The sequence below is a fragment of the Nannobrachium achirus genome (genome assembly GCF_963921795.1).
Source record: "Nannobrachium achirus genome assembly, chromosome: 9".
NCBI classification, from domain to species: domain Eukaryota; kingdom Metazoa; phylum Chordata; class Actinopteri; order Myctophiformes; family Myctophidae; genus Nannobrachium; species Nannobrachium achirus.
The window spans coordinates 3441141-3513229 of record NC_137818.1 but is presented as its reverse complement, the minus strand read 5'-3'; the positions used below and the strand labels follow the sequence as shown (position 1 = coordinate 3513229).

At 42.2% G+C, this 72089-nt stretch overlaps 1 protein-coding gene across 1 annotated transcript; it reads right to left on the bottom strand.

Annotated features, from left to right (window-relative positions):
* Positions 1-29103: 29103 nt before the first annotated feature.
* Positions 29104-59007, bottom strand: LOC308291804 (acid-sensing ion channel 1B-like; the record flags this gene model as incomplete). The annotated part of the gene is made up of 10 exons (XM_080733936.1): positions 29104-29223; positions 31915-31994; positions 34098-34189; positions 34987-35140; positions 36029-36085; positions 37489-37639; positions 41077-41204; positions 45766-45831; positions 47797-48072; positions 58869-59007. 10 exons carry the CDS (start codon positions 59005-59007, stop codon positions 29104-29106), a joined length of 1263 nt encoding a protein of 420 aa, XP_080590062.1.
* Between the last annotated feature and the right edge of the window lie 13082 nt (positions 59008-72089).

Genomic DNA, 72089 nt, shown 5'->3' with positions numbered 1-72089 from the left:
ACTCACTCACTCACTCACTCACTCACTCTCTCACACACACACACACACACACACACACACACACACACACACACACACACACACACACACACACACACACACACACACACACACACAGAGCCTACATTCACATAGTTTTTACACATATGAGGCACTCCCTTTTCACTAGTAATTTAAAGTTCTACATGTTAAAAAGGTTGGTTTCAAGTCAATGGGAAAATGTATTCACTAATAAATTAATATAAATTAAACACAACATAGCAAGCGATTCCCGATAAAGCTGGTGGCTTTAAGTGTGTGGGAGTATCGTGCCAAACTTTGGGTTGCTCTTTTTTTGCATTTTCCCATTGAAGAAGGAAAATGTACTCACTAATAAATGAATATAAAATATAGCTGCAAGCAGCGATAAAGTGTCCAAGGCATAAAAAGCAGGAAAGCAAAAAGGCATCAAGGGAAAGCAAAGAAGAATATCAAAGAAAAACTAGAAGCAGTGTTCTTCCGAACAGGACTCCGGCAGGTCAGGTAGGTTTTTTTTGGCCTAGTGGTGACTCTATAATAGGCCAAAGTGAAAAGGGTGCCACGTGTTCTTGGGCCTTTCATGGCAATCGGACGCTGCATGCGGGATTTGAACCATATTGTTCCAAAAATGTGTTTTGCAAAAATTGACCCGCTGGTGGCGCTATAACAGGCCAATGTGAGAAGGGTGGCATCTGTTCCTTGGCCTAGTGGTAATGTGTGTGCAAAATCTCACACACATAGCAGGCTGCGTTTGAGACATTTTGTTCAAAAAGGAGCAATCCTGCAAACCTTGGAATTCAATGTTAGCCAATTAGATAGAAATATGATATCTGACAAATCCGTCATGATTACATCACTGTAGAGATACTGTGTACTGATTTGTGTGATTTTCGGATAAAATCTGAAGGAGTAATATCGAAGAATGTGTTTTACATACTGTAAGTCGGCCTTCTGGTGGCGCTATAAATGGCAGATGTGAAAAATGCAGGGCACAGGTTTTTCCTTGGCCTCTGGGAAGTGTGCATACAAAGTTTTACACTAATCGGTGGTTATAGGTAAAAGCACAAATTGGCCTCTACACAACATGTATGCAAACTAGACCAGGTCAACCTGGTTGTGCCAGACCCCCTGTCTGTCATCATCATTTATGACATCATGCCTTTTGTAGGCATGTCATCATCATGTCATCATCATATATACCCTTTATATAGAAAAGGGACAGACCGACATTTGCTTATGTAGGCCTACCCATTTCATGGGTCTGGCAAAGACTGTAGGCCTATATGCAACAGACATAAAAAACTGTGATACTATGCACCTGGACAGTTTGATGATATACATAGTAAGCCTTGCTGAGCTATGAAGACCATATGAATCGGCCGAGCCATGAATCTCATAGGGCAGGAGCCTATCTCCTGTTTCTGTAGCATAAGGCAGCTTGATGTACAAGTACACCCCCTGGACATGACGCTAGTATGTCGCAGGGAGTTACCCCCAATCCAACCCTAGCTTGATGCTGAGTTTCAAGCAGGGAGGCACTGGGTCCCATTTTTTAGAATCTTTGGTATGACGCGACCCGGGTTTGAACCCGGACCTCCCAGTCTCAGGGCAGACACTCAAACCACTAGGCCACTGAGCTGGTACATGATGTCATTGCAATCCTTGGAAATCACAACATAGGTGTAGACATGACAGTTTGTATTATAATGCTTGTTTCAGGATTTATGATGCAAAATACATTATTTTAGTGCAGGAGATAATAAGAGCAATCGTTCACTCGGTGATACAAGCGTGGAAATTGGTACACATCATCTTTGGAGGCCACTCTTCGAATTAAGAAACCGAGCCACTTGAAAATAAAAGATGGCGGCCCCCGAAATCCAAGATGTCCGTCCGAAAACGTGGTTTTTCCTTTATAACTCCAAGTGCATTGATTTTAAGACCCATAAATGTATTAAAGTTGAATATAAAGTTGGGCATTGTGGATATTTTGGTACCAAGTAAATGCCTGTATCTATTTCAGTTCTTGAGATAAAGCATATAGGTACACCTGAGTCTGTAAAAGTACCTATATCTCAAAAACTGTAATAGATAAAATCAATGCATTTGGAGCTGGAAAGGGAACCACAAGTTGAGCTGGTTCTCTTTTCAGGTCATATCATCCTCCTGTGGACATGCTAGGCTTTGTACCTTAGGCACCGTGCCAACATTGGCACAGGGGAGGGTGATCACATTATTCATGCCATGGAGACTTGAGTTAAAAAATAAATGTATTTGTCGAATTCCTAAGTCAATAATTTGATTACAATAAATGTACCCCCATTGACTCCGAATGGGGACCCAAATGCATTTGGGTCCCCATTCATTCGGAATCAATAGATAAAAAGTCATTTTGGGGGTGAACTACTCCTTTAAATGGTAAATGGTAAATGGTGCATTTATATAGCGCTTTTATCCAAAGCGCTTTACATAGATTGTGCATTACATTCACCCATTCACGCACACATTCATACACCGGTGGCAGAGGAAACCATGCAAGGCACCAACCTGCTCACCGGGAGCAATGTGGGGTTCAGAGTCTTGCCCAAGGACCTTGCCCAAGAGCTGCCCAAGAGCTGGAAAGCATGTTTGTCACTTTAGATTTGAACCACTTTAACCATTGTTTTATATACTTTGCTATTCGAAGATAGTAGACCTACAAGCTCATAGCGCAGCACTCTACTCGGTAGTAAATCTGCTATTTTTTAAATGACCTTTAGAGTGGTTACACTGATTCCCCCCCGCCCCCCCTTGAACCCCCTCAAGGACCCCTGGGGGTCCCCGGACCCCACTCTGAGCACCATTGAGAATATATTCTTTCATGTACCGTAACAGCTTTTCTAGGATGTCAGCAGAGGTGGAAGTGGAAGGTAGAAATGAGCTGAAAGGGAACCCACAAGTTGAGCTGCTTCCCTGTTCAGGTCATTTCATCCTCCTGCTCTCTTCAGAGCTCCCCAGGGCACCTTGCCTTCTTCTGTGGAGGTTTACCGTCATAACACGCTGGGCTTTGTACCTTATTATTAGTTTACCATGAGAAATGTCACAGCTTGTCTCTGTGAAGCTGTGTGTGTACACATTTTTGAAGCGGTGAAAACCGCTTCCAATGAGTGGCTTTGTGTGTCCCACGCCCATATATGGTCATTTCAGTCCAGAATGAACAGGTTTTTTCAAAAACAAAATGTGTGTTTAATGTCCATATATGGTCATCTCAGTCCAGAATGAACAGGCTTTTTCAAAAACAAAATGTATGTCACCTCATGTCCATATATGGTCACTCCAGTCCAGAATGAACAGGTTTCTTCTGTCCCGTACGTCCAGAATATCAGTCCAGAATGAATAGGCTTTTTCAAAAAGCAAAATGTGCGTCCCATGTCAATATATGGCCATTTCAGTTCAGAATGAACAGGTTTTATCTGTCCCGTCCGTCCGTCCGTCCGTCCGTCCGTCCGTCCGTACGTACGTACGTACGTACGTATGTGTGTAGTGTCCGCCCGTCTGTCCGTCTGTCCGTACGTATGTGTGTAGTGTCCGTCCCGGTCTGATGATTGGATACTTTGAGGATTGGTCAGGCTTCACATGATAATTCGGCCCTCCAGATAAAATCATTAATTCATTCAGAATATAAAGAATGTATAGATCACAGAGTTCATAACTCTAGAACACATAGAATAAAAGCTCACCGCTTCACTTCGAACCGAGGTTTGATTTTTTGTCTATGGGTTGGTTCCCTTGACACATCTCTGTGACATCACAGGTGATATCACAGGTGACAGGTGACTATGTACTGTAAAAGTCCATATATGGTAGAATCCCTTTTATGACCATATATTAAGATCCCTGATGATCATCGATATACAGTACATCACTGTCCAGATGGCCAAGGCATGGCCCATATCTGTGTGGCTGGTTCAGATAGGGATCTCCATGTATGGGCATAAAAGAGATGTACTATATACAGTACATGGATCTCCATATATGGGTAACTGGTCCGATATACATCACTGGCCAGATGGCCAAGAATTGGCGCGATGTCACCCTGAGGCGTCTTACTAGTTAGATTAGAATGAGGGGAGGCAACCTTAGGCACAGGGGAGGGTGATCACTGGAGGACTGAGCATTGGTTCAACCTCCCGTTGGTTTCAGGAGTTATGATGCAAAATACATTATTTTAGTACAGGAGATAATAAGAGCAATCGTTCACTCGGTGATACAAGCGTGGAAATTGGTACACATCATCTTTGGAGGCCACTCTTCGAATTAAGAAACCGAGCCACTTGAAAATCAAAGATGGCGGACCCCGAAATCCAAGATGTCCGTCCGAAAACGTTAAAGTTGAATATAAAGTCGGGCATTGTGGATATTTTGGTACCAAGTAAATGCCTGTATCTATTTCAGTTCTTGAGATAAAGCATATAGGTACACCTGAGTCTGTAAAAGTACCTATATGTTGTATCTCAAAAACTGTAATAGATAAAATCAATGTATTTGGAGCTGGAAAGGGAACCACAAGTTGAGCTGGTTCTCTTTTCAGGTCATATCATCCTCCTGTGGACATGCTAGGCTTATTTGTACCTTAGGCACCGTGCCAACATTGGCACAGGGGAGGGTGATCACATTATTCATGCCATGGAGACCTGAGTTAAAAAATAAATGTATTTGTCGAATTCCTAAGTCAATAATTTGATTACAATAAATGTACCCCCATTGACTCCGAATGGGGACCCAAATGCATTTGGGTCCCCATTCGGAATCAATAGATAAAAAGTCATTTTGGGGGTGAACTACTCCTTTAAGAGCTGGAAAGGATGTTTGTCACTTTAGATTTGAACCACTTTAACCACTGTTTTATATACTTTGCTATTCGAAGATAGTAGACCTACAAGCTCATAGCGCGGCACTCTACTCGGTAGTAAATCTGCTATTTTTTAAATGACCTTTAGAGTGGTTACACTGATTCCCCCCCGCCCCCCCTTGAACCCCCTCAAGGACCCCTGGGGGTCCCCGGACCCCACTCTGAGCACCATTGAGAATATATTCTTTCATGTACCGTAACAGCTTTTCTAGGATGTCAGCAGAGGTGGAAGTGGAAGGTAGAAATGAGCTGAAAGGGAACCACAAGTTGAGCTGCTTCCCTGTTCAGGTCATTTCATCCTCCTGCTCTCTTCAGAGCTCCCCAGGGCACCTTGCCTTCTTCTGTGGAGGTTTACCGTCATAACACGCTGGGCTTTGTACCTTATTATTATTATATATTTTTTTAAACAATATGTTTATTTGCCAGACCCATGAAATGGGTAGGCCTACATAAGCAAATGTCGGTCCGGGTTTTCTATATAAAGGGTATATCATAAATGATGATGACAGACAGGGGGTTGGCAGAACCGGGGTCTGGCACAACCAGGTTGACCTGGTCTAGTTTTATTTTTACATTCATACATTCAAACCAATAAACACATCACAATAAAAACAAAAAAAAAACACAAAAACAAAACCCCAAAGAATACAGAATAATTATAACACAAAGAGCACGTCAACATCACATCAGGCCAGACAAATGAATGAACGTAGAGGGAAAACAAAACAAAGAAACAGTCACCCCACTCCTGTTTCCAGCATCAGATAGGAAAGGTCATTACCCTTGACATACTGAATAAAACTTCCCCATATTTTCTCAAATAACTCTTGTTTATTTTTGAGAGTGTAAGTAATTCTTTCTAAAGGAAGGCATAAAGACAGTTCCTTAAACCACTTAGCGATACTAGGTTTCCCTGTCTTTTTCCATGAAAGGGCGATAACCCTTTTGGCTTGTAGGAACCCAAGGTCCAAAAATGTTATCTCGCAATTTTTTATCTTATGGCCAATCGGGTAAGTGCCTAATAAGAAGAGTTTTGGGTCTAGCTCAATATTAATAAGTAGTATCCGTTGTAACTCCTTTCTAACCTCCTCCCATATATGAAGATCCCTGATGATCATCGATATACAGTACATCACTGTCCAGATGGCCAAGGCATGGCCCATATCTGTGTGGCTGGTTCAGATAGGGATCTCCATGTATGGGCATAAAAGAGATGCACTATATACAGTACATGGATCTCCATATATGGGTAACTGGTCCGATATACATCACTGGCCAGATGGCCAAGAATTGGCGCGATGTCACCCTGAGGCGTCTTACTAGTTAGATTAGAATGAGGGGAGGCAACCTTAGGCACAGGGGAGGGTGATCACTGGAGGACTGAGCATTGGTTCAACCTCCCGTTGGTTTGACCAGGTTGGCATTCACCAAGTTAGCATTCACCAGTGTCGGCAGGTTAGCATTTCACTAGCTTAGCATTCACCAACGTCGGCACGAGGTGGTCGGACCAACGGGAGGTCGAACCAATGCCACGTTACCAATTAGTAGAGGAGCCTATGTATTTCCGTAATTTTGGAATGTTAATTTTTGGAGACATGTATATCTTGATTCTTGGGGTTCTCAGAATGCCAAAAAAACATGTCTCCAATTTTTCTTTTGGGGTTTAGCTTGTGTAATTAGCATAATTAGACAATTAATTGCCCAAAACAGGAAATGGCAATAACTTTGCTTCTAGGTAACTTATAAAGGTGATCTAAGAGTCTAAGTCGATGTTTGTGAGGTCAAGAAATTCATCTGTTACCATTGTGAAGTCATACAAACTTTCCTAATTAGCATAATTTGCATACATTATGCAAAAATGAGGTGGAAATAAGCAAATTGCTGCAATTTTTAAGTTTTAGTCAACTTTGAAAGCTTCTCACAGACTCTTAAGATGTTTGTTTACAAGTCATCAATTATCATCATCCTATAAATAAATCATGCAACACTTTGTCTGTGTAACAATTATGTAATAATCACACCAAAACCAGAAATATCTATATTTCTTTGCTTTAAGCTAATTAATAAACATGATCTTACAGACAGTGTAAGTCTGTTTGCATGTCTAGAAAATATTCTCTTTCCATAACTAGGATATTTAACCTTTCCTTAATAGCATAATTTGCATATATATATGTAACGGAGGTGATCCGAACCTCCCCACCCGGGTTCGTACCCGGGTCTCCCACGCGAAAGTCCAATATCTTTGGTCCGGGGGAGATACTAGACTTTTGAGGCTTCAAGGCTGGGGCTGCGACTCTCTCCGTCACACTCACCCCCCTTTGACCTCCTCCTACGGGGAAGCCCGAATCCGGGTCACGGCACCAATGTAGCGGAGGTGATCCGAACCTCCCCACCCGGGTTCGAACCCGGGTCTTGATTGATTTATTATTTGTAAACAACAACACCTTCTTATTCCCATATGAGATACAATAATCCATCACACAGAAATAAGACAGGAGAGTGATCAGAGTGAGAATGGAATATTTACTATGGAGAGAGAGTATTCAAGACAGGTATACAGTACATAAATAATGGTTTGTGCTCTCTCTGACAAATTATGTTTTGACATGAGTATAAGTATGGTCATTTCATCAGTCAATGGATGACGTTTCAAATCACAAGACAAAGAGTCCATATACAGGGTTCCTGGGGGAAGATGTCCTTGCTGGCGTCTGGATGACACCAAACGTCCCAGGCCGAGCCTTAGAATACCAAAACAATTCTCATTGTTTAGGTACTGGCTCCAGGCAGTTGATAAGGTCTGATTTCTACCAGACGGAGACCTTGTGTGTGTACTGTACATTACATGAGTATAACGGGACACAGTCACTGTGTCTTTAGGGTCAAGTGGTCAACAATATGTATTGATAAAAAGATGATATGAACCATAACAAAATACCTATCAATATCCACCGGCTGGTTAATATTGATCTTTTTAATCAAATAGATCAACCAAAGAAAACAAAATAGGCAGTGGGATGAAAGATGGTTAGGGTTAGGGTTAAGACATTTCTTCAATAGCAAAAAGGAACTGTATTATCGTTAGGGTTAGGGTTGACATGAAAAGCATGAAATTAATGACAAAATGTTATCATGTTTACACATAAATGAAATAACCCCTTGTAGTCTTCCCCTGCAACCTGTTCAAAAGAAAACAAGGACAGAATAAAAATAAAAAGGGGTCCATAAGTCCATAAGTCCTCGATATGATGAGGGCTAGAGACAGAGCAAAGTCCAGGGATCGAGTTGAGGTCGGAGATGGGCCGGAGATGGGTTGTAGAAGGGCGGAGACGGGTCGGAGATGGGCGGAGACGGGTCGGAGATGGGTTGTAGATGGGCCGGAGAGTGGACGTGGGGTCTTTTAGGTGGGTTTCAGACAGCTCCTACGGACAGAAGCTTGCGGCAGTTCACTAATATCGATACAATGGATTCTTCAGTCATAATTATAGCGGCTTAATTCTTCGACAGTGCGATTTCAGAATACTCACAGGCCCGGGAGGCTGCAATAGCCCCCCGCTGTGATGATGGCGCGTTCGCACTGCCCTCTGGCCTCTGGTGGTTCCTTGGCTCCGCCTGGCGTCCATCGGGCCTAGAGGATGACAGTGCTTGGCGGCAGGTCACTTGTATTTCAACAATTTACAATCATAATTTCTCCACCTAAATGTTTTTCTTCACAGTGCATTTCCGTTACCCACCGACAACCAGAGCATACTGTAGCTCTGGTCCTGCGGTTGATTGGCTCGTGCACTGGTGGCCCATCGTCTGTTGGTGGTGCCCCTTTTCACTCTCCGCCCTCTGTATTTTTGTCTCCGCTGTGGTGTTGTCATGGTTAGCCCTTATAGGTGTTGAGTGGCTGTAAGCCATTCTGATAGTCTGTTTGTGTTGGGCAGAAGGATTAATGCACACAACACAAACATACTCAAAACATACAAAGTTTTAAAAAAAAGTTTCAAAATCAAAATTAAACGTTAAACAATGAAAATGAAAGCATAAGCATACAGTAAAATTCAGAGCATATTCCAAACAATCAAGCACACTCCCCCCTCTTGACACAAGGTGTGGCATTAATGATGTTGTTGATGTTTGGGGCTAAATGGTTAAAATAATAAAAATAAAAATACATTTTCGGACCACAGATTTATAATCTGTTCACAGTTCTTCTATTATTCAAAACTTAAAAAAAAATAAAAAAAATAAAAATGACTTAAAATCATAAAATAGTTAAATCAGTGTCAAATGTTTCTTAGTAGGCCTACCAGTAAGACACCCAAAGAGGACCTGGGAACAGGAAGTTCCACACAAGGATTGTGGGTAATCGAGTCTTTTTAAAATGTTTCGTAACAGTACCAGAATGGAACATCAACAAAATACTTTAGACAGTAAACAATCAGAATGTTGATGAAATCAGTAGAAAGGAAGACAAAACATCTAACACTTTCTCACACATACCCGCCATGGCCATGGCACCATCACACACACGCACTCACAGGCCGAGAGGGAGTAAAGTGTCCGGGCCTCTTCTGTAACATAGGCACCGTATAAACAGGGCCCCTTTGATATGAGAACACAGACAGAAGGTTTAAATAAAAATAAAAGATAATAATAATAACAAAATAAATAAAATATAATTAAATGGACACCAGCCCCTAGGGAAGCAAAACACAAAAGAACGGCTCCACCGGACATGGTGCCCCTTTCTCAACAAGACAGGAGGACAGAGAAAAACGGCCAAAATCAACAAGACAGGAGGACAGAGAAAAACGGCCAAAATCAAATGTTAATAAAACATGAGGTCAAATCCGTCCAGTCCAAAATAAAAAATAAAAAAATAAACCTGTCATAAACCTGGAAAAACAAAACAAAATGAAAAGAACAGTTGACATGAATTTATATAGTTACTGTAAGACATGATGTAATATCATGTCAAGTGGTCACCTCATGGGCTGGGGTGACCTTAATCAGTGGACAGAACACAACTGAGTTGTTGACATGATGGTGAATCTTGTTGTTGACAGCCCTTGCCGTCACCCCATGAGGATAAAGATTGTTTACTTAAATATGGTTTACCAGTGAAATATCAGACACTTGTTACAGTGTCAAGGCTGTCGGAATCACGATGTTAGAATATCAGGGTGTGTTAAGGAACATAGAGTGGCAAACATCACTTTTAGGAGAAACACATAGAAACAGATTCACACAACAGAGTAAGACCCATTTTGAGAGAGAGAGATAGAGAAACAGTATGTAACAAGTCACTTGAAGTTTATAACGATCCCCACAGTTTCTCCAAATAAAATAAAACATAGGCAGAGCTAGCGCAAGCAGCAAGCGTAAGCAGCAAGCCTAAATGCGAGCCAGCGACTCACACATACCGTACAGTACTGCACGGCCGAACACACACACATGCACCACTGCTCACTTCATACTGGGTTTGATTTTTTTCCTTTTCTTTCACTCAATTGACAATCAAGGTTATAACCAGGGGAGAAAAATAGGATTAAAACACACATACATACAGTACATGTATCCATGTAGACAATATCTCATACATTTACACATGTGGGTCAGTCAGTTCAGAGGTCATCATTCAGAAGGGGGGCTTCTTTAGTTCTCAACACCTCAGCTGGCCTGAGATGGAATTAAAAATAATAATAAGACTAAAACAAAGACATGTAAGCGTAAAGTAATTATTTATAAAAAATAACCACCAAAAATCTCCTAACATTGCAAATTCATGCAAACTTCAGTTATCCCAGGGGATCAACCGGGAGAATCTCCTAACATTGCAAATTCATGCAAACTTCAGTTATCCCAGGGGATCAACCGGGAGGATTGTTGCGTTATATCACTTGACCAAAAATCTCCTACCTAACATTGCAAATACCCCAAAATCTCCTAACATTGCAAATTCATGCAAACTGTTAACTGACGGTTATCCCAGGGGATCAACCGGGAGGATTTGTGGTGCAAACTGCTAACTTACAGTTACCCCTGTGGGTCAACCGGGAGGGATTTGTGCATATAACGCCAACTAGTTACGTTTCAGCGCCTGGGCATCAGTCCTAACACGAGGACTGAGAGGATGAATCTTATTGCGCAATGAAACGTCAACTGGGAATGCAGTTATCCGTGGCCAAACGGCTGCAAATTCCAAACGTGCAACAAAATCGACAAAACAATAGACTTAAAACATTAAACAATCAAAACGCAGCTGTGTTAAGACAGCAGGTAAAAATCTTTAAGTACTGGACACCTCTGTGATTTACAGTGCAAAAAAAAAAACATGAATAGCCTATAATCAAAACTGAGAAATAGATTTAGAAAGTTAAGGTGTAGAAAACCACCTCGCAACTTTAAAGACTTAAAAAGAATAACACACCCGATTTAATGGTTGTTTTTAACCGGGCCGCAGATAAAAAGTAATGTGTAAGGCAAACCGGAACAACGAAACAACGGAATTTGGAACACTTTATTTGGGACACAGGGGCCTCATGGACAAGGTTAAATCATGGATGAAAAAAATACGATTTATAACAACTTAAGCAAGTTTTTGTCTCATAACTATCGAAGGAAACTGTAATGAGAGACATACCGGTTTTCTTTAGGGGACACGGGCCTGCCTGGAGTGGTGAGAGCAGAGAGACGTTTGTTATGGAACTGTGTTCTTTTATAATGTAAACAAGGCAAAGACTGCCTGTGATTCAGTGATGAAAGTAATTGAGTACATTTACTTGGGTTCTGTAATCCAGTATGGTTTTGAGAATATATTCTTTGTTTTCTGAGTAGTTCCAAGTTTCAGTATTTTTATTTCTATTTTACTAGATTTTAAGACAAATATTGGACTGTTATTTCCGCTAGAATCATGGGGTAACAGTAATTATTAGACTTTGACACTACATTATTTGAGCTTGTAAAGCTGCTATTTTCTTTCTCATGGAGAGAGAGAGAGAGAGAAAGAAATTCAACATTTATACAAGTTTTTGTCTCTGAGCCTTTAACTTCCTGGGCCATATTAACCTAGTCTGACAGTGGGTGAGTGAGGCTACCTGGGCGGTGTCCTGGTTGGCTCTGCTGTCGGCTTGCCCCTTTGCCACTTTGAGTGACATTTATGATAAAACAGTGAGCTCACGTGCCATGGTGGGGAGAAAAAATCCTGGGGGTTCCACCGACAGCAGGTTCAATCGGGTCCACTCCTTGAGAAAGTGGAGAAGGGGTCATTTTAGTTCTGTCTTAACTTAACTTGTCCAGATACATTATAAACATTTGAATATTATTAGAGGCATTCAAGCCAATTATTTTACCAGAACACAAATGGTCAAAATACGGTCTAAGAAATAACATATTGCTTCTGACTCCCCCACTCTGCTTCGCGAGGGCAAGCGGGGGAGTGAGAGGCGTAGAGTAAACGGAGCGAATTCGGTACCAAAACAGACAGATAACAAAATAATACTGGACAATTATTGATAAAATAACCACGCTATTCTCATGTGATTAAGTGGCTTGAAATAGCCGTTGTTGGGTACGCAGTGGCCGATAAGACTTTCTTCAGAACAAGAATATGTTCTGGCTCAACACAAAGATTTCTTCTCAGAACTTAAAACCGCAGCCGTTCTGGAGTATACTCAACATAAAGATTTTTTTCCTCAGAACTTGAAACCGCAGCCGTTCTGGAGTATACCTGAAATCTAACAAAGTCTCTGCTAATAACCAACTTGGACAAGCATTCTCCGCGGCCAAACGGCTGCTATGTCCTCAAAACATGTAACAATAAAAAGCAAACAACAAAAAGGTACCGAAAAAATAAAATAAAGTTTGAAAATCACAGAAATAACGACCGATACAATGACCATCTACTGTTATCCAAACGCAGATAAGGGTTAATTTACGACGCGTGTCAAACCAAAACATCATTCGGAGTTATCTGACTCCTCCGACGGGGAGAACAATAATTCATCATTAATTCAAAATTCCAAGACACGACACATAATGTTACAGTTTAAAAGAATGTTATAAATCTGGTCCTACTGTATTTCCCCTATGTTGGGCTGGCACTAGCCTCCTGAACCAGGCTTTTATTTTGGCAGGCTGGCACAGACAATAGCCTATGATAGGATGTGTCCGAGCAATTTATGTGTTTAAACAAGTGAAGGTAAAATAGACTGAGCGATACTAAAACATTATTTAGCCTTGTCCGACTCCCTGAAATATCAAAAATCAAAACAATAATTCAAACTGAGAAGCGACTCATCGCGCAGATAACTGAAGAAAACAGTATACTTATCTTAAAATATTATTCCGGTCACCAATGGTGCATAAAGATCCGTCCTCGGACCATGGAGCATGCAATCAGAAAACCATGTGTCCAGCGGTCCAGTGGCGGATGTCCAAGCAGGGAATGTTATCAAATAAATTGTACTGTTGTCAAAATAATAACCTTGTCTGAAAACACAGTAAACTTCCAAACTCACAGCTGGTTCTTTGATACGTATTGTAACACCGACCCACCGGGGGAGAGAAAGTGCACCCACGGTCACTTGTCCATCCATCGGTCGGTCAAGATTACATCTGTATGCGGCGACGTAGGACCATTTGATTGATTTATTATTTGTAAACAACAACACCTTCTTATTCCCATATGAGATACAATAATCCATCACACAGAAATAAGACAGGAGAGTGATCAGAGTGAGAATGGAATATTTACTATGGAGAGAGAGTATTCAAGACAGGTATACAGTACATAAATAATGGTTCGTGCTCTCTCTGACAAATTATGTTTTGACATGAGTATAAGTATGGTCATTTCATCAGTCAATGGATGACGTTTCAAATCACAAGACAAAGAGTCCATATACAGGGTTCCTGGGGGAAGATGTCCTTGCTGGCGTCTGGATGACACCAAACGTCCCAGGCCGAGCCTTAGAATACCAAAACAATTCTCATTGTTTAGGTACTGGCTCCAGGCAGTTGATAAGGTCTGATTTCTACCAGACGGAGACCTTGTGTGTGTACTGTACATTACATGAGTATAACGGGACACAGTCACTGTGTCTTTAGGGTCAAGTGGTCAACAATATGTATTGATAAAAAGATGATATGAACCATAACAAAATACCTATCAGGTCTCCCACGCGAAAGTCCAATATCTTAACCACTAGACCAAAGATACATCTCTTTGGTCTGGGGGGGATACTAGACTTTTGAGGCTTCAAGGCTGGGGCTGCGACTCTCTCCGTCACATATATATATATATATATATATATATATATATATATATATATATATATATATGGTATATATGAGAAATGGTCACAGATTTATCAGATTGTTTATTCTAATATTTACAGAAAGTTGTGAAAACACATTTAAATAGAAGGGTCTCCATCGTCATCATCGACACCGGTTTAGAGCTTGCCAACAGGTTAACTTTCCCTTGCCAACAAATTGGCCTGTCTGGTCAGTTCCATGATGGCATGGAACCCTGGTAAGTTTTCATACCCTGGTATGTTTCACTGTACATCAATAGAGTTTGAGTGGACATCTTGCCTTGATTATGAAAATGTTGGGGTTTCCCTGGAAGAGTTGTAGGGATTTCTTAGCAAGATAGACAATCAGCTCATCTTTGGTGTGGATACCTGATTAGAATTGTTTTTCTGACACCTTCCCTATCGGTGTGTTGTCTTCCACATCATAAGTGGTAGGGGGCTTGCCACCCTGGTGTACATGTGGCCTCCTTCAGTGAAGATGCAATGTCATAGCGGTCAAATACTACATGAGTCTCACTATGTTCCTGTCCAGTGTGGCTATGAAGTGGTCAGCCCACTGGGAACATGTCTTGATCCATGATGGCTTTCCCATTTGCATTTGCTACTCTAGGTATTACAAAAAAGCTCAGTTCTGACACAGAAAAAAAGGTTGAAACATTTGTTTGCCAGCTGTAAAAGCCCGGTACAAATCTTGTGGATGTTGGTGAGCTCAGGTGGAGGTTATTCACAAAGAAACAATTAGAAGCAGAGAAGCTGCCACCTACACAAGGAGCATTACATCAAGCCATTGCCCGTTCCCATTACAAGGCAATATGGTATGAGGAGTCAGGACCACGTACATAACCCACAGATACCACCAGTAACTGAATATGGATGGGGGGCTGAGGGAGAACAACTGGTGCCAGTCACAACATGGGATCCCCCAGCTCCAGCCACCATTACCCATAATATCCAACTGATCAAATGTGGCTGCAAAAAATCCCAGTGCGTGTCACATTGTTCTTGTCAATATAAAAATGTTAACTGCTCTGAGATGTGCATGTGTGGGGCGGATGAATAGGTGTGTTGTAATGTAAGCAAGGCACATCTGTTGGGAATTGGTGATGACGACAACAAAGATGGAGACCCATTCTATTTAAATGTGTTTACAATATTTTCTGAGAATAAACAATCTGATAATTCTGTGACCATTTCTCATATTGTTCTTTATTTTATATGAAGGATATATATGCAAATTAAGCTAATAAGGGAAGGTTAGATATCCTAGTTATTGAAAGAGAATATTTTCTAGTCTTGCAAACAGACACTGTCTGTAAGATCATGTTTATTAATGAACTTAAAGCAAAGAAATATAGCTTTCTGGTTTTGGTGTGATTATTACGTAATTATTACACAGATACAGGGTTGCATGATTTATTTATAGGATGATGATAATTGATGATTTGTAAACTTACATCTTAAAGTCTGTGAGAAGCTTTCAAAGTTGACTAAAACTGAAAAAATAAGCAATTTTCTTATTTTCACCTCGTTGTTGCATATTTTATGCTAATTATGCAAATTAGGAAAGTTTGTATGACTTCAAAATGGTAACAGATTAATTTCTGGACCTCACAAACATCGACTTAGACTCTTAGATCACCTTTATAAGTTACCTAGAAGCAAAGTTATTGCCATTTCCTGTTTTGGGCAATTAATTGACTAATTATGCTAATTACACAAGCTAAACCCCAAAAGAAAAATTGGAGACATGTTTTTTTGGCATTCTGAGAACCCCAAGAATCAAGATATACATGTCTCCAAAAATAACATTCCAAAATTACGGCCAACAGAATCTGATACATAGGCTCCCCTACTAAATCACTGGCACACTGGCATAAGTGTGAGAGAGGATTTGTCTTTTATAACTACATCGAATGAAGCTGTGAGGAAAAGAAACAAAACGAGAAAGAATACCCCTGTACACCTATTGTCGTGCACTAGACCTCTGGGAGATGGAGTCTATCCTGTTACATTGCACTATAGACCTCTGGGAGATGGAGTTTATCCTGTTACAATTCACTATAGACCTCTGGGAGATGGAGTCTATCCTGTTACATTGCACTATAGAACTCTGGGAGATGGAGTTTATCCTGTTACAATTCACTATAGACCTCTGGGAGATGTAGTCTATCCTGTTACAATGCATTATAGACCTCTGGGAAATGGAGTCTATCCTGTTACAATGCACTATAGACCTCTGGGAGATGGAGTTTATCCTGTTACAATGCACTATAGACCTCTGGGAGATGTAGTCTATCCTGTTACAATGCTATAGACCTCTGGGAGATGGAGTCTATCCTATTACAATGCACACCTAAAGATTAAAAAATTACTTCCACGCTTTTTCAGAAATATGTGTGTTGTGAGCTTGTAGATCGGCTATTTTAAAACATCCAAAGTATAAAATAGAGTTAAGGGCCTTTCATACGGAGCACGGTTGCCGCGTCCTAGTAATTCATTTTCAATGAGAGGCGGGCGGTTATTTTGGCTGCACGGAGAGGTTTAGGGGCGGCGAGGCGAGCGGGCGCGGTCCTGTGAAATTCCCATGCGCGTGCTCGTTCGTGCATGCGCTCGCAGGCGGCGAGAGCTGGATCGTGGTCAGCTTTTTTCCCGCTTGCCGGCTGGCGCGCAGGAGGACTACAACAATGGCTGCTAGGCGTAATATCGCCCGGCGTTTAGGCCAATTGGTGGAGTGATTGTGTTTCTGTCTCCAGATGAGAGGCCGCGGTGCGGTCTGTCAAAGAGAAATGTGGCGTCCAATCCAAGGTGACGAGTAGTAGATGTTCCGTTTATTTAGAGACAATAGCAACAAGTCCATTTAAAACAGCATATGCAGCACAAGTCTAAAGCCTTCTCTGTCCTCAGCCTTGTGCCTTGGTACAGACCCTTCTCCCCAGCAGTGGTCTGGGTATAGTACTCTCCCAGTTCAAGTCATACAGTCAGTTATATACTCTTAAGGCCAGGCCTAGTTTTAACACCCTTTGACAAACAAACTGTTGCAGCTGCTAGACTTAACTAAACCAGTAAGACTCCCTAATCGGGAGATAAGCGACCGTTGGTCGCTTATCTCCACAAATAGGCCAAAAGTTTGTTTTACCAATTATCAAGACATACGGGCAGTTGACAGTTTGCCATGGTTACTCATTGAAGTTGAATCTCCATATATGGAGATAACCTACGCATCACACTAAGTCTGACCTCACCAGCCCATATTTGGGCATGAGCAACTTATGTCTCTATATATGGAGATATGATGACATCACACAGTCCTCAGCCGATGATGTGGCGTGATGTCATACAATACACAAACGAGCCCTACAGTATAAAGGGGCAATTCTTGCCAGGAAAGAAGCATTTCTTCGACTCAGACCTTATCGCCAGGGTTGGCTTATAGCAGCTGTCGGTAGGACCATATATGGATTCTGTTAGTGTGGATCTCCTAACAGGGCATCATCTGGGATACAATCCCTTTTATGCCCATATATGGAGATCCCTAACAGAATCCCTTTCATGCCCATATATGGAGATCCCTAACAGAATCCCTTTTATGCCCATATATGGAGATCCCTAACAGCATCCCTTTTATGCCCATATATGGAGATCACTAACAGCTAACAGAATCCCTTTTATGCCCATATATGGAGATCCCTAACAGAATCCCTTTTATGCCCATATATGGAGATCCCTAACATAATCCCTTTTATGCCCATATATGGAGATCCCTAACATAATCGCTTTTATGCCCATATATGGAGATCCCTAACAGAATCCCTTTTATGCCCATATATGGAGATCCCTAACAGAATCCCTTGTATGCCCATATATGGAGATCCCTAACAGAATCCCTTTTATGCCCATATATGGAGATCCCTAACAGAATCCCTTTTATGCCCATATATAATGGAGAAATCCCTGCTCTGAGTATCTGACATCAGTGTGATGTCACCTGTTTATGCCCATATATGGAGATCCCTGCTCTGCGTATCTGGTTGCTATGGTAAACAGTTGGTTGCTAGGGTAAAAAAACATGGTTGCTATGGTAAACAGTTGGTTGCTAGGGTAAACAGTTGGTTGCTAGGGTAAAACCATGGTTGCTAAGGTGGTTGCTAACGTACACTAACAGACCAGCAACAACAGACTGTTGCCACAGCAACGTACACAAAGGTTTGTGTACACATGTGGTGTGATGTCATACTGATGCGGAGATATGAGCAGGGCAAAGGTGTGACGTGTGACGTGTGACCGACGGACGGACGGACGGACGGACGGCCGGTGGAGGTTTTCATAGTAAACTGCTCCCTGACGGTCGCAACAAGACATAGGTTAGGGACTGTATGTTAACAGCTTGATAAGAATAGACTCCTCAGGAAGTTTGAACTCAAAGCAGCTGTCAGGACACAGCTGATTAAATCAATCGATCCTCTGCAAACAGGTAGTATGACAAGACAGTCATATAGTGTTAACATTTTTGTTCATTTAATAATAATAATAATAATAATAATGAATTGCATTTTTATAGCGCTTTTCTAAGCAAGTTGCGAACTCAAAGCGCTTACAATGGTCCATTCATTCATACATTGGGAGGTGAAGCGGCGAACAGTCAACGCCAGCGTCCTCACTTCCCACATTCACACACCAATGGTGGCAACTGACAAGCTAACACCATTGGAGGCAACGCAGGGTTCAGTGTCTTGCCCAAGGACACTTCGACATGTAGACAGGAGTAGCTGGGATGTGAACCGCCGACCCACGGATCATTGGCCACCCCACTCTACTTCCTGAGCCACAGCCGCCCCATTTCATAATGTTTTACAACATACTTCATAATTTCCATGACAGGTCCCCGCTGATCCAGGCCCCTGCGGCTCCATCTGGAAGGTACTTTAGAGTGGTTGCACTGATTTTGCTGGGGACCCCCCCTTGAAACCCCTCAAGGACCCCTGGGGGTCCCTGGACCACACTTTGAGCACCATTGGGAGAATATATTCTTTCATATACCGTAGCAGCTTTTCTGGGATGTCAGCGGAGTTGGAAGTGGAAGGTATAGTACAGGAGATAATAAGAGCAATCGTTCACTTGGTGATACAAGCTTGAAAATTGGTACACATCATCTTTGGAGGCCACTCTTTGATTTAAGAAACCGAGCCACTTGAAAATCAAAGATGGCGGCCCCAGAAATCCAAGATGTCCATCCAAAAACATGTTTTTTTTCTCCAAATGCATTGATTTTAAGACCCATATATGTATTAAAGTTGACTATAAAGTTGGGCATTGCGGATATTTTGGTACCAAGTAAATGTCTGTATCTATTTCAGTTCTTGAGATAAAGCATATAGTTACACCTGAGTCTGTAAAAGTACCTATATGTTGTATCTCAAGAACTGTAATAGATACAGACACGTACTTAGTACCAAAATATCCGCAATGTCCAACTTTGTATTCAACTTTGATATGTTTATGGGTCTTAAAATCAATTCATTTAGAGTTATAAAGGAAAAGACATGTTTTCAGACAGACATCTTGGATTTCAGGGGCCGCCATCTTTTATTTTCAAGTGGCTCGGTTTCTTAATTCGAAGAGTGACCTCCAAAGATGATGTGTACCAATTCTCACGCTTGTATCACCGAGTGAACGATTCTCCCAAACTGCTGTTAGGCACTGTACTATTTAGTAATGGCGGATATTAAAATACGCATCAAGGGGGTTTGGGGGACATTTGGGTTAGGGTTAGGGTTCGGGTTCGGGGTTAGGGTTAGGGCTTGGGTTAGGGTTCGGGTTCGGGTTCGGGGTTAGGGTCAGGGTTAGGGTTAGGGTTAGGGTTAACTCATGTATCATTGCTTATGCCATAGAACAGGGTACCAAGCCGAGGGCCACAACATTGAATTATGTCTAGGGTACCAAGCCAAGGGCCACAACATTGAATTATGTCTAGGGTACCAAGCCAAGGGCCACAACATTGCAGGGGACAACGGTGGTGTTCCTGCTACTCCAGCGACAGTTCAGATATCGTTGTTGTTGGGTGAAAATCTTGTATGTCCACAACCGTTCGTTTTGCATCATTTTAAAAATGATTTAAATAGTGAAAACAGCCGATCTACAATCGCACCGCGAGGCGTTGTGTGCTTGTAGATCTGCTGTTTTCACTACTTTTGTGCGACGACCTTGTATGATTTGGGAAAGAACGTACACATTTGGAGATACAAGATTTCCACCCGACAACGACGATATATTAGTGTTGTTGCTGCTCTTGTACCACCAGTATTACTGGGGTTGGTGTGGGCCACACAGTAGCCCCCCGCGGGCCGCAAATGGCCCACCGGCCGCCTATTGGGGACCCCTGACATAGGGTATTGGGGCGCCCGGTCAGGTGCAGACCACCTGGCAGCATGTCGCTGGTTCAAGTCCCGATCACGACTACTGCTACTTTGCTGCGTGTCACTCACCATCTCTCTGCACACTTCCTGTCAGTCTACTGTCTTAGAAATAAAAGCCCAAAAAACATATCTTTATGCAGAACAGACATTATCAAAATATAATGCATCTACAGTGAGAATGTACAAACATTCCTGTGTCATTTCACCAGACATCTTTACATCTCTGACAGCTGATACATCAGACGCTGTTATGGTTGATGAAAGCCTTGAACCGCGGTGTAGTGCGGTGTAGTCTTTTTGAGTCATAAAACTACAACGTTAGCGCTCAAAAAGACTACACCGCACTACACCGCGGTGGATTGCCTTCCACCGCGGACCCGACTCTGTTCGAGGCTTAAGAGTCCAGAGAAGTGTCTGTATTACAGATAGCCTGCACCTTTGACCTTAGCCTAGTATACATCACAACAAATAAGATAACATCTTGAATGCATAAAAATCATGGTTAGTGCATAAACATAAGTGATATTACATGGTACAGTATAGTGAAATAAATGCCCTTTCCCCTTAATTGTGACAGATCAGTTCCAGGGTTCCACAAAGTCAGTGCCCGTACATGATTGTATTCTTCATTGCATCACTTCTTGGCTCTGACACTACATGTCTAGTATTCATTAGTTTGGTTGGAAGTCTATGTAATGTCCCCACAAGTGATGTAAATATAGTAGTGTGTGTGTGTGTGTGTGTGTGTGTGTGTGTGTGTGTGTGTGTGTGTGTGTGTGTGTGTGTGTGTGTGTGTGTGTGTGTGTGTGTGTGTGTGTGTGTGTGTGTGTGTGTGTGTGTGTGTGTGTGTGTGTGTGTGTGTGTGTGTGTGTGTGTGTGTGTGTGTGTGTGTGTGTGTGTGTGTGTGTGTGTGTGTGTGTGTGTGTGTGTGTGTGTGTGTGGTCATCATTGGGGGGGATGCAGAAATACCAGTGCAACAATCAGCACTTTCTATAAATTTGTATAGTGCCTAAGCGCGCGCGCGCGCGCACACACACACACACACACACACACACACACACACACACACACACACACACACACACACACACACACACACACACACACACACACACACACACACACACACACTTCCCTTTTAGCAAGAAGATTGATTTTCGTTTCCTCCATCAGCTCTGCTCATTATTATGTTTTCTCAGCACTGTGGTCCGGGGACCACTAGTGTTCCATGGCAAAATGTTTGTACAGTTTGTACAGTATGTACAGTATGTACAGTGTACCTAAAGTCCTGTGACATCACTCCCACCATCCCTGATGTCACAACAGTTATGTTTAGTATTGGAATTCCCGTAGGCAAATCTGATTGTGTCATAATGCTGCATTTTCACCATGCTGTCTCGTTGGCAGCCTCTAGTGGCCAGTGCCCACTCACTGCATCACCAGTGACAGACCGGTTGGTCTGCCATCACCAACTGGAAGTGTTTGTCCGGGTGTGTGTGCCCTGTAGTCATACAGTATATGGGCACAAGAGGGACTGGGACAGACGAGTACAATGAAATATCTGTTGGATAGGCGGTGCAATTTAGATGTGAGGGCCTCCTAGCAGCCTGAACTCTAGATGTGAGGGCTGCGTAACGGCCCGTCACTGGGTACCATTTTTATAGTCTCTGCTATGCTATGGACGGAGTACAGCATCTTGCAATGGGCCATGGTGTACAAGATACACCACACCTCCAAGATACCCATGCACCTGACTAGCTACTGATGTACAAGATACACTACACCTTCAATATACCCATGTACCTGACTAAATACTGGTCTATACCTTCAATATACCCATGTACCTGACTAAATACTGGTCTATACCTTCAATATACCCATGTACCTGACTAAATACTGGTCTACACCTTCAATATACCCATGTACCTGACTAACTACTGATGTACAAGATACACTTCACCAGTGGTTCTCAACCTGTGGGTTGGGACCCCCAGGGGGGGTCCCCACATTATTTTGGGGGGTCCCCAGATGATTAACTTAATGTGCAACATTGTTTTCTCACTCAATAGCAAACAAACCAACATAACATAAGTGTATAGAGGGTATCTGCACATTTCTAAAGTGACAATTTAAGGACTTTTTAATACCTCTAAAATGGTGGCCAAATTGTCAAATATTAGAAGCAGAAACTGTGAAAATAGCAGATCTACATGCTCACAATGGCATTGTGAGCATGTAGATCTGCTATTTTCACAATAAGAATGTATTATACAAAATGTAATGCCTCAACTCTTAGTGCTTGTCAGGTTGGGGGGGTCCCCAGTTAAAATATGATTATTTTGGGGGTCACGGCCTGAAAAGGTTGAGAACCACTGCACTACACCTCCAAGATACCCATGTACCTGACAAACTACTTCAAAAACGTCAAGGATGTCCACAACTACAACACCACCAGAGGCAGCTCCACTAATCATGTTCAACCTAGATTTGTCTCTAAAAAAGGCTCTAATTCGTTCTCCTGCTATACCACCAACATGTGGAACGCCCTGCCGCAAGCCCTAAAGGAGTGCAAATCCCAACCTCCTTCAAAATCGGTCTGAAAAGTCACATACAGACGGTTGCTTCTCGAAACTTGTCAGTAAACTTAGCCTGGCTCCAGCCAATAGACCCGCCCACTCTCTGAGTGAACTGCTTCTCTTGGTCTGGTTTGTCATATGACGCGTCTCTTTCTACCGAAACCAACCGAAGCCGACCAATGAAATCAATGCAATACGGAGGAGGGGTGCGTCTAACTTTTGAAAATCAACAGAAACAGTGGAGGGAGGGGTGGCTCACCAGAGTTCTTAATTGCCTCCTTTGAACTTCAAAAGAGCTAGAACTACAAGTGTCAATAGCTCGTTAGTGATTCTCTCTAATCAATGAAACATCAAAGACAATGACCTGTTTGGTGCATGTCATAGAGGGGAGGGGGAGGAGGGAATGTTTTGTGTGCAACAGTCAAACACAACTCCTGCCACTAGATCTCTTGTGACTGGGAATTTCAAATTTTAAATCCCCTCCCCTTTTCAATCAAATATAATGGGGACAACTTCAGACTCAAGCTCCAGCGTAGAGTCTGAAATCAGGCTACAGTAGACTAGGCCCATACTCGACTCCCCTTTTCCTTTGTAAATATCTGCTTCTTCTGTTGATTCTAATTACCTTCATTTTTTCTGCTTTTGTAACCAATGTTATCCTCTGCATAGTACTGTGTTCTAGCCGTCTGTCTTTCAATGTTCTTTCAATGTTTCCTGTGTAATTAAGCCGAAAAGCTTACTAGGATCTCCTTTTAGTTGACCTTCTACAAGTGATTTGTACTGTCATGAAACTGTACTTTTTCCTATTGCAACCTTCTAATAAGTTCTTCAATCAATCACTGGTACAGTGGCGTCAGTTCAGAAAAAGCTAAGGTATGGCAACATGACTGGTGTCTTGCACACGCGCCTTCAAGACACCAGTCATGTTGCCATACAGGGACGTGCTGGCCATTGGGAAAAGCGGGACAACTTCCCCTGCCATACCCAATTGACACCCCTGCACTGGTATCACCCGGTCTGGGAATCGAACCCCCGACGTCCCCATTTTGCAGAATGTTTGCACCCCCAGAATGGGGTCACTAGGGTTCATCTTAGTCATGATTTAGTGCAGTAAGGTTGAACATGACGCTTTGCATAAAACACATGAAAATGAAACAGCCTCATACTTTATTGTTGCCATAGATACAGTAGATGCCTGCACCTTGGTCCCTAGATGAGTTTGATTCAGATGATTAACTTAATGAGCAACATTGTTTTCTCACTCAACAGTAAACAAACCAACATAAAGTTGAAGTGTATAGATTGGTATCTGCACATTTCTAAAGTGACAATTTAAGGACTAAAATAACAAATTAAACATTGGTCAAATTGTCAAATATTAGAAGCATGAATTGTGAAAATAGCAGATCTACATGCTCCCAACGCCTCGTAAGTATTATACAAAATGTAATGCCACAACTCAGGGTGGGTGGGGGGGGTCCCCAGTTAAAATATGATTATTTTGTAGTAGTGACTAAATTGGGGAGAAAAAGGTGGTAAAAAAATGATTGGCTACCCTAAATAAAATAAAATAAAAGAAAAGAAAAGAAAGGCATTCATTCACAAAGAAAGGTGACGACCACAGAGATACAAGGTCTCTTCATGCCTGACAAGCGACCACATCTATTTTAACCCATTTAGGGCCTAGAATTATTGAACGCTTTAACCAGTGAAAAATAGCAGATATACCAGTAAGACTCCCTAATCGGGAGATAAGCGACCGTAGGTCACTTATCTCCACAAATAGGGCAAAAATTTGTTTTGCCAAAATCTTCCTGATCCATGTTGATGACATGAGTGTAGACATACTGTGTAGTGATTTTCGTGATTTTAGGGCAAAATCTGTAGGAGCAGTGTCCAAAAATGTGTTTTTAAAAATCGGCCTGGAGGTGGCGCTATATGGGAGAGATTCATGTTGATGGGATGAGTGTAGACATACTGTGTACCGATTTGCATGATTTTAGGGCAAAAATTGTAGGAGCAGTGTCCAAAAATGTGTTTTGCAAGAATCGGCCTCATGGTGGCGCTAGAAGAGGGCCATGTGAGAAATGAGGGGTGGGGTCTCCGCGCCGCCAAGGCGGACGAATAGGTACCGGCCCCGGCTGTCCCGGTCGCTCCTAGCCGGAGTTACGGCATTTTATGTGAGCTGCAGTGTAGGGGGTCCTCCACTGGGGGCGCCACCACTTTTGCATCCGTTCTGGAGCACCAGGAGTCGGTGGTCCCCGGGAATTCCCCGTGAGCAGCCCCGTTGGGGTGGTCATTTGGTCAGTTTAGCACATTTGGTCATTTTTTACATCTGGGGGTCCCCCAGGGACCTGGGGGTCCCTGTAGCTCCGGGGGTCCTTGGAGGTTGTAGTTTGGCAGGTAAGGAGTGTGTGTGCAAAATTTGGCATGGATCGGGGCAACGGTTGCGGAGATATGAGCAGGGCAAGAGTGTGACGTGTGACTGACGGACTCACTCACGGACAGCCTGTGGAAGTTTTGGTAGTAAATGCGACCTACGGTCGCAACAAGCTCACAGCGAGCTTGTAGATCTGCTATTTTTCTATGAAACAGTCGTAAAAATGTGTGCAAATCTTTGAATATATGTGTGTTTTCAAAGCAAACGTTTGTAACTCAAATTTTGCTTCTGGGGGGGGGGGGGGGGGGGGGTTGGTCCCTGGAACTAGATATTTTGAGATGGGGGTCCGTGGCCAAATATATATCATTTTGGTGGTCCTTCACATGAAAAGGTTTGAGAACCACTGCCATAGTAGTCTCTCAAGAACAGACTAACTGAGCTCCAGTTAAGTGAAAAGGACCTTTTCTTTGACGATGGCTGGCCAGATTGCTGACATAGAAACATAGGTTTTTCAAAAAATCTTAGAAGGATTCAAAAGACACTTATAGAATCGGGTCAAATTCCGGGTCTAATTTTCAAGATTTTTCAAAAATAGCAGATCTACAAGCTCACAGCGCGGCACTAGTTAAAGCATTCTCTAATTTTAGGCCTAAATGGGTTAAGTTGTTACAACAGTGACAACAGCATGAGACTATTAATGCAAACACAGAAAGATCATTATTCATAGTCCTTGCAACAGTATTTACATTTGATTTACAGTGGATGGCGCTGTTGCTGTGCTTGACAATAACACCACCATCATTTACATTAAGACATGACGTCTAGCATGGATAAATAAAATGAGAGCCTGTAGGGTTGTCACAGTCATGATGTTGACCATTAATTGTCATACAAATCACAAATAAAATAACATAATAATGGTTTTGGCATTGTACATAATAATAAGAATAAGAATAAGAATTGGTATACAGTAGCACCTTTTTAAGAGCAGACTCACAGAGTGCTTAAACAGAAGAAATCACAACACATATAAAAGTAATAAATAAACATGACAGGCATCTTGTGTGTCACAGAAAAGAATACATCAGTAAACACATAACAATAGATGAAAACAAAACATCGCTTCGCTGCGACGAGTTGTGAGCTTGGAGGTCGGCTATTTTCGGTGCTTGATACCACACTGTACTAACCATAATCAAGTCTATTGTACTGGAGATGTGGCGTAACAGCATGGATTTCTACACAGAGAGGGCAATTCTTTCAGCATAAGATGGTGCATTCAAGTTCAGGAGAGTTTTCAAAAGGCAATTCTCTAGAACGCTGCCTTCAGGTATGGCATGGAAAGAGGGGGCATTTACATTTCTTTCACCACATAGTGAAAAATGCATTCATGGTCTGGAGAGGGCACTTTTTACAGATGTTAAAAGGGCAGGGGCTCAAGCCCCCTTAGATATGTGTGCACGTGCCTGACACTACCTCACAAGATGAAGTCCTTTGAGTTGAGCTCCTTTCCCTTTGAAGTGAGTTGATTGGCGCCCGTAGGACGGGTAACGTCTCAGCAGACATCATACCCCACACATAGCAAACAGAACAATGATGCAACACCTGACCAGATGTGACCATGACTCCTTCTAACACACACACACGCACACACGCACACACACAGCGTGCACGCAGCGAAGGTGAAGCAGCTTAAATACCTGGGGTCAGCTATCCAAAGTACTGGGGAGTCAGAGGGTGGAGGAGAGGTGGAGGAGAGGTGGAGGCAGGGTGCAGCGATGGAGGAGGAGGGTGGAGGAGAGGTGGAGGCAGGGTGCAACGATGGAGGAGGAGGGTGTCAGGAGTGACTTGTGACAGAAGAGTGAGAGGGAAGATGCAAACTACGTACCCAAATAAATTGGAAACTTAACTTCGGCCCTTTATGTCTCCCCTTTAATAATACCATTTGGTATTGTGTTTGATATCATTTGTATCGTTGACTAGTCACCTTCACAACGGTGTACAGCTTGTAAGGATCTGAAAAGAGCAGCACAGCCAAATGTGTGTGTAGTGCTCCCCCAAAATTGTCCAAATGGCCTGGCAGGCTTGTAATACTGTTCTGTTCTGCTTGTATTCACTTTTGTTGCTTGGTGCATTGAATGATTGCAGTCTCCCACAGTAATGAGGTAAAGAAAAAAACAACACATATTGGCCATTTTTACACTTTACTAATTTTACACTCAGTGTCAGGGAAGCCCAAAAGTATTGCAGGACATTCGCTGTGCTGGCCATTGAACGAAAGGTGACCACTGATGATATGATATAAAACACAATACCGATTGGTATTATTAAAGGGGAGATTTATTTGACCGAAGTTACGTTTCCTAACGGTTTGTTACGTCTGTGGATTGGCCATTTTTTTAAAGATTTAAAAAATTGCTCAAAATAATTTACTTTTATTTTCGCCTACAGTGTAATGTCATGTCCCCAAATTAGGAGGATTTTTCTCCCTCAACACCAAATCTACGCTGATTCACAAGCTTGTGTGTTGTTGCTACACGGCTTTTTCCGCCAAACGTTCAACCCATATTTGATCCGATTCATTTCAATTACTTGCAACCATCATAAATAGAAGGTAAAAAGGTGAAAAAAAGAAAAGAAAAAACTAAATAAAGTCTTAGTCTTATGACTACTGTGGTCCCCTTAAACCGAATATAAAAAACACAAGACAGGGGTCCATTTGGACGCTATAGGGGTGCTTTAGGGTCGATGTGGTTAATCCAGGCACAAGTAGGACACATTCTCTTTAGTACCAGCCAAGGTTAGGGTCGATGCAACGCCACCTGCATGGAAAAACTGAGATGGAGTTCCATGGCAGTCCATTCCAGTACAGTACAGTCCGCAGGGCAGAGCAAGAGTTCCATGGCAGTCCATTCCAGTCCAGTCCAGTCCACTCCGCAGGGCAGAGCAAGAGTTCCATGGCAGTCCAGTCCAGTGCAGTCCAGTCCGTTCTAGCCATGGATCGTTTCCAATGTTGGGTTTATGATCCGGTCGGGAGCAGAAACAGCCTAAGTCATTTTGTAGTCAAAGCGGACTACACTTTGGCCGGAACTATCAAACCGGAAACAGTTTGAACCCAAAAAAGGACAATTTTAGGACCTACCCAATAAAACACTTGATGCGGCGTAGTTTTGCTTACTTTTTGAAAAGTTAGTTTGGTAAATCCATTTTTTAGTTCAACTCGCAGCGACTGGCAAGAGTCACAACTCTCCACACTCTCTCTAGCATTTAAACAGGGATTGGGGAAACAAACAACAGGGAGGACCAAAACAAAGCAACGCTGCTTCTTCTGCTTGTTTCCAGTTTAGGCCACGCCCAGACCGGATCACACGGCCCGTTGTAAACCAATAGCAGGCTTTCCTCCGAGGTGGAAAGACTGGTGATGCGAGGTTAGTGCAGTCCACTCGGCAGGGCAGATCAGGGCAGGGCAGGGCAGATCAGGGCAGCCCAGATCAGGGCAGCCCAGGGCATGCGAGGCTCAGTGGAAGTTGGTGACGTGACATTTGACGTCGTCCAGACTCAGCACGGTGCCCTGGTGGTCGTTGCTGCTGCTGTGAGCCTTCCTCTCTGAGCAGCGACACAGCTTGTACTTCAACACCTGCATGAGAGGACACATAATGAGACACAGCTTTACTTCAACACCTGCATGAGAGGACACATAATGAGACACAGCCTGTACTTCAACACCTGCATGAGAGGACACATAATGAGACACAGCTTTACTTCAACACCTGCATGAGAGGACACATAATGAGACACAGCTTTACTTCAACACCTGCATGAGAGGACACATAATGAGACACAGCTTTACTTCAACACCTGCATGAGAGGACACATAATGAGACACAGCCTGTACTTCAACACCTGCATGAGAGGACACATAATGAGACACAGCTTGTACTTCAACACCTGCATGAGAGGACACATAATGAGACACAGCTTGTACTTCAACACCTGCATGAGAGGACCCATAATGAGACACAGCTTTACTTCAACACCTGCATGAGAGGACACATAATGAGACACAGCCTGTACTTCAACACCTGCATGAGAGGACACATAATGAGACACAGCTTTACTTCAACACCTGCATGAGAGGACCCATAATGAGACACAGCTTGTACTTCAACACCTGCATGAGAGGACCCATAATGAGACACAGCTTGTACTTCAACACCTGCATGAGAGGACCCATAATGAGACACAGCTTGTACTTCAACACCTGCATGAGAGGACACATAATGAGACACAGCTTTACTTCAACACCTGCATGAGAGGACACATAATGAGACACAGCCTGTACTTCAACACCTGCATGAGAGGACACATAATGAGACACAGCTTTACTTCAACACCTGCATGAGAGGACACATAATGAGACACAGCTTTACTTCAACACCTGCATGAGAGGACACATAATGAGACACAGCTTTACTTCAACACCTGCATGAGAGGACACATAATGAGACACAGCCTGTACTTCAACACCTGCATGAGAGGACACATAATGAGACACAGCTTGTACTTCAACACCTGCATGAGAGGACACATAATGAGACACAGCTTGTACTTCAACACCTGCATGAGAGGACCCATAATGAGACACAGCTTTACTTCAACACCTGCATGAGAGGACACATAATGAGACACAGCCTGTACTTCAACACCTGCATGAGAGGACACATAATGAGACACAGCTTTACTTCAACACCTGCATGAGAGGACACATAATGAGACACAGCTTTACTTCAACACCTGCATGAGAGGACCCATAATGAGACACAGCTTTACTCCAACACCTGCATGAGAGGACACATAATGAGACACAGCCTGTACTTCAACACCTGCATGAGAGGACACATAATGAGACACAGCTTTAATTCAACACCTGCATGAGAGGACCCATAATGAGAGACAGCTTTACTTCAACACCTGCATGAGAGGACACATAATGAGACACAGCCTGTACTTCAACACCTGCATGAGAGGACACATAATGAGACACAGCTTTACTCCAACACCTGCATGAGAGGACACATAATGAGACACAGCCTGTACTTCAACACCTGCATGAGAGGACACATAATGAGACACAGCTTTAATTCAACACCTGCATGAGAGGACCCATAATGAGAGACAGCTTTACTTCAACACCTGCATGGATGGGAGGACATAATGAGACACAACTTGTACTTAACAGTTTTACTGCCAGATGTTATTATTTATTTATTGGGTCTGGTGCCAGCAAAAAGCGGCTTACCTTTGCGACATTATAGTAGATAGATAGATTAATTTTTTATATCTTTTTTTGATTTATTTTTTATTACACAACATGTACTTTGGCCATACTGGCAGCAGAGGGCAGCCTCATGCAAGAATTAATGTTAATTGGCTGCGCTTGGTTGCCATAGATTCAGACCACTGAATCACTACAGAGCAACAGATCCACAGAAAAAAGCCAGGAAGTGATTTGGTCTCCATTGATGCTAACGTGTAGTGGATTTTTGAGAGCAACATTACGGGAGATATTTTTACTGTACACGGCGGCGCGACCCCTCATCAGCTTACGGACATCAATAAGGTAAAAGAACGAGCGTTCGTATTGGCTTTGAGCAAGGTAGAGAATTGGGTCGAACGGGAACGTCCGTAGCAGTATAAGAGTTAAACACCAGCTCTGGTCCATCGCGTCACCTCCAGTGACGCTCTGACAGACCCGTCGGCAAATGAATAGACCGCGTTTTCTCAGCCCCTACCAGCGCACAACTTGAGTCAAAATAAACAAAACTACTTCACTACTCACCTAACCAAAGGTAGTTTTGTGTTACTGAAAGTCTATTCTCCGCGGTGGTGAGCCCCTCAGCACCCCACCTACTCTGTAAAATACATTATTTTTGTCATGAAATAAAACGCACCCACGTCGAGCCACCCGGCGGCCACCGCAGATACAAGGTTTCACAACCCGGAAATAAGCGGCGGTCGAGTTGGATGCACTTTATTTCATGCCAAAAATAGTGTATTTTGCAGATTGGGTGGGGTGCTGAGGGGTTCACCACCGTGGAGAATAGACTTTCAGCCACGCAAAACTACCTTTGGTTTGGTGAGTAGTGAAGTAGTTTTGTTTATTTTGAGCGCTCGTAGGGGCTGAGAAAACGCGGTCTATTCATTTGCCGACGGGTCTGTCAGAGCGTCACTGGAGGTGACACCATGGACCAGAACTACTTCAACACCTGCAAGGACAGAACATACAATCAGCTCCTTACCTCATAAATGTAGTCCAACAACTCCTCACCTCATAAATGTAGTCAAACAGCTCCAGAATAGTGAGGATGCTGGCTCCAATGAACAGGCCCATCTGACCACCGATGTCCCCTGAAAGGAGACAAGAGCTTCACGAGGAGCTACTCAACCTCTGTGAGGAGCATCCAGTGGTGTAAAGTAACTAAGTAAAGGGCTGGGTGCAATAACCGCAATACCGCGGTTGTGTAATGCTTACCACGCGACGAGTTCATAACCGTGATTGTACCGCGATTATTTTTTGTGTATGTATTTATAATGTATTTATTTTTTACATTCAAAACAACCTTTTGGGGAGATACCGTGATACCCTATACCCTGAAGAAAGCAGTGTTCTGCCGAAACGTTGGTTTCCCTGTGCTCTGCGTCCTAAAATAAATATTGGCACTTTGGCCACAGTGTGTGTGGCAGCTACGTACTTTATTGAGATACCGTGATAGCGCCATACCCTCGGTAAACAGTGACTTATAACCGCAATAACTAAAAATCCATACCACCCCAGCCCTTATTGTACTTAAGTACTGTACTTAAAAATTATAAGAGTTATCTGTACTTTGCTTGAGTATTTCAAATGTTCAGTAGTTTTACTTCTACTCCACTTCATCTCAGAGTCAAATGTTGCACTTTTACTCCACTACATTTACAATATTTGAAAACTTAAGTTACTTTGTATATTTATCATTACAAAACATACATTCTAAAACGGCTAGTTCCATTCCTTGATTCTGATTGGCTGGTTTCCCTTAATTGCTGTTGTATATGAGGCTATAACCCACACCTTGAATCAGTTTATATCAAACCCAGGTGTGTTATTTCTTTCCACAGTGTTCCACAGTTAGTGCACCAATTATCTGCACCTGTGTTGTTGTTGGCAAAAGGCTGGGAACTACTTTCTTGTAGCTGGGGACTACTTTCTTGCAGAGCAGACCTTATAGTGAATTATTAGTGAAATAGAACAGTTTTATTTGGTACATGTATATGATTTTTCATGTTGCCATATGTGACTCAGCATGACTGAGGGGCAGTCATTTCGGAAGGCAGGGTTTTTCACTACTGCTAATATGACTTGCCACAAATGCATCTCAAAATATCTACTTTCTTGCAGAGCAGACATTATAGTGAATTATTAGTGACATAGAACAGTTTTAATTGGTACATGTCTATGATTTTTCATGTTGCCATATTGTAACCGTTTTAGAAAAGCAATAAGCCACAAGAGGCTAGTGGTTACCTGTATTTTACACCGGCTGAGAGGGTTGGAGACACTCGGCTGCACCTCGTGTCTCCCTGCGCCTCTCAGCCAGTGTAAAATACCAGGTAACCACTCGCCTCTTGTGCCTTATTTCTTCATTAACCACTTTCAGCCCTATATACATTTTGGCCATTTGAAAATAGCCGATCTACAAGCTCACAACGTGTTGCGACGCATTGTGAGCTTGTACTGTAGATCTGCTACAGTGAGTACTTTTTTCCAGCACTAATGCAGAGCTTCTCAATCTCTTCCGAGCACTGAAGCCCTTCTTTGTCTAAGGTTACATACTATGCAGTTAAAGGGATATTTCACTGTATTACAACTTTTTGTATTTTTTAGGGCTGGGACTTTTAATTACTCATTGACTCACTGACTCATTTCAATTAATTAATTACAGAAAATGAAAATAAAAAAAATATATATATGAAAAAGGTAAATGTAAAACCATGGCCCCCTCACATAGTAGGAGGACAGTGTCAGAGTCACCAGAACCAAGAACGGTTGTTTTCGATGAATCTATCATTGTTAAAATGGAGTTACAATGGGTGTTCTATAGGAAGGGGGCGTGTCTGATAAAAATGAATATCAAATATCTAAATACTGAATCAAGCAACTTAAAAACTGTCCCGGGAGTTCACAAAGGCCTGAGTAGACGATACAATGACCATTGATACAATGATCTTTAGAATGAAACCAAACAACATGAGTCTCCAAAACGGCTGTTACCTAAAAGTCCTGCTACTTCATATGCCTTCCTCTGCTCGATGGTCTGTTACCTAAAAGTCCTGCTACTTCATATGCCTTCCTCTGCTCGATGGTCTGTTACCTAAAAGTCCTGCTACTTCATATGCCTTCCTCTGCTCGATGGTCTGTTACCTAAAAGTCCTGCTACTTCATATGCCTTCCTCTGCTCGATGGTCTGTTACCTAAAAGTCCTGCTACTTCATATGCCTTCCTCTGCTCGATGGTCTCGTAGTTCAGAGCCTCGAAGAAGATGTCCAACACCAGGATGTTGTCCCTGTTGACATAAAGATTCATATAATTGGTCCTCATGATAAAATAGCACCATTTCTTTCGACTCGACTCTGTGTCTCTTGAAAAGTGGCAAAGTCGTCCTTTAAGTACAAAAGTCACTTATAATCTGTTGCACAATGAAGCTGCGTCTCTCGCCACATTCACAACGTGGCAACTGGCGTTGTGAGCTTTTAGATCTGCTACTGTATGTTTTGCCACGAAACAAGGTATGAATAGGGCTTCAACATGCCTTCGGTACAGACCCAGTTCACTCTGTAATTATTAAATCTGCAAATGTACATACATGTATGTATGTATGTCCTAGGGCAGGGGAAGGCGACCTTAGATATGGGGTCCCAACATTGGCACAGGGGAGGGTGATCACTGGCACACTGGCATACGTGTGAGAGAGAGGTTTTTGTGCCTCAGCCTGATGGCCTCAAAAGTCTAGTAGTATCTTCCCCCCCAGTCCAAAGGGATATCCCTTTTGACTGATGGTTAAGATGTTAGACTTCACGTGGGAGACGGGGTACGAATACCGGGCGTTACATATGCAGTACGAAACTAATGTCACACGACATCACCTACGAAAACAATGATAGCGAGCCGGCAACTTTTTTGCGACCATTGCAGCTGATTTCTTTGTTTGATGAGACCCGTTCCATAATGCTCAATACCACCACCGGTAGATAGCTATTTCAGATTGCTTCGTCGGAACTTTCTGATAAACAACAACTTACGAGATGTACTGCTCGGTCTTGTTGTACTTCTTGGCCAGGTACTTGATAAACAACAACTCACGAGATGTACTGTTCGGTCTTGTTGTACTTCTTGGCCAGGTACTTGGCGGAGGCCTTGCTGGGGATCTTGACGAAGCTCAGCTCCTTGCTGTAACGCGTCATGTTGCACGGAGTCTCACACACGCAGAAGTCGTTGTCCCGCTCCACCAGGAAGTCTGGGACAACAACAATAAAGCAGCTTTCATGACATGAAATGCAGCTCGAAATTCTTTACTGAGCAAAGATGAAGCACTAAGTGATTTACAGAGGAAAGTACAAATGATTAACAGTAAAGCAGAAAAGAAAAGTAAAACCTTAAAACAACAAAAAAAGGCAAATCAGGCAAAACTGTTAAATCCATGAAGCTATAGGGATCTACAAAAGATCAAACTATAGGATCTACAAAAGATCAAACTATAAACCTATAGGGATATACAAAAGATCAAACCATGTGCCTACTGTATAAGGATCTACAAAGGCTCAAAGTTTCAAAACGACATTAAAATAATAATGAAACAGGCAAAACAGTGAGGATATGAATGAACAGCACAATAACGACACTTCTCTCTGAGGTGGATCACGGAGCCCCATTTGATCAGTGGCGATCACAACATCTCTGATCCAAATATTGTACTTACTATTAGTTAGTTACTATAGTTAGGCCTACTTTGTAGATTTTGATTATTATTACAAAACATACATTAACCACTTCAGCCCTGTATACATTTCGGCCATTTGAAAATAGCCGATCTACAAGCTCATAACGTGTCGCAAAGCGACACATTATGAGCTTGTAGATCTGCTATTTTGAAATTATGTTGTATATTTGAAAACTTTAACTGGGACATTCTGCATAATGAGTGCTTATACTTTTGGTGCATTTCAATACAAATATTTTGTGTACTTTTTTGTACTTTTTTGTGTGTGTGTGTGTGTGTGTGTGTGTGTGTGTGTGTGTGTGTGTGTGTGTGTGTGTGTGTGTGTGTGTGTGTGTGTGTGTGTGTGTGTGTGTGTGTGTGTGTGTGTGTGTGTGTGTGTGTTAGAGGATAGGATGGCTTCCTTACCGAGAGCAGGATCGGCACACTCTTTGTAAAGCTCTGGGGTACAGTACGGAGCATCACCTGAACACAGCAACCAGAGGATCATGTATTATTGTTCTATAACTCTGAACACAGCAACCAGAGGATCATGTATTATTGTTCTATAACTCTGAACACAGCAACCAGAGGATCATGTATTATTGTTCTATAACTCTGAACACAGCAACCAGAGGATCATGTATTATTGTTCTATAACTCTGAACACAGCAACCAGAGGATCATGTATTGGATGGATGGATGGATGGATGGATGGATGGATGGATGGATGGATGCCTTTATTATCCCAAGGGGGAAATTCACTTGTCCAGTTGTAGCACAGCAGTATACAGTTATTTACAAAGTTACAGAGAAGTAAGAAAAAAGATAGAAAAAAAAAACAAGAGCAGTACAGTACCAATAAAGAGAAGGTGCATCAATAGAGGGGGCGAATAATATATAAGTATATATACATAAAGTGTCTTACAAAAAGAGACCATAGCAGTCAATGCTAGTTAGTGCAACAAGTATCTCACTGTCATTTTTAAACAAAGCAAAATACTCAGAAACTACCAACACAACCTAATAGTGCAATGTCAGAAATCAGTGCAAAAAAACCACAGTATTATTGTTCTAACTCTGAACACACAGCAACCAGAGGGATCATGTATTATTGTTCTAACTCTTTGTAAAGCTCCTGAACACACAGCAACCAGAGGGTCACAAAGAACATATTCAATAACAAGTTTACACACTGAACAGAATACCTCAACAATAACACTCTCCAGCTCTTCATTAAAACCCATTTAGGCCTAGATAGCAAAATAGCAGATATACAAGCTTGTAGATCTGCTATTTTTGAAAAAACATGTTTTTTTTTTGTTTGTTTTTTCCAAGTCTTTGAACAGATTTGCAAATCGTCAACGTCATTTCCTGGGGCGGTACTTCTGTTTAGACGTGGTTCTCAGTTTGCCATTTGAAAAGATATGTCAAGGACCCCCATAAGAGAAGATGTTTGCGGCTCTATAGCAGTGATTCGCAACCATTATAATGTCAAGGACCCCCAGTTTGACATGCCTTAGGCTACGGAACCCCCATTTAATGGCATTTCTATCTATGAGAGCCCAATTTAAATATTGTAAAATCAAGTTTAATTTAGCCCGGGTGCACAAAAGGAACCAAACTAGGGCCCATTAAGAGCAACATGGAGAGACCCGCTACTGAACAAACAATTTATTATAACTATCAGAATATTCAACTTTTAACTTTTTAACAACAGACATTAAACCTCAGAACAGGTACACATTATTGCGTATCATTATTTTATGCTTTAACTATTGAAAAATAAAATCTACAAGCTCGCAAGCTTGTATATCTGCTATTTTTCCACTGGTTAAAGCATTCAATAATTCTAGGCCCTAAATGGGTTAAGATACCAGCTCTCTCACCGGGCATGTGCACCATGCGACAGTTACAGTTGTCCACCAGGTATCGCGTCTCGCAGTCGATGCGACACGCTGTGATGCTGTACGTCTCGAAGAAGTCTGAGTCCATGGGAGTCACTTTACAGTCACCCCAGGGTGGAGGCAGGTAGATGAGCTGTGGAGCACAAAGGATATATAAAATATATTACTGTAAACCAGGGCTACTCAACTTAAGATGGCTCAGGGGCCACTCAGCAAAATACTAAAAGTCCAAGGGTCGCAAGCTAAAAAATATGGCTCTATTTTGGACTTTTAGACCAGGGCTTCCCAAACATTTTTGTCTCAGGGCACCCCATAAATATTTTTTTAATCCGAGGCAGCCCTACATTATAATTTTCACTCCCAGCACCTTATATTTATAAAATATCGTCGTTGTCGGGTGGAAACCTTGTATGTCCAAAACCTTTCGATTTCTATTTATCATCTGAAAAATGTACTAAACTAGTGAAAACATCAGATCTACAAGCACATAGATCGGCTGTTTTCACTAGTTTTGTGCGACCGTCTTGTATGATGAAGCAGGGCTTTGCTTTACCAAAAGACGTACACATTTGAAACTTGGAGATACGAGGTTTCTGCCCGACAGTGACGATATTTTAGTGATTATGTTGCGAGGAAAACGTTGACATAACAGCCATTTTGGTTAGAACTGACGGAAAATAACTTTGTACTTCAAGTTTAAAATGATACTAAATATTTTTTCCAATAAGTGTCCAAAAAATTCCAAATATTATCAAATGATCTCGCGGCACCCCTGGACTGCCGTCGCGGCACCCCAGGGTGCCCCGTCACCCACTTTGAAAACCCCTGGTTTAGACAATGATTTTGAGCTATGGAGCAGCACTACCTACAGTAACAGTGGTGGAAAAAGTACTCAAATGTTTTACTTAAGTCAAATTATTATTATCAATACTGCAATGAATACTCCGTTACAAGTAAAAGTCTGTAATTCAAAATGTACTTGAGTAAAAGTACAAAAGTATTGGCATCAACATGTACTTAAAGTACCAAAAGTAAAAGTACTCATTATGCAGAATGTCTATTTTCAAGTTTTCAAATGTATAACAATCTTTTGAAAAAAGCAGAGATACAAGCTCACAATGTTGTGAGCTTGTATATCTGCTATTTTCATATGGCGGAAATGGTCAATGTATGTTTTGTAATAATCTACCAAGTAACTAGTAACTAAAGTTTTCAACTAATTGTAGTGGAGTAAAAGCGCAATATTTGTCTCTGAGATGTAGTGGAGTAGAAGTAAAAGTACTGAAAATTGGAAATACTCAAGTAAAGTAAAAAAATATATATATATATTATATATATATACTGTGTATGTATATATATATATATATATATATATATATATATATATATATATATATATATATATATATATATACACACACACACACACAGTATAATCTATCTATAAATGCGAGAAGTCTCTGCGTGTCTGCGTGTGTGTCTGTAATCCACGTATCTCGAGAACCGTTCGTCCCACCGGCTTCAGATTCGGCACGCACGTTCTCCGCCGTGGCGCGGAGTGCAGTGCCGGGCCTCGACCCGACCCGACGCACGTTTTTTCCGAAACGGCGCAAAACCTTCGGAATCTCCTTATGCGGAGCTGATTGTTGACGGAGGAAATCATGTCATTGTGACATCACTTCATAAAAGGCTCTGACATCACGTACACCACATGACCCCACACTCCTATGACAACACGGGCATATTTACATTGTTCCCGAGTTGGCCAGGGCGCCGACTAGACGCTCGGCCGCCCATCTCCATATATGGGCATAAATGGACGTATCGGCGCAAGCGCTGACTCATTGTGACATACAATGGACGCAATCTCCGTATATGGGCATAAAGGGGACACAGATACAGAGATCTCCATATATGGGCATATGGGCATTCTGACATCACTTCTGCTGACTCAAAGACAAACAGGCAAACAGATGGTCAAAACGGGTCCTACAGAGATCTCCATATATGGGCATATTTACATTGTTCCCGAGTTGGCTAGGGCGCCGACTAGACGCTCGGCCGCGCATCTCCATATATGGGCATAACGGGTCCTACAGAGATCTCCATATATGGGCATATTTACATTGTTCCCGAGTTGGCTAGGGCGCCGACTAGACGCTCGGCCGCACATCTCCATATATGGGCATAAATGGATGTATCGGCACAAGCGCTGACTCATTGTGACATAAAATGGACGCAATCTCCGTATATGGGCATAAAGGGGACACAGATACAGAGATCTCCATATATGGGCATATGGGCATTCTGACATCACTTCTGCTGACTCATTCTGACATCACTCCTGTACTTTGCACGTGTTGAATCTCTATATATGGAGATAACCGACGCATCTCACAAGCCATGGGCATAAATGGACACACGCAAACAGATGGTCAAAACAGATCCTATGACAACAGGTATAATGGGGTTTGCATTAAAGGGCGGGGCATTCATCCCCTATTTACATTGTTCCCGAGTTGGCCAGGGCGCCGACTAGAGGGCGGCCGAGCTTCTAGTCTATCTAAATGCGAGAAGTCTCTGTCTGCGTGTCTGTTTGTAATCCGCATATCTCGAGAACCGTTCGTCCCACCGGCTTCAGATTCGGCACGCGCGTTCCCCGCCGCCGCGCGGAGTGCAGTGCCGGGACACAGAGAAACGAAATATCAGTTGGATATGTGGTGTGAAATAGATGTGAGGGCCTCCTAGCAACCTGAACTCTAGATGTGAGGGCCTCCTAGCAACCTGAACTCTAGATGTGAGGGCTGCATAACGACCCCAACCTTTAGTCATTGAAATATGACTAGACTAGATTTCTGCCCGAAAAGTGGCGATTTACCTGGAGGCCAACTCCATATTTGGACAAGACTGACGACATCTTTGATGACGTGAGGTTTCAGTCAGCTTAACTTAACTTAAGCTGGCTCCATATTAACCATGATAGATTTACTGAAAACAACTGTCCTTTTTTCTGGTGACTCCTGACACCCTCCGAATATGTGAGCAGGCTGTGTCTTTTCGATAACCTTTTTTAATTGATTTGTTATAATCATTTATTGTATTTAATAATTTTCATTTCCCCAAAAGATTAATAGAAATCAATGAAAACATTTATCGAGAAAACACGCCCTGCTCACGTATTCGGAGGGTGTCAGGAGTCACCAGAAAAAAGGACAGTTGTTTTCAGTAAATCTATCGTGGTTAAAATGGAGTTTGAAGTTATAATGGGTTTGTATAGGAAGGTCCTGGAAGGGGGAAAATGGGGGGATATGAATATCAAATATCTAAATACTGAATGAAGAAATTCAAAAACTGTCCTGGGTGTTCCCAAGAGCCTGATTAGACGATAAAATGACAAAAAGCTTTTTTGAAAGTGAAATATCCTTTTAAAAACAGATTACATCGAGTAGGAGGGGCTTTTGTCAATGGGGATGTGTTCCGTTTCAATGATTTTCTACAGTGGACTTCAAACTACAAAGAACTGTTCCTGTTGCAAACAGGGTACAAAGTAAACCCGGGTTAGTTACGTACCCTCTGCTCCTGGCAGGACACGAAGGTCTGGAACCCGGGTGCCACCCCGAAGCCCAGCTGGTCGATGAAGGAAGGCTCGTCCTGACTGTGGATCTGAACTTTGATCCCTGCTTCGAACGACGTCTCTTCTGTCGGGAAGAAACAATAAACACAGACCTGGGATCAGCACGAGGTTCCTTCCTGGGTTAATTGCGACCAAAAGTTGCAGTTTAACCATGAGAAATGTCACAGCTTGTCCGCGTGCAGACGTGTACACATTTTTACGGTCTCTGACATCATGCTCTGATGTCACTGTGATGTCCGGCACATCTTGTCCACGTATCCGTGTATCTTTGAAGGTCAAGCCTGACACTGTGGTTCCTTTGACACATCACTGTGACATCACAGGTGATATCACAGGTGACATCACCTATGTAAAAGTCCATAAATGGGTATTCCCCAGAATCCCTTTTATGCCCATAATATGGGCATTGATGACATCAGGGATCTTCAATATTATATTGAAGATCCCTGATGTCATCAATATATATCACTGGCCAGATGGCCAAGAATAAAGGGCGAGGTTGCATGTCGCCCTGAGGCGCCTTACTAGTAATAAAAACACAGACCGCAGTGGTGTTGCTAGGTTCTCAATGTAATGGGTACCGGGACCCACAGGTGGTCATTCAAATGGGTCCCAGAATTAATTTATGGGTTCCGCGACGACACACGCATTATGTATCAACGGTGAAGACATCAAAAAGGACTTTAATTTAAACAAATAGTGGCAAATAGCTACTTGTATGTAGTTAATAAAGGACAGAAGCATGGATTTACAAGACAATCTCAATCATCTCATCAATAATGCCAGAATGCACAGCTGTGGAGACACCACCACATGCAGCTCAGCTGGTGCAGTGAAATGACTGATAGCAGGAAGAAGAGAGTTGTATGCATCCCCGGGATGCAGTGATGCCTAGTTTAATGCGTCCTTTATTTAAAAGAATGCGTCAGGGACGCAGGATGCATGGCTATAGTAGCATCCCTGCAGACCTGGGATCAGCACTTGGTTCCTTCCTTGGGGGTTATTTATTTCCAAAGGTAGGGTTGATAAATAGACACCTTACACCAGTGTTCATTTCCTCCACTAAAACTACGACAGAAAATGTCCGTCGACTACCTTACTTCACTGATGAAAACGAAATAAATTATATAATTGAACTGAATTCTCCATGGCATGAGTAATCAATAGAAAAAAATTACATTTTGGGGGTGAACTACACCTTTAAAACCATCATAATTCATAATGCATGTACTGTATGTCTATTGATGCAGGAGGTCTATTACACTATTAAAACCATCATAATTCATAATGCATGTACAGTATGTCTATTGATGCAGGAGGTCTATTACACTATTAAAACCATCATAACTCGTAATGCATGTACTGTATGTCTATTGATGCAGGAGGTCTGTTACACTATTAAAACCATCATAACTCATAATGCATGTACTGTATGTCTATTGATGCAGGAGGTCTGTTACACTATTAAAACCATCATAATTCATAATGCATGTACTGTACTGTATGTCTATTGATGCAGGAGGTCTATTACACTATTAAAACCATCATAACTCATAATGCATGTACTGTATGTCTATTGATGCATGAGGTCTATTACACTATTAAAACCATCATAACTCATAATGCATGTACTGTATGTCTATTGATGCAGGAGGTCTATTACACTATTAAAACCATCATAACTCATAATGCATGTACTGTACTGTATGTCTATTGATGCAGGAGGTCTATTACACTATTAAAACCATCATAACTCATAATGCATGTACTGTACTGTATGTCTATTGATGCAGGAGGTCTGTTACACTATTAAATCCATCATAATTCATGCTTGTGTCTATTGGAGCAGGAGCTCTCTCTGCAACAATTCTTAAACTTTCATTTGGTTTCGTTTGTTTCAAATCTCAGACATGTACGGCAGTTTTGTGTATGATAGACTATACTTAATGTACCCTATATTGAAAGTGTGTGTTTCCAAAAAAAAAAAAAAAAATCTTATCTTATGATAATGATAAAATAATATCTTTCTCCATTGAAGTGGATGAGAGTGGATGGTATAGCGTCGCCTCGCAGCGGCTATTTTTGGCAAATAGGTTTGGAGTAAAGTAAAAAAAAAAAAACAAGTACAGAATGAAAGGTAAAATGTACAAAGTATCGATGATTTAAGTGGTTAAATGTCTGGAAAAACACATTAACACAAACATAGACTGATGACAGTGCTGTCAAACAAGTCTATGAAAATCTGCAACACAATTTTATACAACATGTAAAGGGGGTCCCTGCTTTATCTCCCTCTCAGCTAAGGGGTCCCTGCTTTATCACCCTCTCAGCTAAGGGGTCCCTGCTTTATCACCCTCTCAGCTAAGGGGTCCCTGCTTTATCTCTCTCTCAGCTAAGGGGTCCCTGCTTTATCTCCCTCTCAGCTAAGGGGTCCCTGCTTTATCTCCCTCTCAGCTAAGGGGTCCCTGCTTTATCACCCTCTCAGCTAAGGGGTCCCTGCTTTATCTCCCTCTCAGCTAAGGGGTCCCTGCTTTATCTCCCTCTCAGCTAAGGGGTCCCTGCTTTATCTCCCTCTCAGCTAAGGGGTCCCTGCTTCCCTGCTTTATCTCCCTCTCAACTAAGGGGTCCCTGCTTTATCACCCTCTCAGCTAAGGGGTCCCTGCTTCATCTCCCTCTCAACTAAGGGGTCCCTGCTTTATCTCCCTCTCAGCTAAGGGGTCCCTGCTTTATCTCCCTCTCAGCTAAGGGGTCCCTGCTTTATCTCCCTCTCAGCTAAGGGGTCCCTGCTTTATCTCCCTCTCAGCTAAGGGGTCCCTGCTTTATCTCCCTCTCAGCTAAGGGGTCCCTGCTTTATCACCCTCTCAGCTAAGGGGTCCCTGCTTTATCTCCCTCTCAGCTAAGGGGTCCCTGCTTTATCTCCCTCTCAGCTAAGGGGTCCCTGCTTTATCTCCCTCTCAGCTAAGGGGTCCCTGCTTCCCTGCTTTATCTCCCTCTCAACTAAGGGGTCCCTGCTTTATCACCCTCTCAGCTAAGGGGTCCCTGCTTCATCTCCCTCTCAACTAAGGGGTCCCTGCTTTATCTCCCTCTCAGCTAAGGGGTCCTTGACCTGAAAACGTTGAAGACCCCTGCCTTAGGGAGTCTTACTGGTGTATATATAATGAAAATATAGTACAGTAAACAAAGCACCTCAAATTAACCTGAGTACAGTATATGTAGGCTACTTACAAGTACTACACGACACCACTCTGCTTAACCTCAGTGTACCACTAGATGGCACTATAACTCAACATGCTGTCAGTAAAGTCACTGATTGATTGATTGTAGAATTCATTCTAAGTTTGCATAGGAAAAGGTACAGTTTAATGACAGTACAGTTCACTGGTACAAGGTCAACTAAAAGGATACACTCAGGAAAGCACATGGCTTGTTTACATTGAGATCCTTTATAAAACTCATCTAACATTGAATGACAGACAAACCAAACATTCAGATTGTCACCAAAACAGGCTTTAATGAAATAATTGGTTTTATGTTTCAGAGATATGTTTTAGTTTAATGGTAAGGATTGAAATGAAGAAAACAAGAAACTATAACTATCACGTCTTACAAGAAACATTTGAAAAGAAAAGAAAAAATACAGCAAACATTCTCAAGTAAATCATATTATCCATCATATCAATACAAATTAGAATAAAATAAAATACATTAAACTGAAAATTGTATCCAGTATTGTATTGTGAGAAATACAGTAGATGCATAACAATGTTTACTGTACTGTTTTAAGAATACAGCACTTCATTCTATAAGCTCTGCTTTAACTAAACATGATGTAAAAAAAAAAAAAAGAAAAACGTATAGGCCTACAAATCAATCTAAATAATGTTTTATATTTTGTAAAAGTAAATGCTCTTGAAACTTTCATAATTCCTTGAAACTTTCATGTTTTCAAGATACATTGCACATTCAGCAAATTATTTATTAAAATGAAACAATACAGAACTTCATTAATCTGTATGAGACATGGTATTAAAATGAAACAATACAGAACTTCATTAATCTGTATGAGACATGGTATTAAAATGAAACAATACAGAACTTCATTAATCTGTATGAGACATGATATTAAAATGAAACAGACATTCTATAGGCTCTGCTTTAACTACTACTTAATGAAAAAAGAAAAACGATACCGAGTAGACTTCTAGACCTACTGCACATAAACAGACAACAGAGCTCCTAACTTTAAATGCATTTTCAATCTTTTTTTAATTCTATTTAAATCGTTTTGAGAAGGAAAAAAGGCTGCTATTTACAACATGTACAGTATATGACGTTGCAATGTGATATAGGTCTGTTTACGCAATGCTTGCTTTGGCAATGTAAATGTGTGTTGTTCTTTTTTTCTCATGACAATAAAGCTCCTTTGAATTGAATAAATTGTTTAGAATTACAAGGCAGACAAAGCAAAGCAAACACACAAACGACCAGCTGTTGACACACTTATCATGTAGCTGTAGCAACACAACACACAACTGATGCAATGTGAAAGTGATTGATTTCACTACAGAGCCTTTTCACACATCCAAAGGAAAGTTCTAGTACATGGTTCATCGAACCATCCATACCCACTCCAATGCTCAGCACAGTCTTCTCTTCCTCCACCGTCATCAGGCTGACCACGGTCCCAGTACCTGGAGAAGTAGTTCCATTACATTCATTACAATACTGTACTTTTACAAGGATACTTTTTCACTTTCATCTTTTGTTTTACACCTGAAGGACATTCTAAAAACACCTTCTAAATACCACTGGTGTAAAGTAACTAAGTATATTTACTTAAGTACAATTTTGAGTTATTTGTACTTTACTCGAGTATTTCAAATTTCGAAAAATACTTCTACTCTACTACATCTCGGATCCAAGTATTGTACTTTTACTCCACTACATTTATTTGAAAACTTTAGTTACTAGTTACTTTACAGAGATACATTATAATATATTATAAAACACATATTATGAACCACTTTAGCCCTATTTTATACATACTGTAGGCTATTTAAAAATAGCCGATCTACAAGCTCACAACATGTCTCATCGTAGATCAGCTATTTTTTACTTGCTATAATCAGCTATAATTTACTTGTAATTGATGGATGAAGTATTGATACTTTTACTTATACATGTAATACATGTGAGTGATTCTAGGTTTTCTGAAAAACTTTTTATACCAAAAATTTCAAAAAGCATTCATGTTTCTGTATATCAGGGGCAACCTTAGGCACTGTGCCAACATTCATGTTTCTGTATATCAGGGGCAACCTTAGGCACTGTGCCAACATGTTTCTGTATATCAGGGGCAACCTTAGGCACGGTGCCAACATGTTTCTGTATATCAGGGGCAACCTTAGGCACGGTGCCAACATGTTTCTGTATATCAGGGGCAACCTTAGGCACTGTGCCAACATTCATGTTTCTGTATATCAGGGGCAACCTTAGGCACTGTGCCAACATTCATGTTTCTGTATATCAGGGGCAACCTTAGGCACGGTGCCAACATGTTTCTGTATATCAGGGGCAACCTTAGGCACTGTGCCAACATTCATGTTTCTGTATATCAGGGGCAACCTTAGGCACTGTGCCAACATTCATGTTTCTGTATATCAGGGGCAACCTTAGGCACGGTGCCAACATTCATGTTTCTGTATATCAGGGGCAACCTTAGGCACGGTGCCAACATTCATGTTTCTGTATATCAGGGGCAACCTTAGGCACTGTGCCAACATTCATGTTTCTGTATATCAGGGGCAACCTTAGGCACGGTGCCAACATTGGCACAGGGAAGTCGCAAGCCAAGAGTGATCTACAAGCTCACAACGGTTGCATCTGCGACGCAACGTGAGCTTGTATGTCTGCAGTTCTCCGGATGTGTTCCACACATAATGCTACAGTTTTATCATTGACCATAACACTAAAATACATATCCTCATTTTCTAGTGTTTTTTTTCCTCACATACCCCCTGCAGTACCCCCTGCAGTATCCCTGCGTACCCCTAGGGGTACACATACCCCCATTTGAGAAACACTGCCCTATAGAATGAAGGTATAAACTATAAAGTCTTACGTTGGTGAGGTCAGTGGTGAACCATCGACCCATTTCCACCCTCCTTCCTTCTCTCTGTCAGTCAAACCCAGCCACACCACCTGGTTCCTCTCAACAACTCTGTTAACAAAGTCCTGGACAGAAGAGATGCTGGTTACTGAAATACACACTGTACAATAGATGTTACCACACACACACACACACACACACACACACACACACACACACACACACACACACACACACACACACACACACACACACACACACACACACACACACACACACACACACAAACCTACCTGTTCGTCTTTGCTGTTGATGATGATCAGGTCTGATTGGTGGTCTGTACAGTATTTTCTGCTCTCCTCCCAGGTTTTCCCCTCAGTAGAGATGTAGTAACATCCTCTACCAAAGGGCTGCCATCCGGATAATTCTAACAACAAAATAAAGGCAGCGTGTGTGTTTTTGTTTAGTTTGTGTCAGTTTCTCATATTAATAATAATTGATGAACAACATGATGTAACAGTGAATAAAACAGTGATGTCTCACTGACCACAGAGCCTCTTCTTCAGCTCAGTGACGTTGTTGTATCTGGACTGTAGTTGGTCCAGGACTTTGGTCAGGTTGTTGTATCTGGACTGAAGATGGTCTTGGTCTTTGGTCAGGTTGTTGTATTTGGACTGAAGATGGTCTTGGTCTTTGGTCAGGTTGTTGTATCTGGACTGAAGATGGTCTTGGTCTTTGGTCAGGTTGTCGTATTTGGACTGAAGATGGTCCAGGGTTTTGGTCAGGTTGGTCAGGTTGTTGATCTCTTTAATCGGTTCAGAAACTGTAAGGAGAATCAAACAAACTGATGAGTTTTATTTACAACTCTGTTCTGAACTGACCTCCTCAAACCATCAAAACCGGGGAAGCACCTGTCATTTTTTATATTAATAGCTTTGGCTATTCAAAATGAGCAGATCTACAAGCTCACAGCACGTAACTCTGTGTTCCGCTGCAAGCTTGACAAGCTCACAGCGGGGCTTGACAAGCTTGACAAGCTCACAGCAGAATTTGTAGTTGCAGATGTACAAGCTCAGCTTGTACATCTGCAACTACAAATTCTGCTGCTACAATTCATATATTTTATGTGGTATCATATTTGCTAATATTGAAAATAAAATTATTTTTTTATCACATAAATAAAATAATGCACTGTAATGAAAGGTGACTTACAGAGAGACATTCTGAGAGCGATGTTGAGCAGAGCTTGAACACCACAAAGCAGTCCAACAACCAGAACAACCAGCTTGTACCGTCCTATGACTGGACACACACACACACACACACACACACACACACACACACACACACACACACACACACACACACACACACACACACACACACACACACACAGTTAGTATTGTTGTTTGGGATTTTTATTTTAGTCATAAAAAAGATAAACCCATTGAGGCAACATGGCATTATGAATGGTTAAGTATCAACGTACAGAAAGTACAGGATATTAACAAAGTTGTAAACTATAGTTGATGTGAGATTGATCAAGACTGAGCAACTGCATGACATATTTATCACCTAAAATGTCTTTTAAAGACAAGCTCAAGCTGTCAGTCTAAACAGGGCTGGGTCGCACACAGTGGCAAGAGTTAGTCTTCTCTTTCTTTATTGTATTTTTACTTTCAAGATTAGTTTTGACTACCCAGCCTTCGTCAGTGTATAGAACTGACGCTGCCTGCTTTGCAGACACAAGCCTTTATATAAATGTTGATGATCTAAACCCCGGTCCACTGCAAGCATTGAGCGTCGCTCAACGGCAACACTGGGAAACGCTACATTGATTAACGGTTTTAATCAATGAAGGGCAACGTCTGACGCTCCGGTGACGGCGTCCAAACTCGAAAATCGCCCCGGGCCACAACATCCAGTCATGTATAAATTATGATTAAATGTAATAGCATTGCATTTAAATGTATATATACCTGTATTGTATATACATGCTTTTCTGCCGTTGGCTATCCATTCACGTCATTCACAAGGGTGACTAGATGTCCCAAAAATCCTAGCATAGTTTTAATGTAATTACAGTGGTCTTCTTACTTTGATAAAATTATGTATGAACACAAAAGGCTGGGAAACAACTCCTTTCTCATTTCTTCCTCCTAAAACAGGTCAGCAGTGAGTGACTGAGTCTGAACACTAAAGACAGACTTTTATACATTATCATGGAGACCAAAGATAGCCAATCCACAAGCTCACACTCAGTCACAAAACAGCATGTCCTGACTCATGCACGCGACGTGTTATGAGCTTGTAGATCTGCTACTTTTCTCCGGCACTTTACACAGCATAAATTATTATAAATTAGGCATACAGTTGATGATGCTATCCTCATCTGATCTTTGATTGAAATATCAACAAATTCACGTTCAGTGGAGCCTGTCAGACGTCAACGTGACGGCGTCAATGACGCCGTCAAGACTCAGAGCAACGCGGCACCGCCAGTGGAGCCCTGGGGTAAGACGATATGACATGAGAGAAGTCAGAGCGCGGTGGGAACACCTCTGCTGGCTTGCTACGTCTAGAGATGTGGGCAGACGTACGCTAGACCACTGTTTCCCAAATACTGGATAGGCTAATATTTTTACCCAGTATTTTTATGGGTAAATATCCATTTATTTTAGTTCCCTACATTTTGCTTTAAATTACTATTTCAAAACATAAAAAAAAAAGAATAATGCTAACTTTTTTCATTAATTACAAACAAATTCAATGATTTTTTAAGAAAGAATTTCACAGATAAATACAAAGAAATTCCATACATTTGAAGAAGGAATAGCTTAAGAATAGTGACAATAGCAGATCTGCAAGCTTGTAGATCTGCTTTTTTCACTAGCTTGGGTCCTGGGGCAGACATAACATGTCTCTTTTGGGTCCCATGCAAGGTAAAAGTTTAGGGAACCACTGCGCTAGCCGAGACCACATAACCCAGTACGCAAATAGAGCCATCTTGGATATGGCGCAATGCATTCCGGGTATTCGCAAAGGTCTCTGGGATTGTTTGGGTCCATGCGCATCCAACGTTAGGGGCGCATCTCAGAGCCGCAATTGGGTTTGATGATAGTCTTGGAGGATGACGGACGCAGATGACCAATATAGTAATTTAAATGTTCCTCATCTAAGACGCTATCTATTAGACCGTGACATTGTTGTGTCAAATGCATTAAAGAAGGATTTAGTTGCCTGTTGCCGTGCAGCATGTATTTTAAATCTGCAACCACCAAAACAATACGCTACAGATTACAGAAATAGAGGACCAGAGGAGGTCCAAACTAATTTTAGATGGGGGTATAATTTGTCTTCCCGACCCCGAAACGGCTGGGAAGACGTCATGCTATCCACAGTTGTTACAAAGTGCTATAGAAGTAAGTCTAATAGTCCGTTATTGTCTCCAGGTTGGCAGAGGTAGCGCCCAGGATTACATTAGATAATATAATTAATTGACACCGAACATGGGTTACAACATCGTGGGATAAAAACAAACAAACAAATAAATATTAAGTCTATTAATAAGAATCAAATCACGTTTGCTGCAATAAATAGGCATATATGCCATTGACTGTTAAAATATTGAATTGGCTCTTAATTATAAAGGCCACCGGCTATGTGGCCGTCTGGCCAAATGCTGTTATTAGGCTATTTTATAATTTAAGCCTATTATTGTTATTATTATTATTATTTCGATAAAGTAGAACAACCATTAAAAATTCATAATCATTTAAAGTTTGTATCGTGCTCGGACTCTCTGTCCTGACAGCTTGCTGCTGTTATAGATCAGCCTATTTGTCGTACGATGGTGTTGCGCGCTGAAAATATCAGAGCTACAGGCTCACAACACGTCTCAACTCGCCAGGTTGAGAGCTTGTATATCTGCCATGTAGATATGCAGAAACACCGTCGTACGGCGAAGGCTCGAAGCACATTTTCTCCAATTTATCAGCGCGGTGTACGGGACTTCTTGGTTCGCTTGGAGTCGGGGTTTAGGTTTACTGTTATGACAAACAGAACCGGGCGTGATCTGAACCGGACCCGGTTGAGGATAATAAAACAGGGATACAAACTTCTATGGGTCGTGGAATCAGTGCCACTTGGATACGAGCAAGAACAGTGACTGTCTGATCACAGCAATGGATGGATTAAGTGCCAAGAAAAGTGGTGAAAGAAAGTTGGTGACAATGCAGGCAAGTTGCTTGCGCCATCATGACATAACATTAACAAAACAAAACATGTTTGCATATTAAGGTTGAATGAGATGTAAAAGCCCAAATCATATGAATTGGTAGGCTACTGTGCGACCGCATCGCGCAAGCAGTTCCCTTGCGCCCACTTTATTCATTTTATTTTTTGGCAAGCCCTCTGAGTCTGCACGAGTAGATTAATAACCCTAATATAGACATTATTTTGTTAATTATAAAAACAGTAACAGATTGCATCTGTGATAAAGTGGAAGAAGTGCAGCGCTATAATAACATAAAACAGTTTAATAATCGGCACGTAGAGAGCAAAGACGCGTACACTCAAAGCATATCCCAAGCAGCTGAGACGCTCATGGACCCATTTACTCCCAGATAGCTTTGCGTTTACCCCCAATGCAACGCGAAATATCTAAGATGGCGGTATTTGCGAACTGGGTTATGGTCTCTAGTCTAGGCTATGGTGTCAGTGTGGTGTGGTTGACTAACAGAGGAGGAGGGGTGAAGGTTGGTTGTCATGACTACGTGGCTCAGTGCCAGCGGGGCACACAGATAGCATCAGAACAGACATTCCTGTGCACTTATGATAGGTCAGTATAGCCTATGCCAGTGTTCCTCAACCACTGGTCCTGGGGACCTTTGGTGTGCCCCTGAGAAGGGTCAAGTGTGCCCCTTGAAACTGCTTGAAAGCCAGTATTGTATTTATCATTTTAAAAATTATTTAAACTAGTGAAAACAGCCAATCTACAAGCACACAACGCCTCACGGTGCGAGGCGTTGTGTGCTTGTAGATCTGCTGTTTTCACTACTGTTGTGCGACAGCCTTGTATGATGAAGCAGGGCTTTACTTTGCGAAGAAACGTACAAATGTGAAACTTGGAGATACAAGGTTTCTTCCCGACAGTGATATTTACAGCCCCGTATTATGTTGGTGTGCCCATGGATTCTTGGGACATGAAAAGTTGTGCCCATGCAGAAAAAAGGTTGAGAAACACTGGCCTATGGGATGATAACAGAGCCTCCTGATAGGTCAGTATAGCCTATGGGATGAAAACAGACTTCTTAAACATCTAATTTATGTTTCTTGGATTTTTCATTTATTTATTTTATTAATGAATTGACTTAGTAATAACAATTCAAAACAAAATGTAGGAAGCCCAAAATCAAGGGACCCATTGAAATGTGTGCGTGACCCACAAATGGGTCCCGACCCAGTGTTTGGGAACCTATGCTATAAAGCACTTCAGTAATTGTACTGAGGCGCTAAATAGCACCTCAACCACCCCAAAGAACCACTGAAGAACCCTGAGGTGCTATATAGCACCACCATTTGACAAGGTGCTATGTAGTACTTTTAAATATTGGTGCTTTATAGCACCTTTAAATATTGGTGCTATATAGCACATATTGGTACTATATAGCAGGGGTTTTCAAAGTGGGTGACGGGGCGGCACTTCAGGGGTGCCGCGAGATCATTGATAATATTTGGAATTTATTCGGACACTTGAAAAAATATTTATATATTTAGTATAATTTTAAACTTGAAGTACAAAGTTATTTTCAGTCAGTTCTAACCAAAATGGCTGTTATCTCAACGTTTTCCTCACAACATAATCACTAAACTATCATCACTGTCGGGCAGAAACCTTGTATCTCCTCGATCTACAAGGTGCTTGTAGATCTGCTGTTTTCACTAGTTTAGTACATTTTATAGATATGTATGTCCAAAACGAACGGTTTTGGACATACAAGGTTTCCACCCGACAACGAGGATATGCTATACATATAAGGTGCTGGGAGTGAAAATTATAATGTAGGGGTGCCTCAGATTAAAAGAAATATTCATGGGGTGCCCTGAGACAAAAATGTTTGGGAGCCCCTGCTATATAGCACATATTGGTGCTATATAGCACATATTGCTGCTATATAGCACATATTGCTGCTATATTATTGGTGCTATATAGCACATATTGCTGCTATATAGCACATATTAATAATACTCATTAAGTACATTCATTCCCAAGACCCCAGGGGTAATTCCCTTTTTCTCTCTCATTTGCAAATGGGTGGGTGACGTGACGTAGGGTTTTCGCTGTCCTCAGTGTCAAACATGTATAAATAAAAAATATATTTGTCAAAAACCTTCTGAATATTGTGCAGGACATTAAGCTTTATGTGAACTTACTCAAGATTAAAACATTTCATTCCTCATTCAGAATTCTCAACCAAACATGGCAAAACTCATATGGTGTGACTGTCCCGACCTTGTTTCTCAAAGTGGGAACTTGAATAAAACTAAGAAAAATAATTGCTAAAATTCATTTAAAAATGAATTTAGGCTCACAAAAATGTCTATTTGTGAGCCTATATCTTTTCAAAGTCAAAGCATAATGTTTTCAGTCATTTCTGATCAAAAAGATTTTGTCCCCCAAACCAAAATCATTTGGTGTGACACTAGTTTGGAAAAATTAAACAGGCAATTATTTGGACACCTATTCGCTAGAGAGGTCCTTCTTCTGTAAGGCTATTCAGCACTCCCAGCACAACTGCAAGACAGGTGTCTGAGGTGAGTTATGATTTTAACATTTTCATTAAATGCCATCTTGTTGAAACTTTGACAAGTGTGGCACTTCTGGATGTCTGTTGGTGTGACACCTTTTCATTAAAAAAAGCTTAAGGTATTTGAAGTTTTGGTCATAATTCCATGTAGATCTAGGTTGCTTTGTTATAGCTAGCATGTTGTTAACATGCTAATGTGTACATAGTAGCCTCAAGGTAAACCTAAATGGAGAAAACGTAATATGGTGTGACACGTCATCATAATGGTGTGACATGTCTGCTTGTCACGCCATATGACTTGATTGTCACACCATATGATATATACTGTATTTTCCTACAGATATAACAATAAATATCAAAGTCCCATGTTTCTTTTGTCCATTTAAACATTTGTTTTAAACATTTTTACATAAAATTTAATTTAGATTCATTCAGTGATACTTCAAATTCATCAGACAGAGCAGAAACCCCTTCACAGAAACCTTAACATATTGTTTCAATCTAAACAATATTTTCTCTTCGTCTTAAACTATACATTCCATTGTCATCGATTCATTCCTTTTCATTCCATTGTCATCGATTCATTCCTTTTCTTCCTTAACTAAGTGGTGGCCCATCTGCGGAACTGCCCCCTTCCCAGCTCAGCTGCAGGCCCAAAACAGCTTCCGGAGCTCAGTGAGTATATGCTTGGCAAACTTGAGCACCTGCTAGTAATTACATTTTACTACTAAGAACAATCTACCTGACAAATAAATTACATTTAAATGTCTCCTCCTGAAGGTCTTCTACTCAGGTGCTGGACACAAGTGCATCTATTGGAGAGGCCCAAGCTGAGGATTCAGACACCTCTTCAGATGAATACACACAAGGACAGTTGGTCATAATCAAATATGAGGGAAAGCCATGTGTGGGGCAGATTGTTACCATTAATAAGGAGGGGCTAGAGATAAACTGCATGAATCAAATTGGAAAAATTAAAAATGGTTTTGTCTGGCCAAAGGGGCGAGACTGCATTTTCTACGAAGAGCAGGAAGTTGTCTGTGGCATAGCAGAACCGCAACAAGGCAGCCGGTTTGCTACCCTCACCAAATATGACTGGCTGATGTACAATACAGTCTACTCTAAATGTCTTGTCTTGTCTTGTCTTGTCTTGTCTTGTCTAATCTAATCTAATGCTTTTGTACTTTCACTCACTGGACTGGACAGTGTTAAGGTAGGACCCGAGACAAAAATAGCGAAAATAGCTGATCTACAAGCTCTCAACGTGTCGTGCTGCGAGAGCTTGTAGATCACACGCTATTTTCGGAGTTGCGCAACCCAGCACTCTTTAGCTAGTGGAGATGTGGTGTAATGTCATGATTCCTAAATACATTTTTTCAATACAAAATGCTGTGTTCAAGTTCAGGAGACTTCGGAAAAAACCAATTCACCTGAATGCTGAGTTCTGTTTCCACTAATTGGTGTTAATAAGATGTTGCCTTGGCTCCCAGTGTGGCTATGCACCTTATTGTCTCTTTAAGATCCTTCTGCCGTGGGCCGGCAGAAGACTTAGTTGTGCGTAGCATTCCTGTGCACATCCTCATCATCCCTCTACTACAATTCTTTGTTATCCCATGTTAAAGCCCCACAATAATATCCTGTTCCGAAATATTAAGGCCATGTTATTTAATGTTAAAGCAATTTTACTGTTGCTGTTTTTCCTGGGTAATTGTTTAATCAATCAGTAAAGTTCAGTACTCACTAATAGGTAGGTTAAAACACAATTTGCTTTGACACATGAAGATATAATCATACGGTGTGACACTAAATCATTTGGTGTGACATTCCAAATAGTGAAAAATCATACCTTTATTAATGATGAAACCAAAAAAGATTTTATGGATTACATAGAAAATAGTATCAGGAAGAGTCACAAATATTTGTGTAATTTTAGAGAAAGTTTTGTCAGAATAAATTTAAAATATGTTGAAAGATCGACAACATGGGCCTCACACAGAGTGTTGATTATGAGAAAAAAAAAATACAGATTTAATTAATTTTCACAAAACTATAGTGGATCACAGGTTAGTTATGATAAAGGACTTTGATAAAGTGAGTAACTTAAGAAAGGTGTACTCCATTTTCATTTTATGAACAATTATTGTCATGTCACACCATATGACGATTTTAGGCACAAGTACAACAAACTGCTGAATAAAGTCTGATTCCAATAAAATATCTAAAAACAAAATGTGTTTCCATAAAGTTGAGAGTGAGTAGAACAAAAGTAAATCATTTTTATGCCTGCTATTTAAAGTTTTTTTAAAAACACATTTTTGGGGGCTTCACGTCCCTGACTCAAATCCAGTGGGTCTTTAACAACCAAAATACCCATACCAGGCATGCATGTACCCAAGATCATGACATCAAGCTCCACATATCCTAGATAAGGAATTTCCAGAATCCATTTGCAGCTTTAAGACCCAACCATTCACAGTTTTGAAGGCTACCGTCTCTCAATGAAGCAAAATGTGCATTAAAATAACTCTCTGTAATAGTCGTTACCATAGACCCAGTATCAATTAATGACTGGACTGAGACCCCACCCATGGAAACCTCCATATTATGACAGGTACCGATAAGGCGTTTAAGTTTACTTACATTTGGCATGTTACTTGAAAGAGAGCCCAGGAGCCCATCTCCCAGTGTGTGGCTCTGCACACTGGGGGGCTCTAGTTTCCCCACTGTTCGGTTGGCCTAGGTTTAGGGCTCTGCACACTGGGGGGCTCTAGTTTCCCCACTGTTCGGTTGGCCTAGGTGCAGGGCTCTGCACACTGGGGGGCTCTAGTTTCCCCACTGTTCGGTTGGCCTAGGTGCAGGGCTCTGCACACTGGGGGGCTCTAGTTTCCCCACTGTTCGGTTTGCCTAGGTTTAGGGCTCTGCACACTGGGGGGCTCTAGTTTCCCCACTGTTCGGTTGGCCTAGGTGCAGGGCTCTGCACACTGGGGGGCTCTAGTTTCCCCACTGTTCGGTTGGCCTAGGTGCAGGGCTCTGCACACTGGGGGGCTCTAGTTTCCCCACTGTTCGGTTGGCCTAGGTGCAGGGCTCTGCACACTGGGGGGCTCTAGTTTCCCCACTGTTCGGTTGGCCTCGGTGCAGGGCTCTGCACACTGGGAGGCTCTAGTTTCCCCACTGTTCGGTTGGCCTAGGTGCAGGGCTCTGCACACTGGGGGGCTCTAGTTTCCCCACTGTTCGGTTGGCCTAGGTGCAGGGCTCTGCAGTGCACACTGGGAGGCTCTAGTTTCCCCACTGTTCGGTTGGCCTCGGTGCAGGGCTCTGCACACTGGGGGGCTCTAGTTTCCCCACTGTTCGGTTGGCCTAGGTGCAGGGCTCTGCACACTGGGGGGCTCTAGTTTCCCCACTGTTCGGTTGGCCTAGGTGCAGGGCTCTGCACACTGGGGGGCTCTAGTTTCCCCACTGTTCGGTTGGCCTAGGTGCAGGGCTCTGCACACTGGGGGGCTCTAGTTTCCCCACTGTTCGGTTGGCCTCGGTGCAGGGCTCTGCACACTGGGAGGCTCTAGTTTCCCCACTGTTCGGTTGGCCTAGGTGCAGGGCTCTGCACACTGGGGGGCTCTAGTTTCCCCACTGTTCGGTTGGCCTAGGTGCAGGGCTCTGCAGTGCACACTGGGAGGCTCTAGTTTCCCCACTGTTCGGTTGGCCTCGGTGCAGGGCTCTGCACACTGGGGGGCTCTAGTTTCCCCACTGTTCGGTTGGCCTAGGTGCAGGGCTCTGCACACTGGGGGGCTCTAGTTTCCCCACTGTTCGGTTGGCCTAGGTGCAGGGCTCTGCACACTGGGGGGCTCTAGTTTCCCCACTGTTCGGTTGGCCTCGGTGCAGGGCTCTGCACACTGGGGGGCTCTAGTTTCCCCACTGTTCGGTTGGCCTAGGTGCAGGGCTCTGCACACTGGGGGGCTCTAGTTTCCCCACTGTTCGGTTGGCCTCGGTGCAGGGACAACAGCCGGACAATAACGAGCAATATGGCCTGGAGCATTACACCTTATACAAATAGGCTGACCATCTGCAGTTCTTCTAAATCGAGGGGCCCGGCTAGTTGATCTGTCAACATTAGACATGGTCCTTGATGACACCAATGCTTTTGTTATCGTGTCTAGCAGACTTTGTTGTGCCGCAATCAATGCTTTAAGCTCGTATAATTCAGAGTGTTCCCCCCTTGCTGTTTCACATACAACTCCAACTTTGGCTTCACTAGACACAGGTAGTTGTTTAAGCCTGGATTTAAATGAAGGGCCATCACCCTCGGTTACCCACTGCATGGCCTCTTTACGCACATCCAGTAATGACCAGTCTACATGTTGACGTACCAACCCTTTTAGTTCACGGCTCAATATGCAGTCCCGGACCCCTTCACAAAATTGGTCTCGAAGCACCACCTTGGGGTTAGAAACAGCATTCACATTACTCTTGGTCACTTGGTCCATGAGAATCATTAAGGCATGTGAATACTCTAAAAGAGACTCCCCCTCAACTTGTTTACGGTTAAAAAAAAATCTTTGCAAAGAGATATGAGAATAAGATGAACCATACAATTCTCTCAAAACATAAAAAATCTGATCAGCATCGTCACGCACCACAGAGGATTGATATTTGATCTCAATACGTGCCTCACCATCTAACTGGTTAAACACAAAGAGGGCCTTTTCTTTTCCAGTTAATCGTTTAGTTTGAGCATGGTTTTCAACCTCTTCTATCCACTCTTCTATGGGAAGGGAATCAGCACTGTCCAAGTTGCCATAAAACTTGTGGCACTTACGGTCCTGCTGAAGGTACACAACCCTTTCTGGCACCACAGGGTTTGATGCTGGCAGCTCTGATGAGGCCGACGCACTGCCTGCCCGCACCTCCTGGAGTTGACTGACTTGGACCTCCAACTCCTCCACACGTTCCTCCATTTCCAAAGCCTGTGGATAATCTTCAGCAGAAGAGATTTGAAAGGCCCCCTAAATCCTCCTGGCTGGGGTGGTAGCCCACCGCTGCCCCCTACTGTCCCTTTTACAAACAAAAAAACTAAAAAAAAAACTAAATCTGGCTACTTCCCAATTCTATTGCTCTCCAAACCAATCAAGCACCGTCTTGCCAGACAACGCCAAATGTAACAGTGTGAATAGACAACGCCACCCTTTAGTTGGCTCGAGTTAAAGGGAACTCAAATCAATGCATATAACCCGTCAACACTTAAAGGTTTCCCCATCAGGGTGTCAAATGAATGACAAATAAACTGTGTATAAAATAATAGTACAATGGTACTGATCTTTATTTATACAAAAAGGTTTTAAGAGAGCATTAGAAAGGTAACTGAGTCCTATTAAAATAGCATTTAGTAGGGAACAATATCTTGACTGTGGGAACCTGGGCGGTCCAGCGGACCCATAAGCATTGGACAAAATCAGTAGTATACAGCAAGTGGAACAGGCTAGATGTGATTTACCATAGTAATTAAATATTAATCTGGGGACCCCCCAAAATATTTTGGTGACCCCCCCCCCCCCCCCCAGCTGATTAAAAAAAAGAAAAAAAGTGTTGTGCGTCGTTCATTTCTCTAAAAGTTCACCCGAAAGTGCGTCTCTTCCGGGACTCGGGTTAGGTCACGTGACAACACATGCAGTTACCACCAAAGCCTCCTGATAGGCCAGTATGAACCTACTGGACCAAAGCCTACACACAAAAAAAATATATAAAAAAAACATGGGGATGCTTTTTTGATAATGTTTTGAAATAATAACAATTCAAAACAAAATGTAGGAAGCCCAAAATCAAGGGACCCATTAACGCTTCCAGTGCCAGCCCCTAGATGGCGCCGTTAGAATGCCAGACTTTCTCCCATAGGGAACTGCATTAGCATCCGGGGGCTCACGTTGCAGTGACGCGCGTGCTCACGGTCGTGCACGTCATGGAAAGGTCCCGGATGATAATGCTACAGAATAGCTATTCGCATTTTGTCATTTTAAAGATCATTTTTCGGCGATTTCGCCGTAAATAAACCTCGGCGCGCATCCCTAAAAACACAATCCAGAGATATGGCCCTTCAAAGATGTGGTGTTTCATTGGATTCGGCGGCGATTCGTGGCGCCGTTCGCGGCTAACGGCCGGCATTGGCGGCCCCCAGATTTGGAACACTGGATTTTAAATTTAGGCTCAGGCTTCAGAAGGCATCGGATCATTTTATTCATTTCATTAAAAAAGCCGAACATGTTCGGGATAGGCACACTGGACTACGTTCCGGAAGCGGCGCTGAACATTCGGTGAACATTGGGGGGCTCAAAAATGTATTTTAAACCATTTTTAATGGAATATATCGTCGGACCATGTAAAATGGCTAGCTGGCTAGCGTAGGACAAGCCAGGACCACCCACGGCTCTACAAGCAGCTCAGGGTAAGTAAAATAATAAAAAAAAAGTTGTATTGGACTGAAATAAAGCCGAACATGTTCGGGATAGGCACTGTATGTGTTAAAATGTGTGCGTGACCCACAAATGGGTCCCAACCCAGTTTTTGGTAACTTATGCTATAAAGCACTTCAGTAATTGTACTGAGGCGCTAAATAGCACCTCAACCACCCCAAAGAACCACTGAAGAACCCTGAGGTGCTATATAATAATAAATAATAATAATAACTTGCATTTATATAGCGCCTTTCATAAACCCAAGGCGCTTTACAAAACTCTATACAAACAACAAAACAAAACTAAGTGCCATAAGCCTGAGTGAATAGGTGTCTTTTCAATGCAGCCTTAAAAGAGTCCAGTGTTGGAGCATGGCGAATCTCCAATGGTAGAGTGTTCCACAGGGTGGGGGCTGCCACACTGAAGGCTCTGTCGCCTAAGGTTCGCTTCTTTGCATTGGGAACAGAGAGGAGGTCCAAGTCTGCAGACCGCAGAGTCCGTGATAGAGTAGGTTTATCATGGAGGAGGTCTGAGAGATATTGTGGAGCCAGGGCGTTTTGACACTTGTAGGTGAGAAGGAGGAGTTTGTAGTTGATGCGATATTTAACAGGAAGCCAGTGCAGTTGTTTACGGGTGGGGGTGATGTGCTGCCAGGGCTTGGTGCGGGTGAGAACTCTGGCAGCTGAATTTTGGACATACTGGAGCCTATCCAGGTACTTGTTTGGGACCCCGAACAGGACTCCGTTGCAGTAGTCCAAACGAGATGTCACAAAGGCATGAATGAGGGTCTCTGCCACGGAATCAGAGAGTAATGGACGGAGCCTGGAGATGTTCTTGAGGTGGTAAAAGGCCGATTTGGTTATGGACTTGATGTGTGACTGATATATATATGTGCTATATAGCACCACCATTTGACAAGGTGCTATATAGTACTTTTAAATATTGGTGCTTTATAGCACCTTTAAATATTGGTGCTATATAGCACATATTGGTACTATATAGCAGGGGTTTTCAAAGTGGGTGACGGGGCGGCAGTTCAGGGGTGCCGCGAGATCATTGATAATATTTGGAATTTATTCGGACACTTGAAAAAATATTTATATATTTAGTATAATTTTAAACTTGAAGTACAAAGTTATTTTCAGTCAGTTCTAATCAAAATGGCTGTTATCTCAACGTTTTCCTCACAACATAATCACTAAACTATCGTCACTGTCGGGCAGAAACCTCGTATCTCCTCGATCTACAAGGTGCTTGTAGATCTGCTGTTTTCACTAGTTTAGTACATTTTATAGATCTGTATGTCCAAAACGAACGGTTTTGGACATACAAGGTTTCCACACGACAACGAGGATATGCTATAAATATAAGGTGCTGGGAGTGAGAATTATAATGTAGGGGTGCCTCAGATTAAAAGAAATATTCATGGGATGCCCTGAGACAAAAATGTTTGGGAACCCCTATAGCACATATTGCTGCTATATAGCACATATTGCTGCTATATAGCACATATTGGTGCTATATAGCACCAAAAAACGGTTGCCCTATGATTACAAGCCAAAGAACCACTTTTGGTGCTACATAGCAACGTTTGTTTTTAGAGTGTATGGGATGATAACGGTAATTTCTCAACTTTTGTGGCTGTTCAAAACAGACAGATTACAACAGTACTTTTCGGGGGATGCTTTTTTGATAATGTTTTGAAATAATAACAATTCAAAACAAAATGTAGGAAGCCGAAAATCAAGGGACCCATTAAAATGTGTGTGTGACCCACAAATGGGTTTTAATTGAGAACTAAAGTGAACAATTAAGTGAGAAATTGTACATTGTGGGCTACAGCTGCATGCACTCTTTTTGAACGTTTTTGAAAAAACCTTTGAGAATTAGTTATTTAAAGTTATTTGGCAGAATCAGCCTCTGGTCTTAATAACTAAACTTATTTTTTTACAAATCAATCATGTCTCTCACAGACACATGTTATATAAGGCCTATATTCTTACCAGACTTCTTCTGTGGTTGTTTCTGAACAGAAGTCCAGGTCTCCGCGTTCTCGTACTGTACATCATCTTCAGGAGTCGCGTTGTCTTCAGGAGTCACGTTATCTTCAGGAGTCGCGTTGTCAATGTCATCGTAATCGTCTTCCTCTAGGATCTCAATGCTGTCGGAATGAAAAGCCACGGCCATTTCTTCTACCTTTTATGACTTTAATTAATCTGGATAAAGAGTTTGGTTGGTAACGTTTCACGACGTCCTCACAGCGCGCTGAAGAGAAGAGAAGTTGTGCCGATGACGCTGTGCTCTTTCTTTTATTAGTTCTGTGGCTCGATCAATCTTCCTCTTTTACGTGTTTCGTCTTCTCATGCGGTCACATTCAGTGGTGTAATGTACCCTAACCCTTGAGTACATTTACTCAAGTGCTGTACAATTAAATATTTTTTTTCTCCATTTATTTGTATTTGTTTTACTTCTACACAACTACACCTCAGAGGCAAATATGATACTTTTTACTATTTGAAAACCTCTGGTTATTTTATAGATTTAGATTTAATATTATTATAAAAATACGTTAACCACTTCAGCCCTGGATTTCAGCCATTGGAAAATAGCAGATCTACAAGCTCACAGTGAATTGAGATGCAACGTTTTGCATAATATGTGTTTATTATTCTCATATGCACGTCAGCTAGAGCAGCAGTGACCCCCACGTAATAATCATATTTGAACTGGGGACCCAATGATCATACTTTAACTGGAGACCCCACCCCCCCCCCCCCCCAAAAAAAAAAAAAAAAATCTCTCTCTCTCTCACACACACACACACACACACACACACACACACACACACACACACACACACACACACACACACATATGAGGCACTCCCTTTTCACTAGTAATTTAAAGTTCTACATGTTAAAAAGGTTGGTTTCAAGTCAATGGGAAAATGTATTCACTAATAAATTAATATAAATTAAACACAACATAGCAAGCGATTCCTGATAAAGCTGGTCGCTTTAAGTGTGTGGGAGTATCGTGACAAACTTTGGGTTGCTCTTTTTTGCATTTTCCCATTGAAGAAGGAAAATGTACTCACTAATAAATTAATATAAAATATAGCTGCAAGCAGCGATAAAGTGTCCAAGGCATAAAAAGCAGGAAAGCAAAAAGGCATCAAGGGAAAGCAAAGAAGAATATCAAAGAAAAACTAGAAGCAGTGTTCTTCCGAACAGGACTCCGGCAGGTCAGGTAAGTTTTTTTTGGCCTAGTGGTGACTCTATAATAGGCCAAAGTGAAAAGGGTGCCACGTGTTCTTGGGCCTTTCACGGCAATCGGACGCTGCATGCGGGATTTGAACCATATTGTTCCAAAAATGTGTTTTGCAAAAATTGACCCGCTGGTGGCACTATAACAGAACAATGTGAGAAGGGTGGCATCTGTTCCTTGGCCTAGTGGGAATGTGTGTGCAAAATCTCACTCACATTGCAGGCTGCGTTTGAGACATTTTGTTCAAAAAGGAGCAATCCTGCAAACCTTGGAATTCAATGTTAGCCAATTAGATAGAATATGATATCTGACAAATCCGTCATGATTACATCACTGTAGAGATACTGTGTACTGATTTGTGTGATTTTCGGATAAAATCTGAAGGAGTAATATCGAAGAATGTGTTTTACATACTGTAAGTCGGCCTTCTGGTGGCACTATAAATGGCAGATGTGAAAAATGCAGGGCACAGGTTTTTCCTTGGCCTCTGGGAAGTGTGCATACAAAGTTTTATACTAATCGGTGGTTATAGGTAAAAGCACAAATTGGCCTCTACACAACATGTATGCAAAAGACTGTAGGCCTATATGCAACAGACATAAAAAACTGTGATACTATGCACCTGGACAGTTTGATGATACATAGTAAGCCTTGCTGAGCTATGAAGACCATATGAATCGGCCGATCTCATAGGGCAGGAGCCTATCTCCTGTTTCTGTAGCATAAGGCAGCTTGATGTACAAGTACACCCCCTGAACATGACGCTAGTATGTTGCAGGGAGTTACCCCCAATCCAACCCTTGATGCTGAGTTTCCTAACCCTAACCCTAACCCTGACACGACCCGGGTTTGAACCCGGATCTCCCAGTCTCAGGGCAGACACTCAAACCACTAGGCCACTGAGCTGGTACATGATATCATTGCAATCCTTGGAAATCACAACATAGGTGTAGACATGACAGTTTGTATTATAATGCTTGTTTCAGGAGTTATGATGCAAAATACATAATTTTAGTACAGGAGATAATAAGAGCAATCGTTCACTTGGTGATACAAGCGTGGAAATTGGTACACATCATCTTTGGAGGCCACTCTTCGAATTAAGAAACCGAGCCACTTGAAAATCAAAGATGGCGGCCCCCGAAATCCAAGATGTCCGTCCGAAAACGTGGTTTTTCCTTTATAACTCCAAATGCATTGATTTTAAGACCCATAAATGTATTAAAGTTGAATATAAAGTTGGGCATTGTGGATATTTTGGTACTAAGTAAATGCCTGTATCTATTTCAGTTCTTGAGATAAAGCATATAGGTACACCTGAGTCTGTAAAAGTACCTATATGTTGTATCTCAAAAACTGTAATAGATAAAATCAATGCATTTGGAGCTGGAAAGGGAACCACAAGTTGAGCTGGTTCTCTTTTCAGGTCATATCATCCTCCTGTGGACATGCTAGGCTTTGTACCTTAGGCACCGTGCCAACATTGGCACAGGGGGGAAGGGTGATCACATTATTCATGCCATGGAGACTTGAGTTAAAAAATAAATGTATTTGTCCAATTCCTAAGTCAATAATTTGATTACAATAAATGTACCCCCATTGACTCCGAATGGGGACCCAAATGCATTTGGGTCCCCATTCGGAATCAATAGATAAAAAGTCATTTTGGGGGTGAACTACTCCTTTAAGAGCTGGAAAGCATGTTTGTCACTTTAGATTTTTAACCATTGTTTTATATACTTTGCTATTGGAAGATAGTAGACATACAAGCTCATAGCGCGGCACTCTACTCGCTAGTAAATCTGCTATTTTTTAAATGACCTTTAGAGTGGTTACACTGATTCCCCCCCGCCCCCCCTTGAACCCCCTCAAGGACCCCTGGGGGTCCCCGGACCCCACTCTGAGCACCATTGAGAGAATCTATTCTTTCATGTACCGTAACAGCTTTTCTAGGATGTCAGCAGAGGTGGAAGTGGAAGGTAGAAATGAGCTGAAAGGGAACCACAAGTTGAGCTGCTTCCCTGTTCAGGTCATTTCATCCTCCTGCTCTCTTCAGAGCTCCCCAGGACAGCATGTGGTCCTGCTCTCTTCAGAGCTCCCCAGGGCACCTTGCCTTCTTCTGTGGAGGTTTACCGTCATAACACGCTGGGCTTTGTACCTTATTATTAGTTTACCATGAGAAATGTCACAGCTTGTCTCTGTGAAGCTGTGGGTGTACACATTTTTGAAGCGGTGAAAAACCGCTTCCAATGAGTGGCTTTGTGTGTCCCACGCCCATATATGGTCATTTCAGTCCAGAATGAACAGGTTTTTTCAAAAACAAAATGTGTGTCACCTCATGTCCATATATGGTCACTCCAGTCCAGAATGAACAGGTTTCTTCTGTCCCGTACGTCCAGAATATCAGTCCAGAATGAATAGGCTTTTTCAAAAAGCAAAATGTGTGTCCCATGTCCATATATGGCCATTTCAGTTCAGAATGAACAGGTTTTATCTGTCCCGTCCGTCCGTCCGTCCGTCCGTCCGTCCGTCCGTCCGTCCGTCCGTACGTACGTATGTGTGTAGTGTCCGTCCCGGTCTGATGATTGGATACTTTGAGGATTGGTCAAGCTTCACATGACAATTCGGCCCTCCAGATAAAATCATTAATTCATTCAGAATATAAAGAATGTATAGATCACAGAGTTCATAACTCTAGAACACATAGAATAAAAGTTCACCGCTTCACTTCGAACCGAGGTTTGATTTTTTGTCTATGGGTTGGTTCCCTTGACACATCTCTGTGACATCACAGGTGACAGGTGACTATGTAAAAGTCCATATATGGTAGAATCCCTTTTATGCCCATATATGAAGATCCCTGATGATCATCGATATACAGTAGGCCTACATCACTGTCCAGATGGCCAAGGCATGGCCCATATCTGTGTGGCTGGTTCAGATAGGGATCTCCATGTATGGGCATAAAAGAGATGTACTTATAGTTAGGGGTGTAACAATATAGTAACTGTATCGAAATATCGCTTTTAACTTAAAAAAAATCGAAGTATATCGAAATGAAAACAGCTAAAATCGAATCGCATCGTTTTATTTTCTATCGTATCGAATCGGCAGTGCAAAGAATCGATTGTATCGATACTACCTACTTGTGCATTGTATTTTGCATTTTTAAGAAGAAAAAATAAAAGGAGGGGTTTAATTACTTTTCCTTTCCATAGCTACACTGGTCTATTGATAAATGTGTGTAATCTCTGGATTCATGTCAAGGTGCAGGTTTGTCAATATACAATGTCCAGGCATTTGGCAGATAATCACTGTGTTTACTTATTTATATCCATAATAATACATGTTTCCCTTAAAAACCTGCACTATCCACACCTTTCACACATATTTAATTTCTTTGCTAAATAGTTACTATATCGATTTTAAATCATTGAATCGAATCGTATCGTATCGCCATGAATGAACCAATATTGTCCATGTATTGTATCGTCAACCATGTATCGTGATATGTATCGAATCGCTATTAAAATGTATCGTTACACCCCTAATTATAGTACATGGATCTCCATTTATGGGTAACTGGTCCGATATACATCACTGGCCAGATGGCCAAGAATTGGCGCGATGTCACCCTGAGGCGTCTTACTAGTTAGATTAGAATGAGGGGAGGCAACCTTAGGCACAGGGGAGGGTGATCACTGGAGGACTGAGCATTGGTTCAACCTCCCGTTGGTTTCAGGAGTTATGATGCAAAATACATAATTTTAGTACAGGAGATAATAAGAGCAATCGTTCACTTGGTGATACAAGCGTGGAAATTGGTACACATCATCTTTGGAGGCCACTCTTCGAATTAAGAAACCGAGCCACTTGAAAATCAAAGATGGCGGCCCCCGAAATCCAAGATGTCCGTCCGAAAACGTGGTTTTTCCTTTATAACTCCAAATGCATTGATTTTAAGACCCATAAATGTATTAAAGTTGAATATAAAGTTGGGCATTGTGGATATTTTGGTACTAAGTAAATGCCTGTATCTATTTCAGTTCTTGAGATAAAGCATATATGTACACCTGAGTCTGTAAAAGTACCATGTTGTATCTCAAAAACTGTAATAGATAAAATCAATGCATTTGGAGCTGGAAAGGGAACCACAAGTTGAGCTGGTTCTCTTTTCAGGTCATATCATCCTCCTGTGGACATGCTAGGCTTTGTACCTTAGGCACCGTGCCAACATTGGCACAGGGGAGGGTGATCACATTATTCATGCCATGGAGACTTGAGTTAAAAATAAATGTATTTGTCCAATTCCTAAGTCAATAATTTGATTACAATAAATGTACCCCCATTGACTCCGAATGGGGACCCATTTGGGTCCCCATTCGGAATCAATAGATAAAAAGTCATTTTGGGGGTGAACTACTCCTTTAAGAGCTGTAAAGCATGTTTGTCACTTTAGATTTGAACCACTTTAACCATTGTTTTATATACTTTGCTATTGGAAGATAGTAGACCTACAAGCTCATAGCGCGGCACTCTACTCGCTAGTAAATCTGCTATTTTTTGAAGCGGTGGAAACCGCTTCCAATGAATGGCTTTGTGTGTATCACGCCCATACATGGTCATTTCAGTCCAGAATGAACAGGCTTTTTCAAAAACAGAATTTCCGTTACCTTATGTCCATATATGGCCACTCCAGGCCAGAATGAACAGGTTTTCCTGTCCCGTACGTGCAAAATATCAGTCCAGAATGAATAGGTGTCGTAATGTGTGTCCCATGTCCATATGGTCATTTCAGTTCAGAATGAATAGGCTTTATATGTCCTGTACATCCAGAATATGTGTGCGGTGTCCCTCCCGGTCAGATGAATGGATACTTTGAGGATTGGTCAAGCTTCACATGATAATTTGGCCTTCAACCTATTATACCGACTGTCATACCGGCTCTCCAAATACATTCAGAATAGAGGTTTTATCTGTCCACCGCTTCACTTCGAACCGAGGTTTGATTTTTAAATGACCTTTAGAGTGGTTACATTGATTCCCCCCCGCCCCCCCTTGAACCCCCTCAAGGACCCCTGGGGGTCCCCGGACCCCACTCTGAGCACCATTGAGAGAATATATTCTTTCATGTACCGTAACAGCATTTCTAGGATGTCAGCAGAGGTGGAAGTGGAAGGTAGAAATGAGCTGAAAGGGAACCACAAGTTGAGCTGCTTCCCTGTTCAGGTCATTTCATCCTCCTGCTCTCTTCAGAGCTCCCCAGGGCACCTTGCCTTCTTCTGTGGAGGTTTACCGTCATAACACGCTGGGCTTTGTACCTTATTATTAGTTTACCATGAGAAATGTCACAGCTTGTTTCCGCGGTGCGGTCCCCGCTGATCAAGGCCCCTGCGGCTCCATCTGGAAGGTGCTTTAGAGTGGTTGCACTGATTTTGCTGGGGACCCCCCTTGAAACCCCTCAAGGACCCCTGGGGGTCCCTGGACCACACTTTGAGCACCATTGGGAGAATATATTCTTTCATATACCGTAGCAGCTTTTCTGGGATGTCAGCGGAGTTGGAAGTGGAAGGTATAGTACAGGAGATAATAAGAGCAATCGTTCACTTGGTGATACAAGCGTGAAAATTGGTACACATCATCTTTAGAGGCCACTCTTTGATTTAAGAAACCGAGCCACTTGAAAACCAAAGATGGCGGCCCCAGAAATCCAAGATGTTCGTCCAAAAACATGTTTTTTCTCCAAATGCATTGATTTTAAGAGTAGACCCATACATGTATTAAAGTTGAATATAAAGTTGGGCATTGCGGATATTTTGGTACCAAGTAAATGTCTGTATCTATTTCAGTTATTGAGATAAAGCATATAGGTACACCTGAGTCTGTAAAAGTACCTATATGTTGTATCTCAAGAACTGTAATAGTGTTCCAGCGACAGTTCAGATATCGTTGTTGTTGGGTGAAAATCTTGTATGTCCACAACCGTTTGTTTTGCATCATTTTAAGAATGATTTAAATAGTGAAAACAGCCGATCTACAATCGCACCGCGAGGCGTTGTGTGCTTGTAGATCTGCTGTTTTCACTACTTTTGTGCGACGACCTTGTATGATTTGCAAAAGAACGTACACATTTGGAGATACGAGATTTCCACCCGACAACGACGATATACTAGTGTTGTTGCTGCTCTTGTACCACCAGTATTACTGGGGTTGGTGTGGGCCACACAGTAGCCCCCCGCGGGCCGCAAATGGCCCACCGGCCGCCTATTGGGGAACCCTGACAGAGTATTGGGGCGCCCGGTCAGGTGCAGACCACCTGGGCTCAGTCTAGCCTGACCGCATGTCGCTGGTTCAAGTCCCGATCCTGACTACTGCTACTTTGCTGCGTGTCACTCACCATCTCTCTGCACATGTCCTGTCAGTCTACTGTCCTAGAAATGAAAGCCCAAAAAACATATCTTTATGCAGAACAGACATTATCAGAATATAATGCATCTACAGTGAGAATGTACAAACATTCCTGTGTCATTTCACCAGACATCTTTACATCTTTGACGCTGTTGTGAAGAGTCCAGAGAAGTGTCTGTATTACAGATAGCCTGCACCTTTGACCTTAGCCTAGTATATATCACAACAAATAAGATAACATCTTGAATGCATAAAAATCATGGTTAGTGCATAAACATAAGTGATATTACATGGTACAGTATAGTGAAATAAATGCCCTTTCCCCTTAATTGTGACAGATCAGTTCCAGGGTTCCACAAAGTCAGTGCCCGTACATGATTGTATTCTTCATTGCATCACTTCTTGGCTTAGACACTACATGTCTAGTATTCATTAGTTTGGTTGGAAGTCTATGTAATGTCCCCACAAGTGATGTACATATAGTGTGTGTGTGTGTGTGTGTGTGTGTGTGTGTCTGTGTGTGTGTGTGTGCGTGCGTGCGTGTGTGTGTGTGTGTGTGTGTGTGTGTGTGTGTGTGTGTGTGTGTGTGTGTGTGTGTGTGTGTGTGTGTGTGTGTGTGTGTGTGTGTGTGTGTGTGTGTGTGTGTGTGTGTGGTCATCATTGGGGGGGATGCAGAAATACCATTGCAACACATCATGAATCAGCACTTTCTATAAATTTAACCCTAACCCTAACCCACACACACACACACACACACACACACACACACACACACACACACACACACACACACACACACACACACACACACACACACACACTTCCCTTTTAGCAAGAAGATTGAGTTTCATTTCCTCCATGAGCTCTGCTCATTATTACCTGGACGTTTTTTCAGCACTGTTTCTCAGCCTGTGGTCCGGGGACCACTAGTGGTCCATGGCATGGCATCCATACAGGTGGTCCATGCATCCATACAGGTGGTCCATGCATCCATACAGGTGGTCCATGCATCCATACAGGTGGTCCATGCATCCATACAGGTGGTCCATGCATCCATACAGGTGGTCCATGCATCCATACAGGTGGTCCATGCATCCATACAGGTGGTCCATGGCAAAATGTACAAAGTGTACAGTATATACAGTATGTACAGTATGTACAGTATGTACAGTATGTACAGTGTGTACCTACAGTCCTGTGACGTCACTCCCACCATCCCTGATGTCACAACAGTTATGTTTAGCATTGGAATTCCTGTAGGCAAATCAGATTGTGTCATAATGCTGCATTTTCACCACGCTGTCCTGTTGGCAGCCTCTAGTGGACAGTGCCCCCTCACTGCATCACCAGTGACAGACCTGTTGGTCTGCCATATAGAGTTATAATAAGAATAGAGAGGGCAACTGATATCCCCGCCCGTCCACTTGCATTGAGTTGCTCACCCAGCGCATGAAGCGTACTTCCGCGTTTGAAACGCCTCTGAAACGTGACGTAGTGGGGCTACTATTTGGCTTCTGAGCCAATTGCGACGGTCGGGGAGCGAGAAACGGGGAGGCGGGCGAAGCGGGGGGCTATCTGCCTCATCTGAACTAACTGTATGAATAGTAGCCCCAACTGCAGTACCTCAAACGGCCACCATGTACTTTTTGCTTCAGGGCGCCCCCAGGGTTCTGGGGGCTTGGTCTGCCATCACCAATTCACCCTTTGTCAAGTCCCGCCCGTTGTCCCGCCCCTCTTCACACCCATTGGTTGCTGTGTCTTGGTGGGACATTCGGTGGGACACTCCATCCACTACCATTGTAATTCAGTTGCTTCGTATTATTATTCTGTGTATTCAATTCTCATTTCAAACTTGGTTTCAGTGAAATGGAGCTGCTCAGTGGCAGTATAGTGACTTGGCATGTTTTTAAATGTTT